At 34.5% G+C, this 72,089-nt stretch overlaps 2 protein-coding genes across 3 annotated transcripts; both read left to right on the top strand.

Annotated features, from left to right (window-relative positions):
* Window positions 1-33,068: 33,068 nt before the first annotated feature.
* Window positions 33,069-58,844, top strand: LOC143084965 (phosphatidylinositol 3,4,5-trisphosphate 3-phosphatase TPTE2-like). 2 transcript variants are annotated; one of them, XM_076261060.1, is made up of 15 exons: window positions 33,069-33,489; window positions 36,716-37,035; window positions 37,868-38,077; window positions 40,525-40,638; window positions 42,381-42,547; window positions 43,359-43,423; window positions 44,171-44,231; window positions 44,880-44,961; window positions 46,781-46,931; window positions 48,801-48,881; window positions 49,234-49,339; window positions 53,329-53,426; window positions 54,075-54,170; window positions 55,358-55,431; window positions 57,812-58,844. In XM_076261060.1, the coding sequence occupies exons 2-15, from the start codon at window positions 36,782-36,784 to the stop codon at window positions 57,915-57,917; spliced, it is 1,665 nt and encodes a 554-aa protein (XP_076117175.1). In that variant the 5' UTR covers window positions 33,069-33,489; window positions 36,716-36,781; the 3' UTR covers window positions 57,918-58,844. The 2 variants fall into 2 exon arrangements, with proteins under 2 accessions (XP_076117175.1, XP_076117174.1); XM_076261059.1 differs by having other exon boundaries at window positions 33,071-33,489; window positions 36,768-37,035.
* A 4,952-nt stretch (window positions 58,845-63,796) lies between these two features.
* On the top strand, window positions 63,797-67,454 carry LOC143084963 (toll-like receptor 6). Its single transcript, XM_076261058.1, has one exon. It carries the CDS (start codon window positions 63,802-63,804, stop codon window positions 65,923-65,925), a length of 2,124 nt encoding a protein of 707 aa, XP_076117173.1. The 5' UTR covers window positions 63,797-63,801; the 3' UTR covers window positions 65,926-67,454.
* The last annotated feature ends 4,635 nt before the right edge of the window (window positions 67,455-72,089 follow it).

Raw genomic sequence — 72,089 nt, 5'->3', positions numbered from 1 at the left:
AGAGATGAAATGACCCTATTAGCGCATATGTACTTGTTCCAGCGCTCAGTTAATACCCTGTAACTTAATCGTTACTTATTCGGCTATAATACGTTTGTTATATGTTGCAACTTTTAGAAAAGGATTTTCAATTGTGTCCTTGTCTCTGGTGGTAACAATGTGCTCTTAGAGATGAAATGACCCTATTAGCGTGCATGTACCCGTTCCAGCGCTCGGTTAATACCCTGTGACATATTCGTTACCTATTCGTTACCTATTCACTTATAATACGTTTGTTGTACGTTGCACCTTTTAGAAAAGGATTTTCAATTGTGTCCATGTCTCTGGTGGTAACAATGTGTTCTTAGAGATTAAACGACCCTATTAGCGCGCATGTACCCGTTCCAGCGCTCGGTTAATACCCTGTTACCTATTCGTTACCTATTCGTTACTTATTCGCTTTTAATACGTTTGTTGTACGTTGCACCTTTTAGAAAAGGATTTTCACTTGTGTTCATGTCTCTGGTGGTAACAATGTGTAATTAGAGATGAAATGACCCTATTAGCGCGCATGTACCTGTTCCAGCGCTCGGGTAATACCCTGTTACCTATTTGTTACCTATTCACTTATAATACGTTTGTTGTACGTTGCACCTTTTAGAAAAGGATTTTCAATTGTGTTCATGTCTCTGGTGGTAACAATGTGTTCTTAGAGATGAAATGACCCTATTAGCGTATATGTACTCGTTCCAGCGCTCAGTTAATACCCTGTTACCTATTCGTTACCTATTCGTTACTTATTCTCTTTAAATACGTTTGTTGTACGTTGCACCTTTTAGAAAAGGATTTTCAATTGTGTTTATGTCTCTGGTGGTAACAATGTATTCTTAGAGATGAAATGACCCTATTAGCACGTATGTTCCCGTTACAGCGCTCAGTTAATACCCTGTAACTTATTCGTTACTTATTCGGCTATAATACGTTTGTTATATGTTGAAACTTTTAGAAAAGGATTTTCAATTGTGTCCATGTTTCTTGTGGTAACAATGTGTTCTTAGAGATGAAATGACCCTATTAGCGCGTATGTACCCGTTCCAGCGCTCGGTTATTACCCTGTTACTTATATGTTACTTATTCGCTGATAATACGTTTGTTGTACCTTGCACCTTTTAGAAAAGGATTTTCATTTGTGTTTATGTCTCTGGTGGTAACAATGTGTTTAGAGATAAAATGACCCTATTAGCGTGCATCTACCCATTCCAGCGCTCGGTTAATACCCTGTTACTTATTTGTTACCTATTCGTTACTTATTCCCTATTCCCTATGCGTTACCTATTTGTAACTTATTCCCTATTCCCTATTTGTTACCTATTCGTTACTTATTCCCTATTCCCTATGCGTTACCTATTCGTTATTTATTCTCTATTCCCTATTCGTTACCTATTCGTTACTTATTCCTTATTCGTTACTTTTTCAATTTTTGATATCCCCACCCTTTTTAATTTTTGTCGAGCCTGCAACTTTTGTTGCAGAAAGCTCGACATAGGGATAGTGATCCGGCGGCGGCGGTGTTAGCTAACTTTTTAAAAACTTTATATTTTAGAAGGTGGAAAAACTGGATGCTTCATATTTTGTATATGGATGCCTCATGTTACGAAGTTTCTGTCAGTCACATGTCAAATGTCCTTGACCTCATTTTCATGGTTCAGTGACCACTTGAAAATAAAGTTAAGATTTTTTGTAATGTTGAATTCTGTCTTATTTTAAGTAATAGGATAATTATATTTGGTATGTGCGTACCTTGTAAGGTCCTCATGCCCGTCATACAGTTTTCACTTAACCTCGACCTCATTTCATGGATCAGTGAACAAGGTTAGGTTTTGGTGGTCAAGTCCATATCTCAGATACTATAAGCAATAGGGCAAGTATATTCGGTGTATGGAAGGACTGTAAGGTGTCCATGTCCAACTGGCAGGTGTCATCTGACCTTGACCTTATTTTCATGGTTCAGTGATTATAGTTAAGTTTTTGTGTTTTGGTCTCTTTTTCTCATATTTTACATAATAGATCTACTATATTTGTTGTATGGAATGATTGTAAGGTGTTCATGTCTAGCGTGCAGATGTCATCTTTGACCTTGACCTCATTTTCATGGTTGAGTGGTCAAAGTTAAGTTTTTGAGTTTTGGTCTTTTTATCTAATACTATATGCTATAAGTCAACTATATTTGGTGTATGGAAATATTATATGATCTGTATGTCAGTCGCGCAGGTTTTATCTGACCTCGACCTCATTTTCACGGTTCATTGCTCAGTGTTAAGTTTTTGTGTTTGGTCTATTTTTCTTAAACTATAAGTAAGAGGTCAACTATATTTGTTGTATGCAAGCATTGTTAGTTGTACATGTCTGTCTGGCATGTTTCATCTGACCTTGACCTCATTTTCATGGTTCATTCAATTTGGTTTTTGTTATCTTAGTTAATGTTAAGTTATGTGACAGTTGTTATAAAGCTTTATACTTAAGACTATCAACATAATATCAATGATTAGTAAAGAAGGCGAGACATTTCAGCGTGTGCACTCTTGTTTATATTCTTATCTCTTGTTATAGATCTAAATTTGTTGAGGTAAAATGAGCTTCTTATGACCTATTTATATGTGTTTGTGCTCAACCGATCCTGTTGCTTTATGTTAGATACTTATTTGTTTATTATTTGATTTTTATACGTTCTACCTTTTAAATGTTTTATATTCGTATGTTTGAAGATCTGGTTCTTGGTTCGAAGAGGTGAAATCACCTTTTAGCGCTTGTATAAAAATGAACATTTTAGAAAATGATTTTCAATTGTGTTCTTGTCTCTGGCGGTAACTATGTGTTCTTGGAGATGAAATAACCCTATTAGCGTGTATGTACCCGTTCCAGCGCTCGGTTTATACCCTGTAACTTATTCGTTCCTTAATCGCTTTCAATACGCGTGGTATACGTTGCACCTTGAAATAAAACGATTATCGATTGCTTTCATGTCTCTGGTGGTAATTATGTGTTCTCTGAGTTGAAAAAACCTATTAGCACATATGTACCCATTTCACCACTACACTGATACCCTGTTACTTATTCGTCCCTTATTCGCTTTTAAAACGTGTGTTATGCGTTGCACTTTAAAAAAGAAATATTTTTGTGTCTCTGGTGGTAACTGTCGGTTCTTAGAGGTGAAATAACCCTAATAGAACATATGTACCCGTTTCAGCGCTCGACTGATACCCTGTTACTTATTCGTTCCTTATTCGCTTTTAATACGCGTGGTATACGTTGCACCTTGGAATAAATCGATTATCTATTGCTTTCATGTCTCTGGCGGTAATTGTGTGTTCTCTGAAGTGAAAAAACCCTATTAGCGCATATGTACCCGTTTCAGCGCAACACTGATACCCTGTTACTTATTCGTTTCTTATTCGCTTATAAAACGTGTTGTAGCGGTTAGTGCATCGGACTACTAACACAATGGTTCCTGGTTCGATTCCCGTTCGGGATGAAAATTTCAGGAACTCAATTTTCGGCTCTCCCTTGACACCATTTGCGACTATGGTCTTCAGGAAACGATGATAGTCCGTCGGAAGGGGACGATAAATGGCTGACCCGTGTTAAGAGAGAACCATATCTCTTGCACGTTGAAGACACCCTTGTAGATTTCGAAAAAGAGTAGGCTGATGCCGCTACAAGGCAGCACTCGCACCCGAAAAGTGGAAAGGGGTAAATATAAGTTGCAAAACTTGTTTCCCAATCCACTATAAATAAATATGTTTAAATTAAAAAATAAAACGTGTGTTATGCGTTGCACTTTAAAAAAAGAAATATGTTTGTGTCTTTGGTGGTAACTGTCGGTTTTTAGAGGTGAAATAACCCTAATAGAGCATATGTACCCGTTTCAGCGCTCGACTGATACCCTGTTACTTATTCGTTCCTTATTCGCTTTAAATACGCGTGGTATACGTTTCACCTTGAAATAAAACGATTATCGATTGCTTTCACGTCTCTGGTGGTAATTATGTGTTCTCTGATCTGAGTTGAAAAAACCCTATTAGCGCATATGTACCCATTTCACCGCTCAGTGATACCCTGTTACTTATTCGTTCCTTATTCGCTTTCAAAACGTGTGTAATGAGTTGCACTTTAAAAAGAAATATTTGTGTGTCTCTGGTGGTAACTGTCGGTTCTTAGAGGTGAAATAACCTTAATCGAACATATGAACTCGTTTTGGCGCTCGACTGATACCCTGTTACTTTTTCGTTCCTTATTCGCTTTAAATACGCGTGCTATGCGTTGCACCTTGAAATAAGAAGTAACGAATAGGTAACAAGGTATTAGCTGAGCGCTGGAACGGGTACATACGCGCTAAAAGGGTTATTTCATCTCTAAGAACACATTGTTACCACCAGAGACATGAACACAAATGAAAATCTTTTTCTAAAAGGTGCAACGTACAACAAACGTATTAAAAGCGAATAATTAACGAATAGGTAACGAATAGGTAACAGGGCATTAACCGAGCGCTGGAACGGGTACATGCACGCTAATAGAGTCATTTCATCTCTAAGAACACATTGTTACCACCGGAGACATGGACACAATTGAAAATCCTTTTCTAAAAGGTGCAACGTACAACAAACGTATTATAAGTGAGGTAACTAACAGGTAACGAATAGGTAACAGGGTATTAACCGAGCGCTGGAACGGGTACATGCACGCTAATAGTGTCATTTCATCTCTAATTACACATTGTTACCACCAGAGACACGAACACAAGTGAAAATCCTTTTCTAAAAGGTGCAACGTACAACAAACGTATTTAAAGCCAATAAGTAACGAATAGGTAACGAATAGATAACAGGGTATTAACCGAGCGCTGGAACGGGTACATATGTGCTAATAGGGTCATTTCATCTCTAAGAACACATTGTTACCACCAGAGACATGAACACAATTGAAAATCCTTTTCTAAAAGGTGCAACGTACAACAAATGTATTATAAGTGAATAGGTAACGAATAGGTAACGAATAGGTAACAGGGTATTAACCGAGCGCTTGAACGAGTACATGCGCGCTAATAGGGTCTTTTTATCTCTAAGAACACATTGTTACCACCAGAGACACGAACACAATTAAAAAAACGATTTATTTCAAGGTGCAACGTATACCCTGCGCATTAAAAGCGGATAAGGAACGAATAAGTAACCGGGTATTAACCGAGCGCTGGAACGGGTACATACGCGCTAATAGGGGTATTTCATCTATAAGAACACATTATTACCACCAGGGATATGAACACAATTGAAAATCCTCTTCTAAAAGGTGCAACGTACAACAAACGTATTAAAAGCGAATAAGTAACGAATAGGTAACGAATAGGTAACAGGGTATTAACCCAGCGCTGGAACGGGTACATGCGCGCTAATAGGGTCATTTAATTTCTAAGAACACATTGTTACCACCAGAGACATGGACACAATTGAAAATCCTTTTCTAAAAGGTGCAACGTACAACAAACGTATTATAAGAAAATAAGTAACGAATAGGTAACGAATAGGTAACAGGGTATTAACCGAGCGCTTGAACGGGTACATGCGCGCTAATAGGGTCATTTAATCTCTAATTACACATTGTTACCACCAGAGACATGGACACAATTGAAAATCCTTTTCTAAAAGGTGCAACGTACAACAAACGTATTATAAGTGAGGTAACGAATAGGTAACGAATAGGTAACAGGGTATTAACCGAGCGCTGGAACGGGTACATGCACGCTAATAGTGTCATTTCATCTCTAATTACACATTGTTACCAACAGACACATGAACACAAGTGAAAATCCTTTTCTAAAAGGTGCAACGTACAACAAACGTATTTAAAGCGAATAAGTAACGAATAGGTAACGAATAGGTAACAGGGTATTAACCGAGCGCTGGAACAAGTACATATGCGCTAATAGGGTCATTTCATCTCTAAGAAGACATTGTTACCACCAGAGACACGAACACAATCAAAAAACGATTTATTTCAAGGTGCAACGTATACCATGCGCATTAAAAACGAATAAGGAACGAATAAGTAACCGGGTATTATCCGTGCGCTGGAACGGGTTATATGCGCTAATAGGGGTATTTCATCTATAAGAACACATTATTACCACAAGAGATATGGACACAATTGAAAATCCTTTTCTAAAAGTTTCAACATATAACAAACGTATTATAGCCGAATAAGTAACGAATAAGTTACAGGGTATTAACTGAGAGCTGGAACGGGAACATACGTGCTAATAGGGTCATTTCATCTCTAAGAATACATTGTTACCACCAGAGACATAAACACAATTGAAAACCCTTTTCTAAAAGGGCCAACGTACAACAAACGTATTTAAAGAGAATAAGTAACGAATAGGTAACGAATAGGTAACAGGGTATTAACTGAGCGCTGGAACGAGTACATATGCGCTAATAGGGTCATTTCATCTCTAAGAACACATTGTTACCACCAGAGACATGAACACAATTGAAAATCCTTTTCTAAAAGGTGCAACGTACAACAAATGTATTATAAGTGAATAGGTAACGAATAGGTAACGAATAGGTAACAGGGTATTAACCGAGCGCTAGAACGAGTACATGCGCGCTAATAGGGTCTTTTTATCTCTAAGAACACATTGTTACCACCAGAGACACGAACACAATTAAAAAACGATTTATTTCAAGGTGCAACGTATACCCTGCGCATTAAAAGCGAATAAGGAACGAATAAGTAACCGGGTATTATCCGAGCGCTGTAACGGGTACATACGCGCTAATAGGGGTATTTCATCTATAAGAACATATTATTACCACCAGGGATATGAACACAATTGAAAATCCTTTTCTAAAAGGTGCAACGTACAACAAACGTATTAAAAGCGAATAAGTAACGAATAGGTAACGAATAGGTAACAGGGTATTAACCGAGCGCTGGAACGGGTACATGCGCGCTAGTAGGGTCATTTAATCTCTAAGAACACATTGTTACCACCAGAGACATAGACACAATTGAAAATCCTTTTCTAAAAGGTGCAACGTACAACAAACGTATTATAAGTGAATAGGTACCGAACAGGTAACGAATATGTCACAGGGTATTAACCGAGCGCTGGAACGGGTACATGCACGCTAATAGGGTCATTTCATCTCTAATTACACATTGTTAACACCAGAGACAAGGACACAATTGAAAATCCTTTTCTAAAAGGTGCAACGTACAACAAACGTATTATAAGTGAATAGGTAACGAATAGGTAACGAATAGGTAACGAATATGTCACAGGGTATTAACCGAGCGCTGGAACGGGTACATGCGCGCTAATAGGGTCATTCATCTCTAAGAACACATTGTTACCACCAGAGACATGGACACAATTGACGATCCTTTTCTAAAAGGTGCAACGTACAACACACGTATTATAAGTGAATAGGTAACGAATAGGTAACGAATAGGTAACAGGTTATTAACCGAGCGCTGGAACGGGTACATGCACACTAATAGGGTCATTTCATCTCTAATGACACATTGTTACCACCAGAGACATGAACACAAGTAAAAATCCTTTTCTAAAAAGTGCAACGTACAACAAACGTTTATAAAGCGAATAAGTAACGAATAGGTAACGAATAGGTAACAGGGTATTAACCGAGCGCTGGAACGGGTACATATGCGCTAATAGGGTCATTTCATCTCTAAGAACACATTGTTACCACCAGAGACATGAACACAATTGAAAATCCTTTTCTAAAAGGTGCAACGTACAACAAACGTATTATAAGGGAATAGGTAACGAATAGGTAACGAATAGGTAACAGGGTATTAACCGAGCGCAGGAACGGGTACATGCGCGCTAATAGGGTCATTTCATCTCTAAAAACACATTGTTACCACCAGAGACATGGACACAATTGAAAATCCTTTTCTAAAAGGTGCAACGTACAACAAACGTATTATAAGTGAATAGGTAACGAATAGGTAACAGGGTAATAACCGAGCGCTGAAACGGGTACATGCACGCTAATAGGGTCATTTCATCTCTAATTACACACTGTTACCACCAGAGACATGAACACAAGTGAAAATCCTTTTCTAAAAGGTGCAACGTACAACAAACGTATTAAAAGCGAATAAGTAACGAATAGGTAACGAATAGGTAACAGGGTATTAACCGAGCGCTGGAACGGGTACATGCGCGCTAATAGGGTCATTTAATCTCTAAGAACACATTGTTACCACCAGAGACATGGACACAATTGAAAATCCTTTTCTAAAAGGTGCAACGTACAACAAACGTATTATAAGTGAATAGGTAACGAATAGGTAACGAATATGTCACAGGGTATTAACCGAGCGCTGGAACGGGTACATGCACGCTAATAGGGTCATTTCATCTCTAATTACACATTGTTAACACCAGAGACAAGGACACAATTGAAAATCCTTTTCTAAAAGGTGCAACGTACAACAAACGTATTATAAGTGAATAGGTAACGAATAGGTAACGAATATGTCACAGGGTATTAACCGAGCGCTGGAACGGGTACATGCGCGCTAATAGGGTCATTCATCTCTAAGAACACATTGTTACCACCAGAGACATGGACACAATTGACGATCCTTTTCTAAAAGGTGCAACGTACAACACACGTATTATAAGTGAATAGGTAACGAATAGGTAACGAATAGGTAACAGGTTATTAACCGAGCGCTGGAACGGGTACATGCACACTAATAGGGTCATTTCATCTCTAATGACACATTGTTACCACCAGAGACATGAACACAAGTAAAAATCCTTTTCTAAAAAGTGCAACGTACAACAAACGTTTATAAAGCGAATAAGTAACGAATAGGTAACGAATAGGTAACAGGGTATTAACCGAGCGCTGGAACGGGTACATATGCGCTAATAGGGTCATTTCATCTCTAAGAACACATTGTTACCACCAGAGACATGAACACAATTGAAAATCCTTTTCTAAAAGGTGCAACGTACAACAAACGTATTATAAGGGAATAGGTAACGAATAGGTAACGAATAGGTAACAGGGTATTAACCGAGCACAGGAACGGGTACATGCGCGCTAATAGGGTCATTTCATCTCTAAAAACACATTGTTACCACCAGAGACATGGACACAATTGAAAATCCTTTTCTAAAAGGTGCAACGTACAACAAACGTATTATAAGTGAATAGGTAACGAATAGGTAACGAATATGTCACAGGGTATTAACCGAGCGCTGGAACGGGTACATGCACGCTAATAGGGTCATTTCATCTCTAATTACACATTGTTAACACCAGAGACAAGGACACAATTGAAAATCCTTTTCTAAAAGGTGCAACGTACAACAAACGTATTATAAGAGAATAGGTAACGAATAGGTAACGAATAGGTAACGAATATGTCACAGGGTATTAACCGAGCGCTGGAACGGGTACATGCGCGCTAATAGGGTCATTCATCTCTAAGAACACATTGTTACCACCAGAGACATGGACACAATTGACGATCCTTTTCTAAAAGGTGCAACGTACAACACACGTATTATAAGTGAATAGGTAACGAATAGGTAACGAATAGGTAACAGGTTATTAACCAAGCGCTGGAACGGGTACATGCACACTAATAGGGTCATTCCATCTCTAATTACACATTGTTACCACCAGAGACATGAACACAAGTAAAAATCCTTTTCTAAAAAGTGCAACGTACAACAAACGTTTATAAAGCGAATAAGTAACGAATAGGTAACGAATAGGTAACAGGGTATTAACCGAGCGCTGGAACGGGTACATATGCGCTAATAGGGTCATTTCATCTCTAAGAACACATTGTTACCACCAGAGACATGAACACAATTGAAAATCCTTTTCTAAAAGGTGCAACGTACAACAAACGTATTATAAGGGAATAGGTAACGAATAGGTAACGAATAGGTAACAGGGTATTAACCGAGCGCAGGAACGGGTACATGCGCGCTAATAGGGTCATTTCATCTCTAAAAACACACTGTTACCACCAGAGACATGGACACAATTGAAAATCCTTTTCTAAAAGGTGCAACGTACAACAAACGTATTATAAGTGAATAGGTAACGAATAGGTAACAGGGTAATAACCGAGCGCTGAAACGGGTACATGCACGCTAATAGGGTCATTTCATCTCTAATTACACATTGTTACCACCAGAGACATGAACACAAGTGAAAATCCTTTTCTAAAAGGTGCAACGTACAACAAACGTATTAAAAGCGAATAAGTAACGAATAGGTAACGAATAGGTAACAGGGTATTAACCGAGCGCTGGAACGGGTACATGCGCGCTAATAGGGTCATTTAATCTCTAAGAACACATTGTTACCACCAGAGACATGGACACAATTGAAAATCCTTTTCTAAAAGGTGCAACGTACAACAAACGTATTATAAGTGAATAGGTAACGAATAGGTAACGAATATGTCACAGGGTATTAACCGAGCGCTGGAACGGGTACATGCACGCTAATAGGGTCATTTGATCTCTAATTACACATTGTTACCACCAGAGACAAGGACACAATTGAAAATCCTTTTCTAAAAGGTGCAACGTACAACAAACGTATTAAAAGCGAATAAGTAACGAATAGGTAACGAATAGGTAACAGGGTATTAACCGAGCGCTTGAACGGGTACATGCACGCTAATAGGGTCATTTCATCTCTAATTACACATTGTTACCACCAGAGACATGAACACAAGTGAAAATCCTTTTCTAAAAGGTGCAACGTACAACAAACGTATTATAAGTGAATAGGTAACGAATAGGTAACAGGGTATTAACCGAGCGCTGGAACGGGTACACGCGCGCTAATAGGGTCATTTCATCTCTAAGAAGACATTGTTACCACCACAGACACGAACACAATTAAAAAACGATTTATTTCAAGGTGCAACGTATACCCTGCGCATTAAAAACGAATAAGGAACGAATAAGTAACCGGGTATTATCCGAGCGCTGGAACGGGTTATATGCGCTAATAGGGGTATTTCATCTAAAAGAACACATTATTACCACAAGAGATATGAACACAATTGAAAATCCGTTTCTTAAAGGTGCAACGTACATGTACAACAAACGTATTAAAAGCGAATAAGTAACGAATAGGTAACGAATAGGTAACAGGGTATTAACCGAGCGCTGGAACGGGTACATGCAGGCTAATAGGGTCATTTCATCTCTAATTATACATTGTTACCACCAGAGACATGAACACAAGTGAAAATCCTTTTCTAAAAGGTGCAACGTACAACAAACGTATCATAAATGAATAGGTAACGAATAGGTAACGAATAGGTAACAGGGTATTAACCGAGCGCTGGAACGGGTACATGTGCGCTAATAGGGTCATTTCGTCTCTAAGAACACATTGTTACCACCAGAGACATGAACACAATTAAAAACGATTTATTTCAAGGTGCAACGTATACTTACCCCGCGCATTAAAAGCGAATAAGGAACGAATAAGTAACAGGGTATTATCCGAGCGCTGGAACGGGTACATACGCGCTAATAGGCATATTTCATCTATAAGAACACATTATTACCACAAGATATATGAACACAATGGAAAATCCTTTTCTAAAAGGTGCAACGTACAACAAACGTATAAAAAGCGAATAAGTAACGAATATTTAACAGGGTATTATCCGAGCGCTGGAACGGGTACATATGCGCTTATAGAGTTATATCACCTCTAAGAACACAAATCTACCACCAGAGACAACAAAACAATTGAAAATCATGTTTTAAAAGGTGCAACGTACGATACACGTATTATAAGCGAATTATAAGCGAGTGATGGAACGAATTAAACAAGGTAATAGCATGCTCCGAAACGATGTACACCCTGCTAACATGTTTAACCCCACCACATTATGTTAGTATGTGCCTGTGCCTAGACAAGAGCCTGAAATTAAGTAGTTATCGTTTGTTTTTGTGTTACATATTTGTTTTCCGTTTATTTTTTTGTATATGAAATACGGCCGTTAGTTTTGTTGTTTGAATTGTTTGAAATTGTCATATCTGTGCCTTTTATAGGTGACTACACGGTTTTGGCTATGCTCATTGTTAAAGGCCGTACATTGACCTATAGTTGATAGCTTCTGTGTCATTTTGGTCTATTGTGGGTTGTTGTCTCATTGGCAATCATACCACATCTTTTTTTTTTATGCAAGCGCTAACACGGTGATTTCATCCCTTCGAACCAAGATCCATCTTCAAACATACGGACATAAAGCAGTTAAAAGGTAGAACGTATAAAAATCAAATAAGGAACAAATGAGTATCGAACATAAAGTAAAAGGATCGGTTGAGCACAAACAAATGGCTTACTGGTGGGGATCTCCACCATTTACAAGTATTCAAACAGGAGGGGGTGGTGGTGACCCCCCAGGGACTTTACCAACATTACATTTTATTTGTTTTATTGTCCCCTACAGAATATATATGGTTTAGGGGTGGGGATGTTGACCGTTTACAAGTTTTCAAACAAGAGGGGGTGGGATGACCCCCTCAGGACTTCCCTTTTATCTCATTTTATTTGTTTTACTGTCCCCTACAAGAACATATATGGTTTAGGGGTGGGGATCTGGACCATTTACAAGATAATAGAACATTCTCAAATTGAACGGGGTGGGGGTGACCCCAAGGAACTTCCATTTAATTTCATTTGATTAGTTTTATTGTCCCTTACAATAATATATATAGTTTAGGGGTGGGGATGTTGACCGTTTACAAGTTTTCAAACAAGACGGGGTGGGCTGACCCCCTAGGGACTTTCCTTTTATTTTATTTCATTTGTTTTATTGTCCCCTACAAGAATATATATGGTTTAGGGGTGGGGATCTGGACCATTTACAAGATAATAGTAAATTCTCAAATTGAACGGGGTGGGGTGACCCCCAGGAACTTCCATTTAATTTCATTTGATTAGTTTTATTGTCCCTTACAAGAATATATATACATTGTAGTTTAGGGGTGGGGATGCTGACCGTTTATAAGTTTTCAAACAAGAGGGGGTTGGGTGACCCCCTAGGGACTTTCCTTTTATTTCATTTCATTTGTTTTATTGTCCCCTACAAGAAAATATATGGTTTAGGGGTGGGGATCTGGACCATTTACAAGATAATAGTACATTCTCAAATTGAACGGGGTGGGGGTGACCCCCCAGGAACTTCCATTTAATTTCATTTGATTAGTTTTATTGTCCCCTACAAGAATATATATGGTTTAGGGGTGGGGATCTGGACCGTTTACAAGATAATAGTACATTCTCAAATTGAACGGGGTGGGGGTGACCCCCAGGAACTTTTATTTAATTTCATTTGATTAGTTTTATTGTCCCATACAAGAATATATATGGTTTAGGGGTGGGGATCTGAACCGTTTACAAGTTAAAAGCATATTCTCGAATTGAAGGGGGTAGGGATGACCCCCCAGGGACTCCCCTACATTTCATGTGATTTGTTTTATTGTCCTTTAATCATTTCTGAAGACTGCATGTATCTATCACTTACAGTTTTTAAGTTATATTCATTTGAAAATTTTAGAAAATAAAATCCCATAGGGTTCTATAGTAAACCCCTCCCTTCTTTCTGCTCCCCCAAAATACCCCTTAATAGACCCCAATGCATAAATCAACGATTGATGGCTCACCTAGACATATTAGTCTATAATTTTATGAAACCCTAAGTAAATCTGACAAGTAGTTTTGGAGAAATGCTGCGGACAAGTTCATTTTTAAAGTGACGGAAGAAGAAGAGGGAGAAGAGGAAGAAGAGGAAGAAGAGGAAGAAGAAGAATAATAAAAATAATAAGAACTGAGCAAAAACAATAAGTCTCCAAACTTTGTTTGGGAGACTTAATCAAAAAGGGGGAAGGATATTAAAAATCGAATAAGGAACGAATAAGGAATAGGTAACGAATAGGTAATGAATAGGTAACGAATAAGGAATAGGGAATAGGTAACGAATAGGGAATAGGGAATAGGTAACGAATAGGTAATGAATAGGTAACGAATAAGGAATAGGGAATAGGTAACGAATAGGGAATAGGGAATAGGTAACGAATAGGTAACGAATAGGGAATAGGGAATAGGTAACGAATAGGTAACGAATAGGGAATAGGGAATAGGTAACGAATAGGTAACGAATAGGTAACGAATAGGGAATAGGAATATGTAACGAATAGGGAATAGGGAATAGGTAACGAATAGGGAATAGGGAATAGGTAACGAATAGGTAACGAATAGGGAATAGGGAATAGGTAACGAATAGGTAACGAATAGGGAATAGGGAATAGGTAACGAATAGGGAATAGGGAATAGGTAACCAACTTGACATCCAGGGGTATATAAACAGCCGTCAGCAGTCAGTCAGGGTCGAACCAGTCACGTCTCAGTCCTTTCAGCTTAAAGGACGTGCTGGATCAGCTCCTGATTACTAGTACCCGTTGGCTTCAACATGTTACGCTGCTCAGATGGTTCAACGACAAACTAGTAGGCTTGACACGTCTCTTACAGTAGACCCGCGGCAGCGACACTCTGAAACCCATTGTGGATTGGTGAGTGTCATATGCTGCCCAGACGTCCAAGGGCTATGTGTATCGTAGTTTTGCAATTGTAAACTGTGTCAATGATTAATCTACCAACAACACATAGTCGTTGTTAGCGGGCTGTCCAGCTGATCAACCTTGCCCTGAAAGCAGCCGTTGTGGATTATCAACTAAAAGAAACATCAAAATAGTAAAAAATCAAAACAACTCATCAAAACCAAGATGGCGATCTACCAAAAAGGCGTCTTCCACCTGTTCCTGACCCACTGCATAAAATATTTAAATGTTCACCAAAGGCCTTCGGGCACCGAGCCGACCATGCGAGGACTGCATATCCAGTCAAGGTCGTTAAACACTTCCAGTTTATAGTCAGGGTCGGTATTAGTAATAAGATAAATACCTGCTTATTGTTCCAAACATTGGATTCACTGCTCAAGTCTTTCAATAACTGAAACTTAGCAAAAGAATTATTTTAAGCTAAAGTGAGCTGCATCGACAGAAACAGGAGAGCTTGAGAGCAAAGAGAGCTTTGTTGATTAAGATACTAGACATAGCGGAAAGAGCAACAATATTGCGAGCCTGTTGAACTTATCATTTGGGATAGAAGTATTGTGAGCCAGTTGAGCTACAACACTAGTGAGTCTGTTGAGCTAAGAGCTACAGAGCAAGTGAGCAAGTAGATCTTGCTATTTAATTGACCTATACAGTCAGTAAGTCAGTTAGACTGAATAATAATTGAGCTGGAGGAGTTTTCATGAGCCGAGAGAGGTAAAGAGGAATTATAAACAAAAGAAAAAATATATATATACAGGTCTCAGATCTCGAGAATCAACTCGGGTACGGACCCAAGACACGTTACACTTTTCGGAACATCTCTTGACTTGCCTACAGGGGTATGGATGTGTATATTGACCAAATTTGTATGATGTTTAACAGCATTTTTTCTGAAAATTGGATATACTTTTGGACTTGTACTGTACATTACACACACAAATAATTAGACAAAAAACACAGGGCAATTTGTGTTAATGCGACAAAACGTTATAAAGAACTGATAGAAGTATGTGGTCTCAGGCCATTCCAATTTAACCTACACGATAAATTAGCGTAAACAATCATTCCTCGAGGACTATACACAATGTAATTCACATGTTATACTGATTTATCATGGGAAAAGTGAAAATCGTTATTATCGTAAATAATCTTCATAGAACTGATAAGTTAAACATAGAAATTATATGATCATATCAATAGTTCTGTACACACTAGAATCATCAGCAAAGGTAGAATGAAACATACTAATGGCTTGGTTATTGAATGCATAGTATATTGCTTTTATACTGCAATATACAGCCGACACTTGAAACATTAGTTATCAAAATCAAAACCATTGTGTATATTTTCCCAAGAAATCGATAAGTGTTTAGACCGCTAATAGGACTCTAAAATGAACTGTTACGTTTAAAGATATAACCACATTACCGCTTGCTCAGCATGGAAGCAGGGGAAAAAAGTACTTTATTTTGTGTACCTGACTGTTATCTGTACAATAATTGGCTGATTGAAGAATAAAAAGAAAGTGATAACAGTCACCTTAATAAACCTCAGACGCACAATGTTCACAAATGACCGACAATTAAACTCATCAAAACTGAGTTTAATTGTGCGTATTGCTGTGCTTTATTTTATTCTATATTGGCTAGTTGTTAAGAGGAGTGTTGAGATTTCACAAAACATGTTAAACCCGCATGTTTTGCGCATGTTCAAAGTCAGGAACCTCTGACCTTTGTTTGTCTTGTATGTTTTAAATTTTAGTTCATTTACATGTTTCTGAGTGTAGTGTGACATCTTTTTTAAATGAACTAATACATATTTTTTTCAAGGGTCAGCTGAAGCCCGAATTTGGTCGATGTGTTGAAGACCAATTAATGGCCTTTAGCTGTGTACTGTCTTTTGGTCGGGCTGTTGTTTGTTTAATGCATTCTCCATTTTCATTCTTAACGCCACTTTTAAGCACCGCTTTTGTAATATTATATGGCGGCCATGTTTTAATTGGTGGAGGACGCCGGAGTGCCTGGAGGTCATTGATAGGACAACTGACTTTCCTATTCAATAAAGATTGGAATCGAGTACACCGGCACAAGGACGTATAACTAACATACTATGGTTTCTAATATACGTCCTTGGCCGGTACGAGCGGGGTCCGAACTCACAACCTCACTGTTGACTGGCTAGTGATTACAGTAGTAATTACATAATAAACTGCTTAGATCACTCGACCAACGAAGCCCCAGTGTCATATATCAAAACAATATACATGAATATCAATTTATATACTGGATTTTATGACGAAAATGACATATGGCATTCGTAACATTATGAAATTTAAAACGTGCAATAATAAACGACTCTTTATTAACTTTTCATAAATTTTATTCTAATTAGTCCTTAAATATTAATAACTGTATTCCCTTGGTATTGTCTTTTCGTATTTTATCGTGATTGATTTATAAAATGGCTCGATTGGTAAAAATGATAACACGATCTGTATGTATGTTAATATGAATTTATACTTTCGATTGGTTAACAACAATCGCGAGGCATGCTATAATAGTATTCCATTTTTATCGCTATTTTGTGCATTTTTCCTTTGATCTTGTTTTGTGATAATTTTCATATCATGCTACTCGCTTGAGATGGAAAATTGTCGCTAGAAACTAAGCATGAACGTGGCGTTGATAACGAAATTGACATGAAATTGGCAACGTCGTCATAGGTAAAATAGCGATAAAAAGATTATCATTGTTCATCTCAACTCTATTACCTTTCTCGCTTTCGTCGTCCCGGCTCAAGCGAGAAAATCAATCTCGTTGAGATGATCACCGATAATCTATAAGTCAATAAAAAAGAAGCAAGCTTTCCATGAAAAAATCACAAGAATGCACTGGAAAACGAACAGTGAAGCTAGATATACGTCAATATTTCATACATGTAGTTTTAGCATATCAATAAATTATAAGAATTGAAAGACTTTTAGTACAAATCCGAAGGATTGTTTTTATTTGTCTATATAACTATTTTTGCTAAAATCGAGGTGTTATTAATATGTAAACATACCCCGTATTGTCTCCTCATAAAGCGTTGATAGTCCGCATAGTATAGAGGGCTGTGCTCCGGTCAACTCGTTTACTCCCAATAAACACATAAAGCATTCAATTCTTTACCTGATTTTGAGCTATAAGAGTAACAGATTATAAAGGTATAGGGTAAGCAACTTTAAATACATGTATATATCTGTGTTAGTACTAGTCCTATAATATAAGACTCCGAAGGTTCATATCATTTATATTCAACGTTTTTTATCGGATATTTTTTTTACTATCAATGTTGAAGGTTCAAAAAAAAAATATCCGATAAAAAACGTTGAATGTAAATGATATGAACCTTCAGAGTCTTATATTATAGGACTATGTTAGTACATATTTTGTAGAAATATAAGCAGCGAAAAATAGATTCCAAAATAAGCTTTCATTGTTTTGTCAGAAATCACGGCGTTTTACTTTTGATTTGTTTTTCGTTTCGTGTGGTCGGTTTCTTTTTTCTTTTTTTTTTTACTGACTATACAGAATTGTTTTTTTTTTCATCGTTGAATCGTTGAACGCCGTATATATACATGTAGGTGCGAACGAATATAAGTTAACTCTGTAAGAATACAAGTATTTGATTTCAATTTCTTTGACCTATATATTTAAACGCAAAATCTGGATCCTTATCCAACATACTCTCACTTCAGGATTTTTTTTCGGTGCACTAGTGTCATATATTAAAGTTTATGAATAGAACAGTGCATCACAGTTTTTTTCTAAACATTACACACCTTTTCTAAGAACACTTTTCTGCTGGTATCATCAAACAATCATCTTCTCAACTTATATCTTAAATAAACTACGGAAATGAATGTACTTTTAAAATTAAGAAAACAACGATTTGAGTAGATAATCACTTTGTGAGTGCAGTTTAAGTGCTTTAAATGGTTTATTTGATTAACAACGTTGGCATTGAAAGAATAATGACTTATAAATGCTTACTGGTAATAAACTATCAATAGATTGCATCCATGAAAAAAGTAATAGACAACTACTGCGTTGATGAATGTATCACATACGTTTCTGATCACTAGTGGGTTAGTCAGTTATATAATTATAGGTCTTTGACATCATTCTGACAGAGATCAGACGAGAAAGAATCCCCCAGATGTGAGTATTGACCTCAAATTCAATTATAGTTTGACCAAATATCGCAACCACCTGCTAACAAGAATATTGTAAATGTCATACTGTACTAAACAATTATATTGTGAGACCGAATTATCATAACGTGCAAATGTACGTAAGTGGTTTAACTAAGGCAAGTAAACTGATAAAGAAATTGTACAGAAATTTTAGCAATGCTACATCATCATCTTCGAGTAAATAAACTATCATAACAAAGCTCATTGGTTGAAAGTGTTTTAAACTGAAATAAAACAAAAAATCACTGTACTTATGATGATTGACCTCAGCGGTTTTATCCATCTAATGACTTTTTTACAGACACCAGCATTTGCTAGGTAAGCAAAAAGGATGCTGAACTATTACGTAGTTGCAGCAACGGATGATACAGTTTTGACGTTTTGAATTAAGTTTCCCGTAATTTTATCTTGTTTGGTTAATAATACAGTTGTAAAAACGCAATCAAATAACACGGCTTATAATGAGAAAGGAAAATAAGGACGATACAGTTTAAGATGTGCTGAATAAAAGTGTCCCGTTGTCCCCTGCTTTGTTAATGAGACAGTTGTAAAAACGAAATCAAATAACACGGCTAATAATTAGGGGGGAAAATGAATATAACCCTTACTCATTTACCTCTGCGCACACGATAGTAACTCGTGCGTACAATTTGTAATTTATTGTGCGTAGCACTGCAGGATTTTCGTACATATTTTTTAATTGCAAAAAAGACATTTTATTATTTTGCATATTGCTGCTCTATCATTTAAATTGTTTAGTGAATCAACATATGATGGTCTTTGACCCATTTTGTAGACTTGCAAAATACGCACAAGTGCACATCCTTTAATAATTGAAAGGGGAAGACATCTTAATATTCCTAGAGAGAAAATATACTGTCCTGTCTGTAAAAATGGGGAAATTGAGGATGAACAACATTTCTTATTAAAATGTAACAGATATACCTCAAAGCGAGAAATTTTAGAAAATAAAAAAAATGTTCTATTTCAAATACAGCGTAACATTACCGTTGATGAAAAAATATCTCTATTAGTCAATAATAGCTCAGCATTATTACTTAGACTGTCTTCCTCTTTCATATCAGAGTGTCTAAATATAAGAAATCGTGAACTTATATGATACATCATTTTGTAACTTTTCATAATTTAGCATGATATGTTATCATGGAACCTTTCATTCTACAATGTCAATTATTATAGTTGTATGTAATGCCATAGGTCTTAACCATTTATTGTTAATGAGTTTGTACCAATAAAAATATTTATATTTGTATTTGTATTTGTATTTAAATATTCATGAGGAAAAGTAATATCGGGTCAGTGACTGTATATGACATAGAAATATACAGTCAACGCATTTTGACTGCTCAAATAGAACGAGTGCAGTATAAATATAATATATACATAGCCAGTGGTAGTTAATCAAGCTAGATTGATTCAATGAACGCGACGAACTTATCAAAAGGCTTATGTTTAAAATGCCATAATTCCCCAGACAAAAAAAGATAGTTATGGCCAATAGATCTGTGTCTTTATATATGATTTAATTCCGATTTGTGTCTCAATAAATTTCATTTGAAATTGAAAGAGACGCTGAATTGCGACATAAAATCAATATATCTTCTGAATACATAATCCGTTCTTCATCAATATACAGAATTACTTAATCTTTCATGGCAAGTTGTATATTTCATTGTTTCTTCTGATAAATTAAAAAGAAAGAAGGAAAAGAAAACCACAACAAAACAAAACAAAACAATACAAAACAAAACAAAACCCCCCAAAAAACAAAACAAAACAAAACAATAGAACCCCTTCCCCCCCCCCCCCCAAAAAAAAAAGAAAATTAAATCAGAAAACCGTAATTAGTTCTTATCCCGATTCCTTTTCAAGAATGTAAGCTACCGAATGAGACGTACTATTACCGAGTTTGTACTAACATGAGCAACACGACGGGTGCCACATGTGGAGAAATATTTGTTTACCCTTCTGGAGCGCCTTCGATCACCGCCAATGTTTGGTAGATTTCGTACTGCTTAGTCTTTAGATTTATATGTTGTGTTTTGTTTACTATTGTTTGTCTTTTTTCCTTTGTAGACATGGCGTTGTAAGTCTATTTTCAACTTATGAGTTTGAACGACCCGCTGATATCTTTTGTCTCTATTATATAACTTTAAACTTAAAATTAATTATGATTTTGATTGATTTTGATTTTTTGTGTTTTAACGCATCTTTTAAGCACCGCATTTAGGCTATTTCGATCATTTTTATTGGTGGAGGAAGCCGGAGTGCCCGGAGAAACCACCTTCCTCCGATACTGAAACTGACAATCTTAGTCAAATAACATTGGAGTCGAGTGCATCCGCACGAGCGAGGTTCGAACTCATAACCTCAGTGTTGACTTGCTAGTGACTACAGAAGTAACTACTTAGACCACTCGGCCACCGAGGCCCCCAAAATTAATTATGTAAGAACGATAACATAATTCAATCAATAATTATGCATTACGTGTTCATTGTCTTTTAGTGTATATATATATTTTTTTATAGGTACGATACTTTAAAAATGAAGACTCTACACATTGTGAAGACAATTGCATCTTGTTGAAAAGGCTACTCTAATCTCTAGCTGTCTTTTCTACGTTGTGGTGGTGGCTCCTTGTTGTTTACCAAACACCTTTGACTCGCAGATGTAAATAAATAATAAAATTGAGAATGGAAATAGGAAATGTGTCAAAGAGACAACAACCCGACCATAGAGCAGAACACAGCCCCACTTGTCAACACTACTGCCATCCATGACATTTCCTCTGACAATTTTACTATTTATTGGCAGTCGATGGATTACTTCCGAATTATGTCATCATCATAGCCATCATTACATGAACATATATATAAAGATGCTTTTATTGTTTACTTTTCATCTTGATCTGATTTTAGTCATTAAATATTCCTCGAATAAAAGTAGTTTTTAATGGCATTGACGTTATCTTCATATGAACATCTTAACTGTTTCAGAAATTATTATATTGTTATATTCACGTAAATCTTTTGATTTATATGTATTGTCCCGTTGAATGGTATATTTTATTCTCAGCAAGAATAATCAATAAATGTATTTCTTAACTTAATGACTCATAAAAAGTCTTGTTTCGACTTATTGGTAGATACACATGGACATGTATAAATACATAGTTCCCAGTCAATCTATTCCGTAGACCACAAGTACGTACTGTCATTAAAATGTTAAGAAATTTAGTAAAATATACGTTTCGGAATGCAAATATTTAGTGAACTAGAATTTCTGTCAAAGACACTTCTGCAGTTTTGACTTGTTTGATTGTATCTAAATACCATCCATCAATTCATGTCTCTTCGGTTTAATTGGATTTATATTCATACAATTTATTAGGTCTACCGGATATGGTATATCATTATGATTTAGTGTAGGAAATCTGCAAAATTGACGTCGTCGATAGTCTACTGTCGATATCTCAGGTGTCTTATGTTTCCGATGCAGCACTTTGACTTTGACTTTATATAGTACGGCGGCTTTGTGAAAAATTGTGCACATCCTGCTACAACCATGAAACTGCATAGACCTTCCTCAACTATTTATCTTTTATTTCAGATAGGGAGGCATTTGAAACAAAAGGTCTCACTTCCGGTAAAATCCAAAATGGCGGACATCCTACTTAAATTAGTCTAATATCGAAGGCTAGTATGTGAAAAGGTGTTATTAACATGCCACTATCATAATATTTGGTACAAACCTTTGTTATGTACTACTTTTGGGTATATGATATAGATTAGATGTCTTCAAAAACCCTCTTCCGGTAAAATCCAACATGGTGGACATTGTACTGAAATAAGCTTATTTTAAGGGAGGTAATTGAAATGTGTTTTAAAGTATTGCTAATATCATTATATTGTGCAGGAACATTTCTTTTGTGCTTCTCATGGATACAACGTATAAGACATATGTCTTTAACAGCCTCACTTCCGGTGATATCCAATATGGCGGACAATGAAATATTGATAATTTTTCATTTCAATATTCAACCTTTTTCAAAATGTAAAGAAAATGTTTTTTTTTTAGCTGGTCATTAAACTTTTGGCTTTAAGTCATCCTCAACACCACTAATTCTATTCAGCTTTATTGTTTAAATACATAATTTACACTTCCGATGAAAAAAACAATGTGGAGTAAATTACAAAGATAAATCCTCAATTAAAATCTTCGATATAGAGTTTTGGATAGATTGATTAAAACAAAATAAAATCACTAAAGTTCTTAAAGATCTTTAGTATGACTTATTTATGGCCGCAAATACATGTTTGTTCACAATCGGAGAGCTTATTTTCTAAATTTACAAAGATCGTGGTATTGTTTCTTACATCTATAATATACAAGCTCCTGAAAAGATGAAGAGGCCTCACAAAGAGTTGTCCAAAAGGTTTCCCATGAATCATATTTTTGCCTTCGCCATTCATAAGCGATGGACTATTTAGCATAGGAACCAATACCAAGCGTGTTACTCATTCGCACCCGCCATGGTATATTGCACGTTTTACTTGCTGAAAAAGACTAGTCGGAGTCGTGGGAATAGCCTCAATAAGTATTTTCTCTTCCAAAAACACATGTGTTCCTGCTTCGTTAACCCCATCTGATTTTGTTCGATCTTACAACAAAACTAAATCCATATCTGGTGATGTTGGCTGATCAATCATCATTTTAAATGATAGAGTCACATCTTTAAACACCATCCATGTCACCAACGCAGTTCCCTTTCCAGCAAACGTGTAATCTTTCAATGCCTAGTGTATTTGAAAGGTCATGGATACATATATATCTGAAGCTTTTCTCACTTCCAAATGCAAGCCAAAGTTCGTCTGCCCCTATGTAACTGAAAAGCGAAACAGCAATGACAGCAACATTAGTATCGACTGTTCGAGTCATGACTCAGTTAAGTCTGTGTTTCACTGCATCAGACATGTGCACATGGTTCTAAGCTTGAAACATAATCATTTGGTGGAGAACACAGAACATCCTGAGCAATTGTTGCTACAACTACCTTTTTCTCAAAATCTATTGAGTCAAGCATAACCCGTACCTAGGCCTACAAATTTCGGAAGACCTCAAATGGACCACCCACATATTATTGTGATAAAGAAAGCAAATTCAACACTAGGCTTTTAAAGAAGAACTTGAAATTCTGCCCACAAGATTGCAAAAGAAAAAACAGCTTACATCTCGCTCGTTGATCAACGATGGAATATTGAGCCATAGTATGGGACCCCTACACGGTAACAAACATAGACAAGCTAGAAATGATACAACGTCAAGCGGCTAGATTTATCACCATAGATTACAAGTCAAGAGAGGACGGGTGTGTCTCAAATATGCTTGCACAACTGGAACTACAAGACCTCTAGACAATTGCAAGACGAACAAGCTAGTCGAAGTTGATATTTATTAACAAAGTGGTAAAGGGGCTGATTCCCGCGTTTCAACCAGACGAATATCTAAAACAAAGCATGTCCTAAGAGAAACATAACTGCTAAGCAGTTCGAAGAATACTACGTAACAAATATTGTGGAGAAGCAAGTAAAGAATCACTCTGCCCTTACCCCTCATCAATAAATCGGAGGTGCTCTCTCATATATAAAGTCAGAATTGGTATCGACAACGTATTCATACAGATACATACAGATACAGATACAGAGGATGTCGCGGTCGTTATTAATTTGGAAAATCGGGTCTCCAGTGCACTGCTTTGTTGGCATCTGGTGGTGACTGTGAATAAACATGTTTTTTTAGCCAAATAGTAATAATTTGTAAAATGTTTTAGTATTTCGGTAATTCTATTTTGTTTTAATCAATCTATCTAAAACTCTAAATCAAAGATATGGACTGAGAACTCATTTTTGAAAATACGCAATATTGTTTTTTTTTTACCGGAAGTGTTATTTGAAAAATTTACAACAGAATAGAATTAGTGGTTTTGAGGATAGCTTGAAGCCAATAGTTTAATGACAAGCATAAAAAGAAACATTTTCTTTACATTTTGAAAAAAGTTGAATATTAAAATAGAAAATTGATATTTCTATGTCCGCCATTTCGGGTATCAACGGAAGTAAGGTTTTTAAAGAGATATGTCTTATACATTGTATCCATGAGAAGCACAAAAGAAATGTTCCTGCACAATATAATGATAGTAGCAATACATTAAAACACATTTCAATTACCCTCCCTAAAAATAAGCTTATTCTAGTACTATGTCCGCCATGTTGGATTTTACCGGCAGTAGGGTTTTTGAAGACACCTTATCTATATCATATATCCAAACGTAGTATATAACAAAGGTTGGTACCAAATATTATGTTAGTAGCATGATAATAACACCTTTTCACATACTAGCCTTCGATATATATAGGGCTAATTTAAGTATGATGTCCGCCATTTTGAATTTTACCGGAAGTGAGACATTTCTTTCAAATGCCTCCCTTTCTGAAATAAAACAGTAATTCGTTAAGGAAGGTCTGTGCAAAACTTCATGCTTGTAGCAGGATGTGCACAATTCGTCTGAAATATGCTTGTAGCCGCCGCACTGGTGCAAACATTGCAAAAGGAATTTGTTTTTGTCCCGGCTGATAAAGCTGCTAATAATATCATTATTGTTTGACGTAAATTTTATATAGAGGTTCTGCAAAAGGAAATCACGAATTCACCAACATTCCAACTGACTTCATTTTCAGAAAACGACATCTGTAACAAACATAAACTTTTAGCTACTTCTTTACAAGCAGAACCAAACACAATGAAAGTCCCAACTATGTACTGGCTTCCGAAGCTGCACAAAAAACCTTACAAATATAGATTTATTTCATCTTCCAGCCATTGTTCAACTACTAAATTGTCTGTTTTACTTACTAGTACACTTGGTACAATAAAAAACCTGATAATAAATTGTTCAAATAAGGCCTTTGAAAATAGTGGAATTAATTACTTTTGGAGTGTCAAAAACTCGTTGGAAGTACTTGATAAATTGCATGCATATATTGGTGATTTTGAATCTGTTCAAAGTTTTGATTTTTCTACCCTATATACCACTTTGCCTCATATTCTTATTAAGAAAAAATTCACATCCCTAATTAACTGGGCATTTAAAAAGTCGGAATGCGAGTACATATGTTCAAACTCTTTTAGATCATTTTTTAGTAGCAATAAACAAAAGAACTATGTCAATTGGACATGCTTTGATACTATTTATGCACTTGAATTTTTACTTGATAACATTTTTGTTCGCTTTGGAGATTCCGTATATCGTCAAGTTATTGGAATTCCAATGGGGACTAACTGTGCACCACTTATTGCGGACCTTTTTTTGTATTGTTATGAGTTACAATTTATGACTAAAATTAGCAAAGACCCATCAAAACAACATTTGATACAAAAATTTAACAATACTTTTAGATATTTGGATGATATATTGGCTCTAAATAATGACGACTTCAGTATGTATACTAAAGAAATTTATCCTGTAGAACTTACTTTAAATAAAGCTAATGATAACAATGACCACTGCCCTTTCCTCGATCTTGATATCTATATCATAAACGGGAAGCTTAATACAAAAATTTATGATAAAAGAGATGATTTTTCATTTCCTATTGTTAATTATCCATTTTTAGATGGTGACGTTCCCTTGTCACCATCTTATGGTGTTTATATATCTCAACTTGTACGATTCGCTCGTGTATGTAACAATGTATTAGATTTTAGCGAGAGAAATTTATGTATTACTGAAAAATTATTACACCAGGGTTTTCGATATCACAAACTGGTCAAAACATTTACTAAATTTTATCACCGGTATAAGGAAATAATTCGTAAATATAACTCAACATGCAGACATCTTATACGTTCAGGTATTTCACATCCAAAATTTTATGGAAATATTCTTTATAAAGCACAAAAATGTCAGTATTCTCCTCAGAAACTAACAAAACCTTTAAATAGACTTATTAAAAGGGGATATAGTTACGATACTGTTGTCAGGTCATTAAAGATTGCATATTTTGGCTTTAACATTGATTCACTGATAGGGTCTTTGCATCGGAACTAAACAAATTTATTTCTAAAAAAACAGTTGTTGGCATGACACGGGTTATGTTCTTCTCATATATTTTATGATAGTATGATACTAAACCCCTAACGGGAGGGATTGTACCTGATATTCATATGATGAAGACATAATCTTTCAATCAGTTTAATTGAGGTCTGGAGCTGGCATGTCAGTTAACTGCTAGTAGTCTGTTGTTATTTATGTATTATTGTCATTTTATTTATTTTCTTTTGTTACATCTTTTGACATCAGACTCGGACTTCTCTTGAACTGAATTTTAATGTGCGTATTGTTATTGTTTTACTTTTCTACATTGGCTAGAGGTATAGGGGGAGGGTTGAGATCTCATAAACATGTTTAACCCCGCCGCAATTTTGCGCCTGTCCCAAGTCAGGAGCCTCTGGCCTTTGTTAGTCTTGTATGATTTTAAATTTTAGTTTCTTGTGTATAATTCGGAGTTTAGTATGACGTCCATTATCACTGTACTATTATCCATATTTTAGGGGCCAGCTGAAGGACACCTACGGGTGCGGGAATTCTCGCTACATTGAAGACCCATTGGTTGCCTTCGGCTGTTGTTTGCTCTATGGTCGGGTGGTTGTCGCTTTGACATATTCACCATTTCCTTTCTCAATTTTATTGCTCTTAAAGTAAAATGAACATAATCATTGAATTCTAAACTTTGTATAGAAAATGTTTTTTTATAATCTGTTTCAATGGATTGCTGCATTAACTTTGATTAATCATACATCTTATACAACAGGTTGCCGTTTTTATGTAGATTAACATTTTATAGTTGTGAATGGTCGACTGTCACATGATCATAATGATGCCTGCTATTTTGTATTTGTTTGATGAATCTCTGTTGACAAATACTTTATGCAAACTTTTAATGATTTATAGTTTCAATATAATAATTGTGAATAATAAAGATATTTTGTGAAGCTTAGTACAAAAATGCACTAATCCAGAAAAATTTCAAGCAATAGCTGTAGGTAAAAAAACTTAAGACAAAAACATAAAATTTAAATTAGAAGGTAATGAAATATAGTGTGAAGATAACGTTAAACTTTTAGGTGTAACAATAGATTTTAAACTAAATTTCAATGAACATGTCTCTATAATATGTAAAAAAAGCATCCAAACAATTAAATGTATTAAAAAGAATAGGTAAACATCTGACTAAACTCGGAAAATTAACAATTTATTTTTCTTTCATAATGTCCAACTTTAATTACTGCCCACTAGTTTGGCACTTTTGTGGGGAGGTAAATACAAAAAAGATAGAGAAAATTCAAGAGAGAGCACTAAGGTTTATTTATGAAGACCATTCAGCAAGTTATGAAGATCTACTCTGCAAATCAAAATTACCATCTTTAAAAATAAGAAGAATGCGATCTTTGGCGATTGAAGTTTTCAAAATTATAAATAAAGATTGTCCTGTATATCTCCATGATTTGATTCACTTAAAGGAAAACACTTACTCTTTCAGATACCAGAATACAGCAGATCTACCACATGTAAGAACAACTGCATATGGCCTACAATCCTTCAGGTAAGCGGGTGCTAGGCTTTGGAATGAGCTTCCAGATGAGCTTCGAAAGCAATCATCTTTAAATCAATTCAAGAACTTGATAAATTCTTGGTCTGACAGCTCATGCCAATGCTTTGCCTTCAAAACCAATTAATCTCTGTTCTATTTTTTGGTTTGCTGCTTTATTTTCAGCATGGCAAATTTATTTTGTTATCTTTAATATAGTGCTTCTGCTGCTTTGTGCTAATTTTAGAGACTTTATGTGCTTTTAATGTGCTTTCTATGTGCAAACCATTTTATTTGTGCTTTTGTGTTTTCATCTCATAATTGCATATATCAGTATGTGTTTAACTTATAAGATGCTTAAAGAACTTTTGTGCTGCATGTTTATATACTGATATGAACTCTTGCTTTATATGTTTAATGTTGTGTGCATGACTCGATATGTATGTTTTGTTATACTTGTTGTTATGTCGGTTTTAAAAGCTCTTCAGAGCTTATGTTTGTAATTGCTTGCTTATACCGACTCTAAATCAAGCTGTATGTCTTATGTCTTATACACTAATATATCCAAGATTGATTAGGTTTATATTTATTTATGTTTATTATTAATCCAACAGTAGACTTTGATATTGAAGATCATTAAATGCATCAAATTTTCACGAAATGATATTCTACTCAATATTACAGATGCCACAAGTAGCACGGATATACTTACCTGTCCGAAGCAGCTGATGTCAACCCGGTGTTATGTTCCTCAGTCTTTGTTTTTCTATATACATGTATATTGTGCTTTGTATACTAAGTTTTGTTTTGATATAATATTTTGCTTGGAATAGTCAATTTGTTTTCGACTTATGGGTTTGAATATCACTTTTGTATCTTCTACCTTTCTTGAAGTATTCCAGAAAAGGGTAATACGTTATCATGAATTTAGACCTTAATGTCATTCTATTACCAATTTCCTGTCTGTTTGTAACTGAATTAAAATGGAAATTGACACTTATATAATATTGATTGTTGACCTTTATAGAGATGTTCTCCGATACAGATAAGACTTTTAATGTAAAGGATGCTGGACTTTTATTTACACGTAAGAATTGATGCATGGATAATTGTCCGATAGTGATATTAAATAATGCGATATGATATACAATTATTTACAGTTACTAAAGATAGTCTTTCAATAAACGATAAGAAAGGTAGCCTATATCAAGGGGGCAATACAAATCATCAATCTAGTGAAACAGACAATACCAAGGCACACAAGGACCAAGCTACGACGAAATGAAGAACATAAATGTACACAAGTTATTTACAGAAAAAGTAAAAATTGATTAATACGAAACCACCAAACATTGGGGTTTATCTCAGCTGCTCTAGAAGGAAAATCAGTTCATGCTACACTAGTGGCACCCACTCATTGCAAATGCCAAATTTTATGATAAGATTCATTTTGGTAAAACCATTTCACAAGTACTTTGTTACTCGTTGGAGCGAGCGGAATTGAACTTTATACACAAATTGAGGATCATTTGATAGGGCTAATGAAACTCAAGGAAACGCATACAACACAATGTGTCCAAACTATAATAGAAATCAGACATCAGATAAACAACTTTACAGTCCATAAAACACCACATAGAAAAACCTTGCATGATTAAAGAGAATTCTCCCCAAAACGGTGTATTACTTATATAATCCGGTTTCAGCTCAACTAGAAGCACTTTCCCTAGTAAATACGTGGTTGGGTTCTTTTTATGTGATTATTCACCATACAATAGCAAATTGGTAAATGTATCTGATCCCATTCAAAATATCGGACTATAAAACATTATCAGAAGTGGAAGTTTGAAATGATATAGCTATTCGATACAAAGGATATGCAAGAATCTTACCGACCCACAGCAAGACCACAGACATTGAAAACAAACTATTAAGGAACAAAATACAATTCACTGAAAACTAATGCAAAAGGTGTAGTAACTTCAGAGATTCTAAAAAAAAAGTGCATATAATATTGCGGCAGGTTGACAATCGCCCGTGATTTAGTGTATGCTTGTAATAGTCTGCATATACGGAATGGGCCCTTTATAGCTTGTTGTTCGGTGTGAGCCAAGGCCCCGTGTTGAAGGCCGTACATTGACCTATAATGGTTTATCTCTATAAATTGTTATTTGGATGGAGTTTCGAGAGTTGTCTCATTGGCACTCACACCACATTTTCCTATATCTATTGTATACACAAAAAAACACAGAATAAAGAATTATGGTTAGAAAAATAATAGATGGTTTGAGGAAGTCAAAACATTAAAAATGAAAAAGGTGAATTTTAAGATAAATAGCGTTATTACAGCAACCACAGAAATAAAGTAGTTAAGAACTGGTAGCGAAAATTGCGGTGTTTCGTCGGTGCGTATTGAACCTCAGATCTGATAATTTTCACATAAAACAGCATTCACGAAATGAAAGCAAAAGTTTTATGTCTCAGAGCGGTTAAACCATTTCCGTTTTTTGGATCCTTTGATTAAAATTCAAATGCAAGCAACTGGTAACCAACATTTAACAACACAGTATTGATTTATCTGTTTTGGAAGACAATTTGATGATTGTCATGATATTAATCAAATAAAACAGTATTATCGATTTAATATTGAATGACAAGTTAAACGTTGAATTAAGATACAACGAATTATCATATATCACAAGAATATATTTTTTTGAAATTACACGTATTAATCTATCATATTACAATGTCCTTTCCTTGTAAAATGATACATTATTTTCTGTTTATTCTAACATATAAATATTGGTTATGTGTGGTGTTGGTTATGCCAGAACATTTTATTTTATTATTAAATGATAAAAAAGTCCTTTTATTGTTTGATGAAATTTTACTTTTTGTCTCTCATAATTCTTTTCAGAATGGCATTAATATCTATTTGTGTTTTATGATATTTGTAAATATTGTACTGTGTATATTAATGGTGAGACGTTAATAAACTGTCTGTCTATATATTTTTTTAAAAAGACATGAGTTTATTGTCCTACTTTACCACTCCAACCAAACGCTATTATAAAGGCGCCGTTATGGTTTACATGTCACTACCAGAAGTATACCAATGATTGAGACTTTGTCAGTATATCCACAACTATTTCATCTTAATCCAATAGGAGAGATTTTTTTAACTACAAATTGCTTTTGATTCTATAGTTTTCTCTTAGTTTATGACTTCTTACATTATCGCTGTCGCCAAAAAGTATTTACTTCTTCAACAACTATTGATGAATATGAAGAAAGAATTTTACGGTCAACTGTCAATAGTATTTCAATTATATTTAACTACATTTAAAAATACAAATTGAATTATCATGGTAGTGTCCTGCTTTCCATTGTATAAAGCACCCTATATTTTTAGATTTAAGTTGTGTACAGTAAATCTTAAAACAAAATATTGACAAGACCTAGATATTTAAACCTTTTAATAGAGTAAATTATTTTATCAGTCCTTAAATATATTAGATTTTATCCGTGTACAGTGAATCTAATAAAAAATTAAGTTATCTGTGGAAAACTTTTAGTGCATTCTATTTAAGTTTTAATTAACTCCTACCTGGATATTATCCGTTGAGGTGTTCCATAATTGGAAGGACATACATATAGATGAAGAAGGTAGTGCTATTATGCTTTTTTCACCACATTCTTTTCTAGTGTTTTAATTGTCGGTTGAACTTGTCTTCTCTGCTTTTCTTCGACTTTTGGTTTTTGATTACCATTTTTTACCAAAATTATACCAAATTAAAAGAAAGAAATGTATATATACTATACCCACCGAGAATACTTATTGACTACAATTAACTTTATCTACAATCTAAATGTGGAACCAAGAAGACATCGATAACCTCAATAGTTGTATATGGTTTTCCAATAAAGTAGATAATACTTCAAAACAAAATATGAATAAAGAAAGGTTTCAAAATTGGTTATCTTAAACAGAGACATATACTGCATAGTGTGTTGGATATCACTGTAACGGTTCCCTTCATTTAGAGGAAATACACGTAGCGTTTGGAATTGCATAGTGATTTTGATGTATCTGGTATTTAGCCACTGTAACGGTTCCCCTTAAATTAGGGGAAATACACGTATCGTTATGGTTTTTTTTCAAATAATAACACCATAGTTGATACCAGTTTATTGCTCCAAGTAATACATTAGTTACATTTGTTATAGTTCTATTGCAAGTCATTACAACATTTCAGCATCAGTTTAATCAATTGATTCCATACAAAAGTGTCCATTTACGACTTCTATCGTAATTATTTGGAATAACACAATGACAAGTTTATGGTTATATTAAAAACATACTAAATTGATGCCTTAAATTCCGTTAATTATTTACATTTTCAAACTGGTTTAATCTATTGCTATCACGATCGATACTCAAAGTATCGCTGTATTGGATTGTTTACCTCAATATACAATGTAATCTGCGAGTTATTCTTCTCCGAGAAATAAAATACATTGATTACTGAATTTGTTTATTTCCATATTAAACAGCTGATGTGGATTCTTGATACACGGTCCTGTATTTCCCAATGGATGGTATTGATGGTATCGATCTGTGATATACAAACTAGCTTAATTTATGATTCCTTATTCAATTAGAGACGTCAACATTTTAACAGTGTATGCAATACGATATGTACTTAGAGTTCATAGGAGATAGGTCAGTGTGGACTGTTGTATAATGATGGAATGCTTCATAGTGTAATGTATTGTTGTAACAACGAACTGGACAGTGCATTGGGAATATACTATACAGATTAACAACGAACTGGACAGTGCATTGGAAGTATACTATACAGATTAATCCATATCTTTTACTTTTATCGGTAAGTAAATCATAGTTGGTACATATCTTACTTTTCTCGTACACTTTCCTTGTAATGCATGATATATTTAGTTTATTCAGTATTTGTTCCAGATCTATATTTATATATAGTTTGAAGTAGAGAAAAAGGAACGCTGTAACCTTCTATTTTTATCCCTTCACGTGACAACAACATTGTATTTGTAAAACGTGTTATATATTTACTAACATTAAAAGTTAACTGTATGTATATTTGGCAGCCGTTTCGTGTACGTATAAACTAATTGATTAACAGCATCAATTCGCAGTTCAGTTCTTATTGCATTGGCTATATAGAAATATGATGATTGAATTCTTTATAACTACATAGAAATCAAATAGGAAGATGTAATTTATTCTTAAGTAGCTTCCTACTTTTTACATCCCAAGTGATACATTGAAATCAAATAGGAAGGTTGTAATATATTCATAAGCAGCTTCCGTCCCTTTACATTCAAGTTATGTGGACCGGATATCAATTAGTGAATATCAAAGAAAATCAATTGAGTCCACGATGGCTATTATAAAACTAGGTTTTGCAACAATAAGACAGCAACCATCCAACAATACAAATAAACAGAAGACACGTGAAACCTACATGACCTAGATATTGCTGCGATAGAGCTGCTTTAAAGTGTAATTCTGTTTCCCATTACCATGGTGTGAGTTTTTCAGCCATTCCTCATGGAAACATAGAGAGCATTGCTTTTCATCTTGATGTGTAAAGGGACGATTTCTTAAATCTATTATTAAAGATATGAAACTGGGGAATGACAAGAGAAGGATTGTTTCTAGGATACGTCTCTTTCTGTGGGTTGCTGTTTCGTGTATATTAATAACGGTAAAATCAAGGAACGATGATTTTGAGAGGAATTATTGTCCGATATATTTTAAACATGTACGGTTTTGTTTAAACAAATCGAGAGGGCATCACTGTTTCATCTCAGTTCATATTTTTAGATAGTGATTTGTATCAATCTGATGAGTTAATCCTTTTTTAAACAGATCTTTTTATAGTTTGCTCTTATGTTGTACTATTACACCACTGTTCCCGGTTATGGGAAGGTTTTACGATCACAAACACGTTTAGCCCCGCCACATTCTTTATGTGCCTGTCCTTAGTCAGAAGCTTCTTGTTGAGTGGTTGTCCTTGGTTCATGTTTGTCAAATATGTTTTTCGTAAATTGTCTTGTCTTGTCATGAATTAGTCCACTAGTTTTCTCAATTGACACGAATCGTTTTTCATGTTGAGGGGATTTTTTAGCTGACCATACCGTATGGATGTTTCTCATTGTTGAAGGCCGTATGGTTGCATATAATAATTGATTACATCCACTGGATCACATGGATAGATGTTTCATAGGCAATCATACCACATCTCCTTATTTTTATATTTGTGAATGGTAAGTACAGTACGCGCATTGTTTACTAGTACCGTACAATCTAAGCATCAATTTTTCCTTTTCCTTTAAATCATAAATGATAGAAAACATACCATAAATGGGGCTGTTGATAAATGACAGATGCTGCTACTTATCTTTACCATTGTGCATTGTTACAGTACAATTATCTTTTGACACATAGGTTACCATCGACAACTCTCATATATATTGTAAATGACTTGATCTATCATTTGTTATTGTAAAGCTGTCTTATTCTGGCGTCTCTACGATTTACAGTGAGGATATTTCTACTCATTAAATGAAATTATCGTCATTGTTTATGGTAAATATCAAATCTAGATATCGGATCTATTACATTGAATATAAATTGTATATCATTTATATTCGAAACAAAGGAACATTGGCCGTTTGTTGATCTATAAAAAGATGTCAGGTAATTGTCTGTTTTGTTGGGTTGTTGTCTTCACATCTTTCTTAAATTCACACAAGATGGAAATCCTTTACTAAATTAGATTCATTATTAAGAATTAGTCACAAATGCTTCATTGGATTACACTAAAATAGACAACACACCCAGCCAAGTGACAGGTCGTAGCTAATATTTCATAGGAATTACTTCAATTCCTCGATTTCGATTTACACTTTTAAGAGCAGAAATAAATGATGGAGAATAAAAAAGGGTGAAGAAAATATAGATCGCGTTGTAAATACCCTTTTGTCTTCGGTAGCTACTAATAGCATTGCCATTGTCATTAAAGTTTTGTAAACAGTTAATTTACAATTAATATGACCATTCCAATGAAAGCACGACAAAAAAGCAACCATGCTGTTCAATCAAGTACAACAAGTAATATGAATGTTCAGAGATTTTATAAATCTGCTCAGAGCATCTCTCTGTTTAGTACTCTGAGGTTTAGTATACACATAAGGTTTTCACGATTGTTTAAACTTAGTTTTATTGGTACTCTACTAGGTAAAGTGGTTCATTAGATATTGTATTGACAGGTGTCTGACATTAATGAACAGTTAGAAACACATGCATTCAATATAAATTTGTATAAGGGTTATTCATCAGGTTGTTCAGGTGTGTTTTTCTATGTAATAATATGCGGACTGCTTTTGTTTATTTGTCTTGTTGTTACAATGATCAAGGAGGTTATCTCAAATATTCTTTCTTTCTTAGACTTGTATCAGATTCCGCTTGTTCCATTATAATGTACTTTATACAGTTTGTACAGAGAAGTATACACACTAAAGTTACATACAGTGTGGATATTTACACATTAGGATGAGATTACGCAGTAATCAATTAATTTCTCCATAGATTTTGAATATCTATGACATAATGACATAATATAGACATTGCACATTGTGATTCGATAATTACATTTTGATGTTTTAAGCGTTATATGATAATGGTGTAATGCACTGAATGAATACTAAAAATGTTAACAGTTATTGAAGATATAGTAGTTTGTTTTACTCAGAAGTCATTTTAGTATAACTGTACGGAGTCATCCTCATACGCTATCTGTAAGATCAAAGGTTGTTAGTGTTGCGTGTTTTTCAAACAAAAAACATATCATACATTTTGCTGTAATGCAATTAGATTTTTTTTTGAAAAATCAATTGCGAGTTCATCCATTAATTTTCCCCAATGAATTCTACAATCAGCTATAAATCTCCGTAAATAAGAATTCTTATTTTTTATTATTAGAAAACCAGCATCACTCTAAAATCTATATCGTGATTGAAATTAATATATAAATTGCAAATGAGTTACTACTGGTATGACATTTATTAAAGGATAAACCCACACAATTAGTTTTCCCATTACAAGAGTGAACTCTGTTTTCAGACACAGATATTGTCATGGACGAAAGCAACAACACAGATTCCTCAGTCAAGGACACTGACAATTCAGGAGATAAAGCAGCTATAAACAATAGAGAAGAAGAAAACAAACACCTCAAGAATGGCTTTTCTAAAATCGATGAAGCAGAATTAGTTGATGTTGTTATAAACGATGGAAAGGATATTGAAGACGAAAGCGAACAAATTTTTCAGGATGTTATTATAGACGATGAATTCCATGGGAAAGAAAAACAACCTGAATCAAGACTTGGGTAGGAACTATGTTTCATCTGAATTCTATTGTGTGCATTGAGATTTAAGATGACCATTGTAAGACGTTTTTATGTTGCCTAGTACTGTGAAAAAGATACCTAGAGGGTGTTTTTCAAAGAAGCATTATTTAAACTTCCATCATTTTTATATCCATCTAGCTACCCATTACCCACATGTGTTCTCTTTGATACATGTAATAACGGTACACACAGAATAAGCTTTATGTGAGCTCAATCAGATCGAATAAAAGCTATACGAGTTGAAACCAGTCCCCCTGCTATACATGAACTCCCAGTCATTTGAATTTAAAGAAAGTTTGTTAGTAAAGATGAGTAAATCAGACTCGGACTTCTCTTGAACTGACTTTTAATGTGCGTATTGTTATGCGTTTACTTTTCTACATTGGCTAAAGGTATAGGGGGAGGGTTGAGATCTCATAAATATGTGTAACTCCGCCGCATTTTTGCGCCTGTCCCAAGTCAGGAACCTCCTGCCTTTGTTAGTCTTGTATTAATTTAACTTTTAGTTTCTTATGTAGAATTTTGAGTTTAGTAATGCGTTCATTATCACTGAACTAGTATATATATTTGTTTAGGGGGCAGCTGAAGGACGCCTCCAGTGCGGGAATTTCCCGCTACATTGAAGACCTGTTGGTAACCTTCTACTGTTGTCTGTTCTATGGTCGGGTTGTTGTCTCTTTGAAACATTCCCCATTTCCATTCTCAATTTTATACTATATAAACTATTCGTTTAAAGGGGAAAAAGAATGACATTTTGTGTATTTTACGCTTAAATTAAATGTTCTGTATAATTATATATTCTACTTTTCAGGATTTTAAGACAGTCTGCGAAAGGTGTAATTGAACATATTGCGTTCCGGATATTTACAGTTGTCCTGATTCTAACCGATATTACTTTAGTTATCGTTGAAGTTACTGTCTTCAGTGAAGATGATGAAACATCTTACAGAATAGAATTAGTTTCGAGGGCAATCATTGCTTACTTCGTACTGGAAATATTCGTTCGAATATTTGTCAAGGGGTAAGTTGAATATATTGCTCGTTTCAGCTGATCTTTTGTCATTTAACTAAAGTTCCCTTATTATGTTAGTTCCAAATGTTGGTAATATATTCTAGACTGTATTTGTTCATCGCGGAATAAAGTGTAAAACATATTGGTTTCAATAGGAACATATGATTGCCAATGAGACAACTATCCACAAAAGACCAAAATGACACCAGACATTAACAACTACAGGTCACCGTTCGGTCTTCAACAATGAGCAAAGCCCATACCGCATAGTCAGCTATATATGGCCCCGATAAGACATTGTAAAACAATTCAAACGAGAAAACTAACGGCCATGTAAAAAAATGAACGAAAAAATATGTAACACATAAACAAACGACAACCACTGAATTACAGGCTCCTGACTTGGGACAGGCACATACATAAATAATGTGGCGGGGTTAAACATGTTAGCGGGATTCCAACCCTCCCCCTAACCTGGGACAGTGGTATAACAGTACAGCATAAGAATTGTTGATATATATAACCGTTCCCCAAATAACTTATGTTAGAAGGTACACATACATGTACATATTAATGTTGATACCACGATTGTAAGTTTCCCGCATAATAGATATTATTCGATAAAAATGCAATAATCTCTTTAAACAACCGTAAAATATTGTTGGAAATGTTGGTAAAATGTCAAGGTTTGAACACATTGATTTTCGTAGATTCTGCTCCGAATACTAAACAAATACATTGTGTTGTTAATAACAGCAGTATTTAATAACCATTCATAATTTAAGCTAATGAAATATTCATGACCAATTAGCAGCAAACTACAGATACTATAAAAATGAGGTAAACGAAGACATATAAGTGTAGAGATAGAAAAGTACTAAAATCTATTTTGCATGCGATACTTTACCTTATTATAGACTTTGTAGAAATAAGGGTAAATTGAAGGTGTAATACAATTAATGACAATCGTGCTTTATTATACATCCATGCTGATATCAATATCAGTCACGGTTGCTTAGCTTTTATCAATCCCCTAATATTTACTAAGTTATGTTTCGTGAAAAATTCATAGCTCTTGGAATTACTATTGGTGTGTCGGGTTGCTACAAGTGTGGCATTGAAAACCCATACGATATTCTCTATTTTAAGTGATACTATATATGCGAAAAAAAGACGGGTTACTAAAACTGTAGTAGCAGAAAAGTTCAACATTTGTCTTGTTTGTCCATGTTATTTGGATTGGGTCACATAGCACGTCCAATTGTTTAAGTATGTTTCATTTTGACAGCTTTCAAAACTGAGATTGAACACATATGTGACAATAAATATGTGACCTATTTGACTCTGTTTGTAATCTGTTTGGCTTTTATTTGAATTTACGTACGTGTAGTTACGCTTTGGAAAAACTCTAGACACATTTCGTGCAGTTGATATGTCAATAGATATAAGATGACGTGGTAAACGTACAGTTGATATGTCAATAGATATTAGATGACGTGGTAAACGTGTAGTTGATATGTCAATAGATATAAAATGACGTGGTAAACGTGCAGTTGATATGTCAATAGATATTAGATGACGTGGTAAACGTGCAATTGATATGTCAATAGATATAAAATGACGTGGTAAACGTGCAGTTGATATGTCAATAGATATTAGATTACGTGGTAAACGTGCAGTTGATATGTCAATAGATATTAGATGACGTGATAACCGTGCAGTTGATATGTCAATAGATATAAGATGACGTGGTAAACGTGCAGTTGATGTGTCAACAGATATAAGATGACATGGTAAACGTGCAGTTGATATGTCAATTATATTAGATGACGTGGTAAACGTGCAGTTGATATGTCAATAGATATAAGATGACGTGGTAAACGTGCAGTTGATATGTCAATAGATATAAGATGACGTGGTAAACGTGCAGTTGATATGTCAATAGATATAAGATGACGTGGTAAATGTATGAGTACCAATGAGACACTCTCCATCCATGTCTTCAACACGGAGCCTTGTTTGTTGTGTATTGGTATACACTTTTCCATCAATTTGGGGTCGTTACTCTAAAACACTAAACGTATTTGCATAGGTCAGTTTGTTGCTATTGTCCTGGTCAAAATAAAAGTACATGTACCATGCTCATAAGAATAAAATTAAAAACGTGTTTCGTTCTTGAAAAACTGCATTTATTTACAATCTTATGGTGCTATAATAAAAAATCGATTAAAAAGTTCTACTCGGACATTTTTAAAGTTTTTTTAGGCGATCGTTAGAAACAATTGTATGTAAGATAAATTGGCAGGAAATAACGTATGGATGCCCTTTCTTAATTTGATTTAACTTTCTCCACTTTCATTTGTTTTAAATGGATTTTTGTAACGTACTTCTGTTTAATTGTTATTAACTTAGAATTATACGAAGAAAGTTAGTAATTTAGTTGTATTTCTTTGTAGAAAAAGATTTTTTAAGAGTGTGATGGACGTCCTTGATATGATTATAGTGTTTGCAACATTCATCTTTGATGTAGCAACTTTTGCAGTTGATGTGTCTACAAACGACTACTCCAGGTAATTATAGTTATATATTTACATATATATAGGAAGATATGGTATGAGTGCCAATGAGACAACAGTTGTAACATGTATATTTGTTTGACCTGGAGTCCTCTTTCAGTTCGCCGGTGAAGCAAGGAAACAATGTTATAAAAAGTTATATTATAAACAAAACCAACACCTATATTTGGATGGAGAGTTGTCTCATTGGCCCTCACACCACATCTTCCTATATCTACCTAAGTACAATTCGAATGCATTGATTATCCTATTTTGTAGACTATCAACTGTTCACCACATTATAATGATTCAGTCGCTTCTCTTCTTCGATCAAACCCCCCATAAAGTGACCCAAAGTTGATATTTCACATTTAATGTATCAATATGCAGATTACCTGATAAGCGGTGTATCAGGAAACGTCTGTTAAACACTACCCGGGATTTACTTTTAGCCCAACAATTTACTCTTACGAAATACTCTTATCCCGGAAATTCATTTTTTTCAAAAAAATATAACTTTACAATTATTAACAAGCGGTTCTATTATTTCAGATCGTAAGTTATGTTGATGAATTGTATTTTTTATGCATTTGCTATTAATTTTAGTTACAAATTTATGTAACTTGTACCGAAATAAGAATCACAGCTGCCAAGATCTAAAATAATGTCTTTCGTGTATCTGCTACCCCTAAGGAACGACATCAAAAGATCGATGTAGGATAAAAAACTTAAATCAAATAGTTTGGGGGTGGGGGGGCGGGGTCAACATTGCTGCAAGTTTGGTAAATCTAAAATCGATTTTACATATATCCCTATTGGTCAATCAATTTTTCCCAAATTAAGTTAAGAGGGGGGGGGGGGTGTGGGGGTCAGTGAAAAAACTATGTGAATTAAGTTTTTTATCCTTCATTGAACTTTTGATGTTGTCCCTAAGAAAACTTGAATTAGAATTGTCCGGTATGAGCAAATGCTCCGTTTTGAAACCGTGCTTTTACCTATAATGGTTTACTTTTACAAAGTATGACTTGGATAGAGAGTTGTCTCATTGGCACTTATACCAAATCTTCTTATATATATTTGATAAAGTAAAGCAACTATCTTGACTCAGTCTTCATGACTTCGATGCGATACATTTCGTGTTATTGTTCTAATATCGATGTCTTATAATAGATAACTGTATTCTAGTCGCATCACCCTTTGAACTAAAACTCTATGAATGCATTTGAACACGATGATGCTGATCGATAATACAATCCAATAATTTCTTAATTTGTAGAATCGTACGGGTATATATATCGTCTAAACATCAACCCAACAATGTTAGATCTGTAAATTTGCTTTCGCAAATTTTTGGTTCTTCCCTCGCCGGGATTCGAACCCATGCTACTGTGATATCGTGACATATATATATAAGAAAATGTAAAATACTGGACTCAAATTTAATTGTAATAAAATTGGCATAGATGTTAGATGAAAATTACAACAATTGTGCATGAAAATAGAATGTGATGTTACATAAAAATCTGATCGATTTTCCTGCTTCCATTATTTCGATCAAACCTTAAACTAAATAGAATACATAAACTGAACATACAATGACATTTAGACGTGTTTATTGGTTAATCCAGTTGTCTTTTCGTAAACACAAACCCCACTTCCTCTTTTATTTATATAACATTTTGCACTTAGTAAGATTGAAAACAAAGTAAGATATTGTTTACACCAGTATAATTAATCATCCTTCAATTTCCTTCTAGACTTCCAGTAATTGGACGAGGGTTAAGAATTGTTAGAATATTCCGGTCTATATACATCATGGTCCAACAGTATCGTCACTTTACGAAAGCTGCTAGACAAACTGTATCCCAAAATAAAAGGAGGTACCAGAAAGATGGATTCGATCTGGATCTCTGTTACGTTACAGGTACGAATGTTTATTGGAAAATGAAAGTTAATTACTAGCACTTGAAGATTTAACCTTCAGGAACATATTTTGTTAAAGACACAGCTTAGTCGTGGATGAAAAAGAATGGAACATATCAAATGAACCTGTAAATGTAAAGAAGAAATACTCTTATTTATGTTATTTATGTTATTTATGTTATTTATGACTTTTGTATTATCTGCATGGACAAAACATTCCAGAGCATCATCATGTACGTGTTTAAATATGGAAATACAAACACGTTTGTATGGTACAGTGGCGGATCCAGCCATTTAAAAAGGGGGGGGGGGGGGGTTCCCAACACAGAGTAAAAGGGGGGGGATTCCAACTATATGCTCCCATTCAAATGCATTGATCGGCCAAAAAAAGGGGGGTTCCAACCCCCGGACCCCCCCTCCCTTGGACCCGCCACTGTAGTACATATTTCAATGCTCAGGACACGTATGGAACAACCTTCATCATGCACACTCGAGAACAAATAGAGAGACTCAGCCCAGAACATAGTCGTTAATGACTCTAAAAAATTAAAGGACGTGAACAAAGAATTCTAAACCGTATTGCTGTCAATTTTGTCTTAGGAAGTTGTAGTATTAACGTACCAATTCTGACGCAATGCATCCGGTTACTGGTAAACATGTACATGTACCATCGGGAAATGAACGTCCATTATAAGAAGTATCGACGCAATTGTAGCAAAATAGTAAAAGCTTTTCAAAATACCACTTTATAGTAAAAACTGTAAAGAAGTTGTATATATGTAATAGCTCAAAAATATCTCCTTATCTTATAGAAAGAGTAATAGCTATGTCATTTCCGTCATCTGGTGTGAGGAAACTATACAGAAATCCTATTGAGGTTAGTATATATAACGGAGGTAGTGCGTTATTTACCTTCTCTAATATTTTTTTAGAGAAAAACACACAAGTGTTTAATATTTTTGGAGTGTAATTTGCTAAAATGGCCGCATTAAAAAATATTTCATGCAAGTGTCACGTTGGGGTTTGCTAATGGACTGATGATACTCTTAATATGTTTATAATAGCTGTTGTTTCAACTAAGTGTTTGTTAAAATGATACCGGAGTTATAATTTAGTACGCCAGTCTTATATTACACGAGAGACTCATCAGTGTCGCTCGAACTAAAATAGTTGGTAAGGCCAACTAAACTTGGCAATTTCAAAGCATTAAACGCTAACAGTCCATGAATAATAAATGTAAAAATGACCATTCATATCAGCACAGGAATTGAATGTGTGAAAACTTTGGAGATAATACGTCAGTCGGTAGTTTTATCGTCCAAGAGTTTGTAAATAGCTATCATAAACACAGGGCTTATAATGTAGTACGCTATACGCCGTTTCGTCTACACAAGACTCATCAGTGATTCTCAAATTTAATATGCAATGAAACTGTAAAAGCCAGTAACCTTTAAGTTTCATGATTACGTTAACTTAGTTTAATGTTTGTGATAATGTTTAAGTTCAGATTTAAAAAAAAATACGATACAAAATATTCAATTCAATAATTGCTTTAAAGGAGAACAAACTAATATATATAGAAATAAAGATTTATTGTAGTAATATATATGTTTTTCAATTATAGGATGTGGCCCGATTTTTAGATACAAAACATAAAGATCACTACAGAGTTTATGATTTATGCAGTAAGTATGTACTACAATAGACAGATGTCACCAAAGAGACAGAAACTAAACATAATGTACTTATAATTCCTAATTGAAAAGCAATCAAACAAACAGATTACGGACTTCTGTGCTGGAATCAACAAGCCCTAACTTTTCAGCTTTTTGTAATCTTAAAAAAGGAGAAAGATGGCAAAGAAGAGGGCAAGCTGTTATGATTTTTAGATTAGAAAAGTAGCTGTCGTTTCTTTGGTATAATGTCACCCAAAATAATTTGACACTTATACATAGTGTTCGTTCTAGCTAGAATATAGTTGACATTACGCAAATACATGTACCAAACAGCATGTTTGTTGACGTTTTGCAAAAACCATACCGCATGTTTGCTCCTGTCCGAAGTCAGGATCCTCTGGTCTTTGTTAGTCTTGTATGACTTTTAATTTTTGTTTCTTGTGTATAACTCGGAGTTTGTTATGACGTCCATTAATGAACTAGTATAGATATTTGTAATTGGGACAGCTGATGGACGCCTCCGGGTGGTCCGGGAGTTTCTCGCTGCATTGAAGACCTATTGGTGACATTCCGCTGTTGTCCGTCTATGGTCGGGTTGTTGTCTCTTTGACACATTCCCCATTTCCATTCTCAATTTTAGTATCATCTATTTTTCAGGTGAACGTAATTACGACCCTAGTAAATTCCATGGACGAGTAGAACGTTTGTTTATAGATGATCATAACGTTCCAATCCTTGAGTAAGTTAACTTTATTACAGCAGTAATACTATTTTGTAAAGTAATACCAGCGTTTACATTAGTCTACATTTATGCATTTATACTGTAACTAGTTGGGATCCCGCTAAAATGTTTAACCCCGCCACGTTATTTATGTATGTGCCTGTCCCAAGTCAGGATAGTTATCAAGAGTACCAGGATTATAATTTTATACGCCAGACGCGCGTTTCGTCTACATAAGACTCATCAGTGAGCCTGTAATTCAGTGGTTGTCGTTTGTTTATGTGTTACATATTTGTTTTTCGTTCATTTCTTTTTTATATAAATACGGCCGTTAGTTTTCTCGTTTGAATTGTTTTACATTGTCTTATCGTGGCCTTTTATAGCTGACTATGCGGTATGGGCTTTGCGCATTGTTTAAGGCCGTACGGTGACCTATAGTTGTTAATGTCTAAGTCATTTTGATCTCTTGTGGACAGTTGTCTCATTTGGCAATCATACCACATCTTCTTTTTTATATTTACCAAGAAAACTAAACATTGTCCACTGTACCATGAAAATGAGGTCAAGGTCAGATGGCACCTGCCACTTGGACATGTACACCTTACAATCATTCCATACACCAAATATTGTAGACCTATTGCACACAGTACAAGAAAAAAAGACCAAAAACACAAACACTTAACTATAACCACTGAACCATGACAATGAAGTCAAGGTCAAATGACACCTGCCACTTGGACATGTACACCTTACAGTCCATCCATACACCGAACATACGGGATTTTTTTTTTTATAGTATCTGAGATTTATTGACTTATTAAACTTGTCCACTGATCCACAAAATGAGGTCGAGGTCAACTTTGAACTGTTTGACGGACATGAGAACCTTGCAAGGTACGCACATTACAAATTAAGTTATTCTATTACTTATAATAAAAAAGAAATTAACATTACTAAAAATCCTAACTTTTTTTTCAAGTAGTCACTGAACCGTGAAAATGAGGTCAGCGACATTCGACATGGGATTGACGGAAACTTCGTAACATGTGAGCTACCGCCGCCGCCGCCGCCGGATCACTATCCCTATGTCGAGCTTTCTGCGACAAAAGTCGCAGGCTCGACAAAAACTATCAGTACTGTATATTCAATTAAGTTGCAGTATAAAGACAATATTAGGTCAGTCATAAAAAAATATTGTATTAATGGGCCTAAACGCAATGTTCCTTTAAGTATATATTATAAGGTCAATGTAAGAAACATATTAACTTTTTTTATGATGCTGAGAAATTGGGGAAGGGCGAAGTTTTGGTTAAGGTCAGGCCATTAATGCAATGGCTTTCAAGGTTCCTATCGTTAACAGTACCTGCGCTCATCCATTATGTTTTTTATTTTCTGTGAAGTGCCTCGTGCACTTTTGTTTGTCTTTTTGTCACTTTTTATGCCCCACAATAAGTCGAAAGATGGCTTTACGTGTTACCCTTGACCTGGCATCTGTCCTTCCATCTTTCCGTCCGTCCGTCAGTCTATCTGTCCAAACCCTTTCGTTTGAAAAAGCAAGCTTGAGAGGGGCAATTCGTGTCCCCAGCTGTCATTTTCTTTTGGCATGTAATGACGGTTCATTCACGACGCACACTCTTTTCTTTGAATTTTCCTTTTGGTAGTTCTTTTTTTTAACATCAAATCAAACAATAAAACCCCTGCTACTGCATCCCGCCTTTCTGTATTTGCTTTAAGTACCTAATACTAAAATATTAATCCAAAAATACAGTTTCAATCACGAAGGATTTGTTCAATTATTTAACTCAATATTAATGCTTATCTTGATAATTATTTTCAGAGATTTGATAAAGTTTTGTAAGAATGTACGTGAGTGGCTATCAGAGGATGACAGAAATGTAATAGCTGTCCATTGTAAAGGAGGGAAAGGTAGAACGGGGACCATGATATGTACTTGGTTGGTGGACTGTGACATGTTTAAAGAGGCAGAGGTTAGTATTAATGTTATAGCTGTCCATTGTAAAGGAGGGAAAGGTAGAACCGGGACCATAATCTGTACTTGGTTGGTAGACTGTGACATGTTTAAAGAGACAGAGGTCGTTGGTATTAATGTTATAGCTGTCCATTGTAACGGAGGAAAGGGTAGAACGGGGACCATGAAATGTACTTGGAGGACATTTTCCGTGCAGTTAGCTTAATATGGATTGACTGGGGCTATGGACAGCAACTTATTATCCTGTCAGGTTGGGGTTTGTTGTAATGTAAGGCCCGTACTGCAGGTAGACGGGGTCTTTTAGTAATGTGCATATTAACTGTAGACTAATTTATTAGTTTGTTCTTTTCTTATGTTATTTTAAACTGATAATAGTAAAATATAAAAAAAAATAGAAGATGTGGTATGATTGCCAAAGAGACAAATATCCATCAGAAACCAATTGGCATAGAAGTTAGCAACTATAATAGTTCACTGGTATGGCCTTCAAAAATGTGCAAAACCCATATCGTATTGTATACTGACTTCAAGATGCCTGTAAAGGCTACGACAAAATGGGACAACTTTCGTTTAGGCAAACAAATATTATCATATATTATAAGCAATAGTCAATAATAATAAAATTACAGAAATGTTTACTGACCGAGAAATGGTCTCATTAAACATTCAATATCTGGTTCTACGTATCCGCATTTTCATCGTCCATTACTCAATATATAATCGGAGAAATATTCCATGGCGTCGAATTAAATATGTATTTAATACATTGATATGTACTTCTTATGCAGTTATAAAACCGATCAACAGCAATTATAGGTTTATGAATAATGGTTCATGGTGGCACGTAATGGATGTTTACTTCAATTGATTTGATTGCTATTAACTTGAATTAAGTAATGAATAATGCATATACATTGTTCATGCATCAGTGAAACATACAGGATACTGAACTTGCTGAGCAAATTATTACAGTTCCTCAAACATCTGTGATCACACACTTTATGTATACTGTTGTTTGAAACATTGTGTTATATAGGGTTTCTGTCTGTGTTATAATAAATGCTTGGTAAATCTTTATGTAACAATTTGATCGTATTCGATAATTTAAAAAGTACAATGGTAGCGGAAACTAACATCAAGAATGCATGTTATTAAGCCAATGCAATTCAATTGATATTTAATAGTGTGTCTTTCTATGTTGTGATTTTACACTATTGTTTCAGATAAGGTTGGTATCTATTAAAACGTTTAAACCTGCTGCATTTGTATGCACCTGTCCTAAGTCAGGAATCTGATGTTCAGTAGTGTCGTTTGTTTATGGGCCCTTTATAGCTTGCTGTTTGGTATGAGCCAATTGCAAGACTCCGTGTTGAAAACCGTACTTATAATCATGGTTTGCTTTTAAAAATTGTGACTTGTTGTCATTGGCACTCATACCATCTCTTCTTCAATCTGTGTACATTGAATGTTACGCTTGATTAACTGTAAATGTTTTGGTTGCTTGTTCAAATACATATCGCTAACATCGTTTTTACTCATTTAAATTATAACTTAAACTTTTGTTGTTCGCCAACTGTCTATTGTCAAATATTTAATGCATATTATACAAGATCTGAATGATATAGTATAAATGTTTAGGGGCGGATTCAGGAGGGATTGTGGCAGGCGTGCGTCCACTAAAATTTGCAAACATGGGTTTGCTTGACAAGATATCTACATTACACCACTCTAGAAGGATTATTTTACTGCAAAATCCGCTCCCCCCTCTCGTCGAAGATTTAACTTAGCTCGCTTTAACCTAAAATCCTTGATCCGGCCTTAATATTTAAGTCTAATCACATGATGATATTCTGATTAATGATTTCAGAGTAGTCTGGATTATTTTGGAGGAAGAAGAACGGACCTAAGTGTTGGTACAACATTCCAAGGCGTGGAAACGCCAAGTCAGGTAAATTAAACTTTTCATAAATGTTTATAAAGAAAAATGATTGCTTTTGTGTTTGTTCTGCATTGTATGTGTGTAATTTGAATAATTGTCTTATTGTTTTTGTGCTTGAATCAATCGTTTGTCAAGTAGAGAGTGGGTGTAATTTATTTTATTGTTCCTTGTACTAGATACACATTAATGAGGGCATAAGTATGATTGAGAGTGTCTTCCTCACGCCAAAATATTTTGGTTCGTGTAAAGGATAGATATATTTCAATATTTTGGCACATTCAACACTTTTTTTATTGTATGATCAAGCATAATAAATGAGAAAGTTTAAATTTAACAGAAAACATGTTTTCCTTTTATTTAGAGTAGATATGTTGGTTATTATGAGAATGTAAAGAAAGACTACGATGGAGAAAGTCCGCCAGTAATTAACCTGAAAATCACTAGTATCAAAATAACAGGCATAAATGGTAAGTATTCTGTCGGGGACGAACTAACCACATGGAGAATGTCCGCCAATTATTAACATGAAAATCACAAGTATCAAAATAACAGGCATAAATGGTAGGTATTATGTCGGGGACGAACTAACCGCTTTGGGCATGCTCTCCAGTTATTAACCTAAAAATCACTAGTATCAAAATAACAGGCATAAATGAAAGGTATTCTGTCGGGGAACTTACCGCTTTTGGCATGCTCGCCAGTTATTAACCTTAAAATCATGAGTATCAAAATAACAGTCAATAATGGCAGGTAAATATTTTGTCTTGGTAAAATTTACGCATTGTGTTTTTTTACAAACCTTGGCAGTTTGTACAGAGGTAAATAACCTTACACATATTACAGTGTATATTAGTATTTCAAAAAACTGTTACATATTTTGTTTCTAAATTACCTTGAAATAATATGCAAAAGCTATATGGGTATGTAATTATCTTCATATTCAATATGTTTGTACTAATTAACTTTTTAGTTTTGGGTGAATGTTTGAATGGTAAATAATAATGATGTGTGTAACAATTATAGTTAGCGACGCATGAAGTTCATCCAGGGCCGTAACTACATTGAGGCAAATGAGGCAAATGCCTCATGTTTTAAATTTCAAAAAAAAAAAAAAAAAAACTAAAACAAAAGATTGTCTTCATATCAAATTGTTTTCACTGAAAGTGTCTTGCAAGAAGCAAGTTCTCTTCACACTCTGATGTCGCCCCTGCATATTTTTCGTAATCCATGTTTCTATTTTACTTTTGGTTTTCAGAGTTGATGGTCTATTGTTTGTACTTCTGTGTCCTAATTTGAAATTCATGTGGTATTCCAAACAAGTGTCAATCTTTAAATGTCGATTCTATATAATGTTTCACTATACTAATATCCGGATAAAGTGACATCCAATGCAAGTGACCTTTGAAAAACAAGAATATGTTGAAAATCATCTACTGAGTTGATAATGATAACATTTTTGTGACACTTACTTGACTTATTAGTTGTTTATATTTTTCAATTATCATTTCTATTGAAACAAGTAACAACCAAGGACACCAAATCTGCCTTTCAGTATTTATAAGCTTTTAGAAATTTGTATTATTATAAAAACTAACTGTAAATACTTAAAAGGGATCATTCAACATCAGGTGCATATTTTTCATTGGTTAATGAACATGTCTTGTTTTCTTTTGTCCAAAAAGTTTCTGCGGTTAATATATCAACAGTCATTGTTTTAAATCATTGTCTAATGTCTAGCATGAAAATTCTAACATGACGTTCTGCAAGCGCTGTGAGCACACACTCGTGGTAAAATATAAAAATATATTGTTTGGGCTGTTCCGATCGTACTCCCACGTCATATGCTTTTTTATACGACCGCAAATTTTGAAAAAATTTTCGTCGTATATTGCTATCACGTTGGCGTCGGCGTCGTCGTCGTCGTCGTCGTCGTCGTCGTCGTCCGGCGTCCGAATACTTTTAGTTTTCGCACTCTAACTTTAGTAAAAGTGAATGGAAATCTATGAAATTTTAACACAAGGTTTATGACCACAAAAGGAAGGTTGGTATTGATTTTGGGAGTTTTGGTCCCAACATTTTAGGAATTAGGGGCCAAAAAGGGCCCAAATAAGCATTTTCTTGGTTTTCGCACTATAACTTTAGTTTAAGTTAATAGAAATCTATGAAATTTTGACACAAGGTTTATGACCACAAAAGAACGGTTGGGATTGATTTTGGGAGTTTTGGTCTCAACAGTTTAGGAATTAGGGGCCAAAAAAGGGCCCAAATAAGCATTATTCTTGGTTTTCGCACAATAACATTAGTTTAAGTAAATAGAAATCAATGAAATTTAAACACAATGTTAATGACTACAAAAGGAAGGTTGGTATTGATTTTGGGAGTTTAGGTCCCAACAGTTTAGGAATTAGGGGCCAAAAAGGGACCCAAATAAGCATTTTTCTTGGTTTTCGCACCATAACGTTAGTATAAGTTAATAGAAATCTATGAAATTTAAACACAAGGTTTATGACCATAAAAGAAAGGTTGGGTTTGATTTTGGGAGTTTTGGTCCCAACATAATAAGGGGCCCAAAGGGTCCAAAATTAAACTTTTGTTTGATTTCATCAAAATTGAATAATTGGGGTTCTTTGATATGCTGAATCTAACTGTCATGACTGTGTATGTAGATTCTTAACTTTTGGTCCCGTTTTCAAATTGGTCTACATTAAGGTCCAAAGGGTCCAAAATTAAACTTAGTTTGATTTTGACAAACAATGAATCAGTTAGGTTCTTTGATATGCTGAATCTAAAAATGTACTTAGATTCTTGATTATTGGCCCAGTTTTCAAGTTGGTCCAAATCGGGGTCCAAAATTAAACTTTGTTTGATTTCATCAAAAATTGAATAAATGGGGTTCTTTGATATACCAAATCTAACTGTGTATGTAGATTCTTCATTTTTGGTCCTGTTTTCAAATTGGTCTACACTAAAGTCCAAAGGGTCCAAAATTAAACTTAGTTTGATTTTAACAAAAATTGAAATCTTGAAGTTCTTTGATATGCTGAATCCAAAAATGTACTTAGATTTTTTATTATGGGCCCAGTTTTCAAGTTGGTCCAAATCAGGATCTAAAATTATTATATTAAGTATTGTGCAATAGCAAGTCTTTTCAATTGCACAGTATTGCGCAATGGCAAGAAATATCTAATTGCACAATATTGTGAAATATCAAATTTTTTTTTAATTAGAGTTATCTTTCTTTGTCCAGAATAGTAAGCAAGAAATATCTAATTGCAAAATATTGTGCAATAGCAAGATTTTTTTTTAATTGGAGTTATCTTTCTTTGTCCAGAATCAACTTAAATCTTTGTTATATACAATATACAATGTATATTCACTTTTTACTACCAACTGATAAATTAAAATAATCTTTACCATTCAGTGATAACAAGCAGTTTTTTTACATCTTAATATTTTATGATGTATTTAAATGAGTAGTTATTGTTGCAAACTCCATTAGAAATTTTAATTGAGATTAGTTTTGGAATAAGGGAAAGGGGGATGTGATTAAAAAAATTGGGTTCAATTTTTCTCATTTGAAATTTCATAAATAAAAAAGAAAATTTCTTCAAACATTTTTTTGAGAGGATTAATATTCAACAGCATAGTGAATTGCTCTAAGAGAACCAAAAATTTTAAGTTCATTAGAACACATTCATTCTGTGTCAGAAACCTATGCTGTGTCAACTATTTAATCACAATCCAAATTTAGAGCTGAATCCAGCTTGAATGTTGTGTCCATACTTGCCCTAACCGTTCAGGGTTCAACCTCTGCGGTCGTATAAAGCTACGCCCTGCGGAGCATCTGGTTATGAATGAGCTACCGACATCATAGAACGATGACGTAAGAATATCAGCATTTTACGGGAAAAATACACGATAGTGAAATCGAAAATCATCACAACAAAGACACGTAAACAAATGATGCTAATATGTGTTAAAATATTTTGTTCTTACTTATAAGACCTTTAAGTACAATTATCGTTTAAATTCATCCAAACCTATCAAAATACATTATTGTTAATAGCATACGCATATCACTTATTCAGTTTATTCTTTTCTTTTTCGTCAATTTTTACCTGATTTCACTCCCGGTTTTTAGTGGAGTTCGTGTTGTTTCTTAATTATTATTTCTAACTGTTCATGTGAATGTCCTTTGGTTTTGTGAGTCTTTGTTTACTCCTTGGTACTTTATTTCGCGTTTTTCCCTTACTAGTCAATCGCGCGGCTATTTAATTTCGTGAGTTTATCATTTAAATGACGTAGTTTAATATTGAAAGATCCAAGTTTTACATATTCGCGACAATTTATATTCGCGTTATTTTTCTACTTACGAAAGCCGCGGAAATAAGTTGTTTTACAGTATGCACTCTATGATGCTATAATCTGCCTATGAAAATAAGATATTTCTTTCTAGATATTGGAAAAGGAGATGGATCAGATTTATCGATGGAAATTTACAAGAACAAAGAAAAGGTCCATACGGTACAATTCGGAAAACAGATAAACTGTCAGGTATGTGTAGCAAGAATCTTCCAAAATGTAGGCAATCTTTTTCTTTTATCTTGACGAGTATCATTATATTTGGTACTGCATTTTGAAGTTACAGGCTTTTGGTTTAGTAGCAATGGTGAAGAAGTAGGAAATAAGACATTGTTTTATCGAATAATGATATTTCTTAAAGATAGTCTTTAAAAACTGTTAAAACAGGAAGATGATAGCAAAGAGTAACCGAAAAAAACCCACTATTCTATAAAAAAAAACCAGACGGTATCATGTCCAAAAGTTAAAAAGACGAAGAGAAAAACAATAGTCAATACAATACTACACAGAAAAATAAATAACCCTGTTTAAACAGAAGCTCAATCTCGGTGCTTCGGAAGTGGAATGTTGTTTTTACTTCACTTAAGACATTAGTCGTGTTGCTCATGACAGTAAAAACAATCGATGATACAATTGCTTGTGAAGTCAAGAGACATATCCAGTGTACTGTCTTAAATGGAGAAGGTATGCACCAGAAGTCTGTTAAACTTGATTTGCTTGTTTTTATTTATATTCAATATGTAGATTTACCGTTGAAATAGTGTATATAGAATTAACAAATGCATATGGTATGAATTATCATTTGCAAATAGTAGCTACCATTTTTTTTTCTTTTGTTAGATTCGACATAATAATTTGAAGAACCAGATAGACGTTCAGATATTGAATTGCCCAGATCTTTACAACGACACCAAAGTTCGATTCACATCAAAATCTGTAAGTATTCACACATTGTTTACTCGAACTACTTTCGATATAAATCAGAAACATTCCCCAATTATAACCTTAAAATAAACTTACAACTTCTACATTGAAGCTGTGTATTAATTTTCATATTGTGGAAAAGATTGTCAAATAAACATTCAAGGAATGAGTTTGATTTTTGTTTTTGTTCCTCGTCATTTAAATATTCGCTGCTTCCACGCTTCAGGAAAATATGCTCCCGTCAACGCTTTGACCTCCCAACTAATAAAGGAGTATTAAATTTTTCAATAAATGTGAAATGTTTTATGTAGACGAAACGCGCGTCTGGCGTATTACATTATAAGCCTGGTACCTGTGATAACTATTTTGCCTTATTGTAATTAAAAGGTTTAACGTAATGCTTGGTGGAATCAAACTTTTACCTTTTTCTAAAAGAGGGGCGCAAAAACCAGAGGGGAAGCCAAACTCATAGATTGAAAATAAACTGACAACGACATGGTTAAAAAAATAAAAGACAACCACACAAATAATAGTACATAGGTCAAAACATAGAAAAGTAAAGATGCTACTCTATCATTCTCATAACTAAATGTTAACCATATATTTATAGATATAGGAAGATGTGGTGTGAGTGCCAACGAGACAACTCTCCATCCAAATAACTATTTAAAAAAAAAAAAAAAAAAAAAAGTAAACCATTATAGGTCAATGTACGGCCTTCAACACGGAGGCTTGGCTCACACCGAACAACAAGCTATAAAGGGCCCAAAAGTTACTAGTGTAAAACCATTCAAACGGGAAAACCAACGGTCTAATCTATATAAAATTTATGTTTGCTAACCGTTTCAATTATAGCTGGTCTAAGACGCCGAAATGACTTACAATACTTACTTACAATAAGAGTTGTTTCCCTTATCCGATGTCAACTCTCTTCATCTAGTCGTTTTCTTATAATGCCTCGTTAACAGTTTAAAACTTGGTTTATATAACATTTGCCGTGGGAAGTTGAACACATACATGTAGCAATGACTTAATCATGCTACATTGAAAGAAGTCTCGGAAAATCTAATAATTTATATTGGCCTGTTTCTAATAGGAAGTAATGAAAATATATACTTTCTTTTATGACCTAACATGTTTTAAGTACAGTTTTTCAACATGCATGTTTAGCTAGTCATGAATATAGTATTTTGTTTCAGTCGAAAGTACCAAAGGTGTATGATAATTGTGCATTTTTCTTCTGGTTCCATACATCATTCATCGAAAATAACAGGTACGTTTTTTAGGAATTGATGCGTTATTTATATTTTATATACCTTCACGGAATGAAGATTAACTATATTTCTGTGTCGGTCATTTCGTCCATAAGTTTCATAACATACATACATGTACATTGTTGTCTATTATAATGACAAATTGTAAATTGTAAGCGATTTTCAAGTCTGCTGAGCTGTCTTTTCGTGTTTGAAGATATTTGAATACTTTTGTTACTTTTGTTACACACTAGGCATGTCATTGCTATCTCAGTGTATAGTATTTGTTACGCACTAGGCATGTCATTGCTATCTCAGTATATAGTATTTGTTACGCACTAGGCTATCTCAGTGTATAGTATTTGTTACGCACTAGGCATGTCATTGCTATCTCAGTGAATAGTATTTGTTACGCACTAGGCATGTCATTGCTCTCTCAGTGTATAGTATTTGTTACGCACTGGGCATGTCATTGCTATCTCAGTGTATAGTATTTGTTACGCACTGGGCATGTCATTGCTATCTCAGTGTATAGTATTTGTTACGCACTGGGCATGTCCTTGCTATCTCAGTGTATAGTATTTGTTACGCACTGGGCATGTCATTGCTATCTCAGTGTATAGTAGTTGTTACGCACTGGGCATGTCATTGCTATCTCAGTGTATAGTATTTGTTACGCACTAGGCATGTCATTGCTATCTCAGTGTATAGTATTTGTTACGCACTGGGCATGTCATTGCTATCTCAGTGTATAGTATTTGTTACGCACTGGGCATGTCATTGCTATCTCAGTGTATAGTATTTGTTACGCACTGGGCATGTCATTGCTATCTCAGTGTATAGTATTTGTTACGCACTAGGCATGTCATTGCTACTTCAGTGTATAGTATTTGTTACGCACTGGGCATGTCATTGCTATCTCAGTGTATAGTATTTGTTACGCACTGGGCATGTCATTGCTACCTCAGTGTATAGTATTTGTTACGCACTAGGCATGTCATTGCTATCTCAGTGTATAGTACTTAGTATTTGTTACGCACTGGGCATGTCATTGCTATCTCAGTATATAGTATTTGTTACGCACTGGGCATGTCATTGCTACCTCAGTGTATAGTATTTGTTACGCACTAGGCATGTCATTGCTACCTCAGTGTATAGTATTTGTTACGCACTGGGCATGTCATTGCTATCTCAGTGTATAGTATTTGTTACGCACTGGGCATGTCATTGCTATCTCAGTGTATAGTATTTGTTACGCACTGGGCATGTCATTGCTATCTCAGTGTATAGTATTTTTTACGCACTAGGCATTTCATTGCTATCTCAGTGTATAGTATTTGTTACGCACTAGACATGTCATTGCTATCTCAGTGTATAGTATTTGTTACGCACTAGGCATGTCATTGCTATCTCAGTGTATAGTATTTGTTACGCACTAGGCATGTCATTGCTATCTCAGTGTATAGTATTTGTTTTTATTTGAGTACTTTAAAAAAGTACTAGAAGTGCGTTTTTTATTTAGACAATCGTTGTATTGGAAAGTTGCAAAATATATTTATTTTTATATTATATGCTGTGATTTGATTATATGAAGTTAATAGTAGTGTGGAAGTCGTACAGTTTGAGTTAAGTATCTCTAAAGTAATTGAATCTGAAAGCTTAAATCTATATCCATAATAATCCAAACTTGAAGCTAAATCTACTGATTTACTTTTGAAGTTTCAAGGGCAAGTAACTAAATGTGTTACGTAAAGTTCTTATGTACGTAAATTGTATTTACTCTGGTTAATCAATGTCATGACCTATTGTATGACTGTATATTAACTTTGAGGATCAATAGATTTGTACAAAAAAATAGTGGACAGGACATTATTTCTATGTAACTATAGAGATGTCAAAACAATATAGACATACTAAACACGAATATATGTGCTGTTCATCTAATAAGTGGTTATCTTTCTTCCTCAATACCAGATATATCCCTGTTTTTGATGTTATACTAAAGAACTACACACACGTTTTTTAAAAATCATTCCTCTATTATTGCTTTAAACGTAATTTATGTATAATAGATACATCATAGGATCATATTTTTTTTTAATAAAATATTTCCTTAAACTAGTAATTAAATATTTCCTAGATACAAAAATGGTTTAAAAGTTTAACTGTACTTGAACATGTTGACGAAATCGTCTTTCTTAGGAAATATCACTTTTCTAATAAGATGAAGGTGTTGTTTATAGATTTCGTATATATATAATAAAATCGATATTATTTGTTGTAACACTTATCCATTCCTCTGGTAGATTAGTGAAATCAGGTTAAGGAATAACACCTTTTATTTTTCAATAAGTTGACCACATCTTCAGATTCTGCTTAATTTTTTTTCTCGTATTACAGATTATTATTACCTAGGGATGAACTCGATAATCCACACAAAAAGAAGGTTCACAAGATATACAAAGATGACTTCTCTGTCGAAGTGGGATTTGAAAAGATAAGTTGAGGTCAAAGTTCTGATCAGTTATAAAGATAATAACGTGTTAATGATGGTATCGTCAACATATATTGGAATGAAAGACGATATTTTGATTGAGAGAACAGAATGGGAGAAGATATAATATTTTCTATTAAGAAAACTACAGACAAAGATACAATTTGTTAAGAATCTCATTATATCGATCTTGTAGAGACAACGAGAAGGAACGAACTTCACTAGAAGAAAGATAACGGAATACAATTTTATCTGATTTCATTGTAAATACTTTCCACGTTTGACCTGATATGGACAAAACCGGTTGCTCAGAATTGTGCTACATGTAGTTGTGCCCTATGACGTTTGCATCTTGTTTTTAGCTCACCTGGCCCATAGGGCCAAGTGAGCTTTTCTCATCACTTGGCGTCCGGCGTCCGTCGTCCGTCGTCGTTAGCTTTTACAAAAATCTTCTCCTCTGAAACTACTGGGCCAAATTGAACCAAACTTGGCCACAATCATCATTGGGGTATCTAGTTTAAAGAATGTGTGGCGTGACCCGGTCAACCAACCAAGATGGCCGCCACGGCTAAAAATAGAACATAGGAGTAAAATGCAGTTTTTGGCTTATAACTCAAAAACCAAAGCATTTAGAGCAAATCTGACAGGAGTAAAAATGTTTATCAGGTCAAGATCTATCTGCCCTGAAATTTTCAGATGAATCGGTCAACCCGTTGTTGGGTTGCTGCCCCTGAATTGGTAATTTTGAGGAAATTTTGCTGTTTTTGGTTATTATCTTGAATATTATTATAGATAGAGATAAACTGTAAACAGCAATAATGTTCAGCAAAGTAAGATCTACAAATAAGTCAACATGACCGAAATGGTCAGTTGACCCCTTTAGGAGTTATTGCCCTTTATAGTCAATTCTTAACCATTTTTCATAAATCTAAGTAATCTTCTACAAAAATCTTCTCCTCTGAAACTACTGGGCCAAATTGACCCAAACTTGGCCACAATCATCATTGGGGTATCTAGTTTAAAAAATGTGTGGCGTGACCTTGTCAACCAACCAAGATGGCCGCCACGGCTAAAAATAGAACATAGGGGTAAAATGCAGTTTTTGGCTTATAACTCAAAAACCAAAACATTTAGAGGAAATATGACATAGCGTAAAATGTTTATCAGGTCAAGATCTATCTGCCCTGAAATTTTCAGATGAATCGGTCAACCCGTTGTTGGGTTGCTGCCCCTGAATTGGTAATTTTAAGGAAATTTTGCTGTTTTTGGTTATTATCTTGAATATTATTATAGATAGAGATAAACTGTAAACAGCAATAATGTTCATCAAAGTAAGATCTACAAATAAGTCAACATGACCGAAATGGTCAGTTGACCCCTTTAGGAGTTATTGCCCTTTATAGTCAATTCTTAACCATTTTTCATAAATCTAAGTAATCTTCTACAAAAATCTTCTCCTCTGAAACTACTGGGCCAAATTGACCCAAACTTGGCCACAATCATCATTGGGGTATCTAGTTTAAAAAATGTGTGGCGTGACCCTGTCAACCAACCAAGATGGCCGCCACGGCTAAAAATAGAACATAGGGGTAAAATGCAGTTTTTGGCTTATAACTCAAAAACCAAAACATTTAGAGGAAATATGACATAGCGTAAAATGTTTATTAGGTCAAGATCTATCTGCCCTGAAATTTTCAGATGAATTGGTCAACCCGTTGTTGGGTTGCTGCCCCTGAATTGGTAATTTTGAGGAAATTTTGCTGTTTTTGGTTATTATCTTGAATATTATTATAGATAGAGATAAACTGTAAACAGCAATAATGTTCATCAAAGTAAGATTTACAAATAAGTCAACATGATCGAAATGGTCAGTTGACCCCTTTAGGAGTTATTGCCCTTTATAGTCAATTTTTAACCATTTTTCGTGAATCTTAGTTATCTTTTACAAAAATCTTCTCCTCTGAAACTACTCGGCCAAATTAATTCAAACTTGGCCACAATCATCTTTGGGGTATCTTGTTTGAAAAATGTGTCCGATGACCTGGCCATCCAACCAAGATGGCCACCACGGCTAAAAATAGAACAGGGGTAAAATGTAGATTTTGGCTTATAACTCTGAAACCAAATCATTTAGAGCAAAACGGACAAGGAGTTAAATTGTTAATCAAGTCAATATATATCTCCCCTGAAATATTCAAATGAATTGGACAACCGGTTGTAGGGTTGCTGCCCTCCAATTGGTAATTTTTAAAGAAATTTTGCCGTTTTTGGTTATTATCTTGAATACTATTATAGATAGCGATAAACTGTAAACAGCGATAATTTTCAGCAAAGTAAGATCTACAAATAAGTCAACATGACCTAAATGGTCCATTGACCCCTTAAGGAGTTATTGCCCTTTATAGTCAATTTTTAACAATTTTCATTAATTTGGTAAATTTATGTAAATTTTTACCAAAAATTTTTCTCTGTTACTAATGGGCAAAATGACCGAAACGGTCAGTTGACCCCTTTAGGAGTTATTGCCCTTTATAGTCAATTCTTAACCATTTTTCATAAATCTAAGTAATCTACAAAAATCTTCTCCTCTGAAACTACTGTGCCAAATTGACCCAAACTTGGCCACAATCATCATTGGGGTATCTAGTTTAAAAAATGTGTGGCGTGACCCTGTCAACCAACCAAGATGGCCGCCACGGCTAAAAATAGAACATAGGGGTAAAATGCAGTTTTTGGCTTATAACTCAAAAACCAAAACATTTAGAGGAAATATGACATAGCGTAAAATGTTTATCAGGTCAAGATCTATCTGCCCTGAAATTTTCAGATGAATTGGTCAACCCGTTGTTGGGTTGCTGCCCCTGAATTGGTAATTTTGAGGAAATTTTGCTGTTTTTGGTTATTATCTTGAATATTATTATAGATAGAGATAAACTATAAACAGCAATAATGTTCATCAAAGTAAGATTTACAAATAAGTCAACATGACCGAAATGGTCAGTTGACCCCTTTAGGAGTTATTGCCCTTTATAGTCAATTTTTAACCATTTTTCGTAAATCTTAGTTATCTTTTACAAAAATCTTCTCCTCTGAAACTACTCGGCCAAATTAATTCAAACTTGGCCACAATCATCTTTGGGGTATCTTGTTTGAAAAATGTGTCCGATGACCTGGCCATCCAACCAAGATGGCCACCACGGCTAAAAATAGAACAGGGGTAAAATGTAGATTTTGGCTTATAACTTTGAAACCAAATCATTTAGAGCAAAACGGACAAGGAGTTAAATTGTTAATTAAGTCAATATATATCTGCTCTGAAATATTCAAATGAATTGGACAACCGGTTGTTGGGTTGCTGCCCTCCAATTGGTAATTTTTAAAGAAATTTTGCCGTTTTTGGTTATTATCTTGAATACTATTATAGATATCGATAAACTGTAAACAGCGATAATGTTCAGCAAAGTAAGATCTACAAATAAGTCAACATGACCTAAATGGTCCATTGACCCCTTAAGGAGTTATTGCCCTTTATAGTCAATTTTTAACAATTTTCATTAATTTGGTAAATTTATGTAAATTTTTACCAAATATTTTTCTCTGTTACTAATGGGCAAAGTTCATTATAGATATAATTGTAAGAAGCAAGAACGTTCAGTAAAGTAAGAACTTCAAACACATCACCATCACCAAAATACAATTTTGTCATGAATCCATTTGTGTCCTTTGTTTAATATATGCACATAGACCAAGGTGAGCGACACAGGCTCTTTAGAGCCTCTAGTTTTTTTTTTAACTAATTATGGTTGTTTTTATATTGAAACTGATTTTCGAGACAGTACAGACAGATGTAACATATTTTGTATTTATCTATTTTCAAAGTTTATCGTTGTTGTTGTGAAATAAAACCTGATATTTTAAAATGTATTCAAGTTATTCGTATTGAATAGTACAGCTACAAGTCTTATCTTTTATATTCACATTCTTTATTAAAACGTAATGGTATAACAAAAACGCGTTTAAGACTTATACTTATGGAGGACAAATGCGTGTGTCGTCTATTTTCGAGATTAATAAAATTGAGAATGAAAATGGTGAATGTGTCAAAGAGACAAACTCGAGAATCATACCCCGTCACCCTCCCCTTAACAAAAAATAGTTGAATTGTCTGTGCATTACATGACATCGTTTTATTCATCGCATTTTGTCCGTTTTGTCCGTTGTGGTACTATTTCCAGTCTTTTATCTATAAATATAGTTTCAATTACTTGTCCATTGAGGTACTTTTTAAAGCTGCAGATTTGGATGACATATATCGTAAGTTTAATTCAGTATTTCTATCTGCATTTAATAAATCTTCCTATACAACAAAACTAACCTGACTTTGTTTGATTTCGAAGAAAAGAGATATAATGTTTCTATTGCATTATAATGAATAAGGAAAATATTTAAAGTCTATATTTATTCCCGAAATAAAAAAATATACCATGTTTCTTAAAAACTTAATTAAATATTCATGTAACGTTAACAATTCATGGAAATAGCAACCGAAACAGCTATTTGCTTCCGCATTATGAAATTCTACTTGAGACTTTTATAGTGGTTTTAAAGTTAACTTATATTAACAATAATTCAAAAGTAGGTAAGCTGTTTACTTTATTGCTTAATGTGTTTACAATAAGCTCTGTACTGTTGTTATCTTTAATACTGAAATATCTTTTGCTGTATATCATTACTTTTATATGTATGATACACAGCCAATGTGTTGCTTACAAGTTCAGCTGAAATGTAGAAAGGATATGTGGTTCAATCATATAAATCTCATATCAATTTGAAACCTGTGTGTCGCAAATTCATCAAAAGTTATTTTGCATTTGCGGAGAAAATCTTACAAGACTCAAAACTGATTACGATAATATCATTCTTTCTCTTAGACACCCGTCTTTTTGTTCACTAAACAAAATGCCAACTATTAATATAACGGAAGGAAGATCAATGAGACAACTATCTACAAAACAACAAATGATATAGAATTAATCAACTAATGCTCAGAGTGTGACTTTCAACAGTGAGCAAGTTCAATATCGCAAAGTAAACAAAAAAAAGTCATCGAAATGACAGAAGACAACAAGTCAAAAGCCAATTATAACAATAATAAAACAATACATTAATTCGAATATGATCATGATACAGAAACAAACTGAAACCACCGAATTACAGCCACATGACTTAGGATAGGCACAACATAATATGGCGTGATTAAACATGTTTGCCAGCGACAAACCTTTCCAACATGGAATAGTGATGTTACAATAAAATAAAAATAATTAAAAGCTAGCTAGTTACATAATCATCAGCTGAAGCACACACAGTACTATGCTGCCATTAGCACCACCCAGAAAATACATACTCCGGCTTCCAGTATTTCCATGCGACTTGACATGTACAATCAGAAAATATAGACCACCATATGACCATACCTCCAGACAATAGAGTTTCATGCGACAATTGCCTCACCCAGAGCATGAACTGAACTTCCAGAAAAATCCAAAACGGAACAAAATATTCCTGACGTGATACAGGCATTTTCTTAAGAAGAAAATTGTGGATTAAATCTGGTGTTAAAGCTAGCCAAACCTCTCAATTGTATGAAAGTCGCTTAAAATCCAACCATTATCCTCACCCAGAGCTTATGCAGAAGCATGCAACTATACATTCAAGGAAAATCATGTGTCACAATTATTACTATTTAAATGATAACAGATACAAATACACAAGGGACATTATAATTTATATGGTTACCATTGATAACTATTATAAATGAACAGGATGTAATGTATACATAAGTTATTGACAGATATACAATACGATGATTTTGTGTCTTTTTTCAGAAATAAAGATGAAAGTGATATTTGGTTATACAGCACATGTTTCTATTTTAATGTGTATCGTCATTTATACACTATTCAATGATTTGATTGCTAGTCACTTTACATGCGACATACACTGTATATGTTTAAAGCAGAACGCCATGTGTACTGGAGTTTCCTTAAACTATGTTCCAAGATTTCCAGCAGGCATTGCAGTTGTGAATTTGACACACACAAACTTATCTTATATCGGCGAACATACATTTAATAATCTGTCGTTTAGTAAGTTTATTGGTAAACTGGTTCTACAGGAAAATTTTATTACTTACATTCATCCTAAAGCTTTTTTTAATATTTCAGCTCTGAAAACATTGATTATTTCCAACCAACCACAATTGAATATAACATTACTGACAAAAGCATTCGTCTCCCTCAATAAAAGGAATTTGAAAATGCTTTATCTTCTTGACAATCAATGGACAGAAATTCCAGTAGACTCATTTAATGCATTCCAAAATAGCAAATTGTTGAAGCTTATTTTAACAGGAAATAAGTTTAAAATATTTAATTGTACAATGTTTGAGGAAATAATTTCTTTGAAACACTTAATGTTATCCAATAATTCTATCACAGATATTTATATGAAGGGGTTGAAAAATGTATCTAGATTGGATTTAAGGAGTAACATGTTAACCAAAGTTCCAAAATGGTGTTCTAAAGCAGGTTTAAGTTTTGTTCCGAACTTGCAAAACCTCACACTTGGAAATAACAACATTGGTGCGTTCGGAAAAAATGCTTTTAGATGTTTACCGAAAATTCAGTTTCTAGATTTAGAAGGCATTCATACGGGTCGTTTAAAAGATAATGTCTTTTCGCCTATGCCTGTTCTCAAAACTCTGTTGTTACCAAGAATAGGAAATCCTTTAAAGAAGATTGGTCAGTTTGCTTTCAATAGTTCGTCACTTACTACGCTTCAGATGAATTTGAACTCCATTCATTTTGACAAAACATCTACCAAAGTATTTGCATACTGTCCAGACCTAGAGAATCTGGATCTGAGTCATAATTTCATGCCAAAAAACATGTCCATGTTCAAAGAAATACTTCAACCGTTATCGAAACTTCGGAAACTTATACTTGTTCAAAGCGCAATAACCGATATTCCAGACATGTTATTTACACTATTCAAGAACATTAGGTCAATAAATCTTAGGGGGAACAGAATTTTTCGCTGGAATAATTTATTCATGAATGTAACTTCTTTAACTATGCTAGATTTGAGCGTAAATTCGATTTCAGTCATAAATCAGACCTCCTTTCCACCTGACGTTTTATTTTCGTTAAAGAAACTGGATTTAGGCTTTAACCCTTTCTCTTGTACATGTGAACAGCTTTGGTTCCTTAATTATACGAAACATTTCATGAAAAAGGTTGTTGATTTCAAACTTTATAAATGCAAACATCCACCTAATATGGATGGGAAACTTTTGTCAAATTATCACCCAACAGAGGAAAACTGTAATCCATGGAAACCAATAAATACAATTATAATTGGTCTCGCCGGAAGTGGAACGATCATGGTGTTAATCATTGTGTTAATTGTTCGATGTCAATCACATATTAAGAACTATGTCTACCTAGTACGAGTGTCCTACAACAAGAGACGAGGATATTTGACTATGGACAACGATGAAGATTTTGAATATAATGCATTCGTTGTGTACTGTGAAGCAGACAGAGACTGGGTTCATACAAAATTCATACAGAGAGTTGAAAATGAAGAGGGATTAAAATTGTGTATTCATCATCGTGACTTTGAAATCGGACATTCAATTATCGGCAATATCAATAAGTTTGTGGAAAAATCTAGAAAAGTTGTGGTTATAATGTCAAATGATTTTGCCAAAAGTGAATGGTGTCAGTGGGAAGTTGATGTTGTACAGGAAAAACGTAGACGACTGGGGAGAGATGTGTTTCTTCTCGTCATGTTGAAGAATATTGACTCCAGTCATATGACAAGTCATCTCCGAGCTCTGCTGGCCAGTGGTCATCATGTTAAATATTCAAGTGGCGTAGGAGAGGATTTGTTTTGGAGAGCTGTTGTTGAAGGTCTTAAAAAACCTCTAGGGTATCCACCGGTTGCGTTGTTGTAAATACTTATACCGGCTGACATAAGGCTTTTTTTAACAAAAATAGCATCTTTATTACATTCGTCAAAAGTAGGAGTCATGCCAAAACCGTCGTCCAGATATAAAACTATCTTTATAGAATTTCTTCTATTTAACCATTTCCCGCAGACATTTTGAAAAAAATAAAAAGAGCTGTTGATAAGCCAAAATGTAAGACAGTGAAGTAGAAAAACTGTTGTTTCAAGGAAAACCCTACAAAGGTGTGCTGTTGGGGACACATGTCAAAATAATGATACCCCGATTTTAAATCAAACTTATATAGTGATTAATCATTCGCAAAATATTGTATTGTAATTTTCCAGTCTTTAAACTTGAACTTGTCTTTCCTGACACTTTGATGCAAAATACTTAGATGTAATATTAACCTATGCTTTGAAGATTAATTTAGCGCTACGCTCAAAGGACTCACGAAGAAAGGCCTATTGGTAATTAGTTATCAAAGGTACCAGGATTATAATTTAGTACGCCAGACGCGCGTTTCGTCTACATAAGACTCATCAGTGACGCTCATATCAAAATATTTATAAAGCCAAACAAGTACAAAGTTGAAGAGCTTGAGGATCCAAAATTCATAAAAGTTGTGTCAAATACGGCTAAGGTAATCTATGCCTGGGATAAGAAAATCCTTAGTTTTTCGAAAAATTCAAAGTTTTCTTAACGGGAAATTTATAAAATGACCACATTATTATTGATATTCATGTCAATACCGAAGTGTTGACTACTGGGCTGGTGAAACGTCCACCAGCAGTGGCATCGACCCAGTGGTGTAAATAGTTATCAAAGGTACCAAGATTATGATTTAGTACGCCAAACGCGCGTTTCGTCTACATAAGACTCATCAGTGACGCTCATATCAAAATATTTATAAAGCCAAACAAGTACAAAGTTGAAGAGCTTGAGGATCCAAAATTTCAAAAAGTCATAAAAGGGACTAACGTAGCATACCCAGTTCCTACTTATTCAGAAAAATCTTCATCAACAAATTTCTCATTCATAAATGCAGATTTGTTGTTTTTACAGTGCAACTGTTAAGGCGTTTCTAAAAACGGTATAATGTAACCGCCTTTTATAGTGTTAATGACAAAATCACTAGCGCCAATATTTTTCCAAAATTCGATATGTTTATTCAAACTCCCTTTTACACGATGAAAAGTGCTATTATGTTCTGCATTTTCAAAAAACTTTTTTTGATTAAGAAAATCAGAAAAGTCATAAATAATGTTTTCATTGCTCCAATTCAGAAAAATATGATTCACAATTTAAATACTTGTCATTAAATACCGGTTTAAGATCGTTGGGCACCTTGTCCTTTTACGTTGTGTCTGGACCCTGTTAAGTGGGCAGTTTTTTGCGCCAATGTCCAAACTGTTTACACTGTTGACACGTCGGCCGGGTCATGCCGACCGTAGCCTGCACGAAAGGGCTGTGGATGCTGAGAATAACGACTGTAAGACTGAGATTTGGTCCTCTCTTTAATAAACTTATCTGCACGACTTTTGGCTTGTTTAATTTTCTTTTCATCGTCAGAGTTATCATCGATGTTATTTGACTCATATTGCGCAGTGTAGTTCAGCCTCCCTGCAAAGCTGTCAGCGATCATTATCGACTTATTTTTCAGTTTAGCTTTAGTTATAGGCTCAGACACAATCCTGTTAGTGAGAGAATCTAAAGTGGGGCCTTCTTTAATTAATTAATTAGTTAATAAATACATTTTTTGGTTTCTGTATCGTGTTTTGTGTACTATTGCCTGTCTTTTTGGTTTTTTTCTTTTGTTGTTTGTCATTGCATTGTCAGTTTATTTTCGACTAATTAGTTTGAATTTCCTGATGGTATCTTTCGCCTCTCTTTTTTACTGATTTTTTGTGACTTTATATAATAATTATTCGTAAGGTTATTTTCATGAGAAATACAGATTCAAATTTATATAACCAAACGTTTTTATGAAACGAATGACATTAACTTATTCGCTTAACTCTGAACATTTCATTCCTTTATTCAGACTATTTATTCCTGGGAGAACAACTGAAACCGACACTAGCTAAATTTAACGGTCATCGTTACGAGTATGTTGTCCACTCCGATTTTGTTTTGACTAGACTAACTTACGAACTTTTACCAATATCAGTCTAAGACAATTTAAATCCACAATTCGCGTCGAATATCGTAAGTTATCAAACTGTGTTTTGTTTTGTTTGTACAGAACATTTTATATAAATCATTTTGTAAAAGCAACTTTTTGTTATAACTGCTACTATTGTGGCATAAAATTTTGCTATTCACATTTCTTTCACTTGTCATATTTATATTTATTGAATTGTATACGTGACAAATATTGCTGCAATCATATTCGTCACATTTCACATACTTTCTTCAAACGTCTACAGATAAATTAAACTACTGGTGATGGACAAGAACGTAGTATATGTTGATGCAACTGTCATACAAGTGAGAGGTTTAGCGCTATAAAACCAGGTTTGATCCATCATTTTCTACATTTGAAAATGCCTGTACCAAGTCAGAAATAGGACAGTTGTTGTCCATTCGTTTGACATGTTTAATCATTTGATTTTGCTATTTGAGTACGGACTTTCCGATTTGAATTTTTCTCGTAGTTCAGTATTTTTGTGATTTTACTTTTTTCCAGGATTGAACTTTGTAAGAAGCACCAACAGGTACGTTTTGGTGACATTCAAAGTCTTCCACATGATAATTTATAAAGCTTGATTATCTGAATACATTGAAATCGGAAAAGTAAGAGAGAAAAAGGTCTAAAAAGAGACAAATATTCCTATTAGTTTTTAGAACCAAGGAACAGAAATAAAATAAAATAAAATGCGTATATTAAAAACACTGCGGAATTGTGAAGTAATGATTTGCGTTCATGTCGTCTTGTTTCTGGTAAGCATTTTCATAATCTTGTATTAAAAATGAAGTGCAGTGAGTGGTTTTCATACTCCATTTCTCGAGTTTTTTTAATCTCGAGCGTTCTTGCACATTTTGCAAAGGAAATCGTGCCATGCACTTTCCAATAGGTATTATACATATACATGTATACACAAAGCATGAGATCTGGCTTCAAGGATTACTGACTGCGAAACAAAATGTAAACATATCCTTTTTTTTAATTTGAATTTTTTATGCTTGGTGACTAAATGTTCAACGTTTATCCAGTATTTGCATTAAATAATAGGTAAAAGTAATGCACAGTGTAACAAACTTCAGTTAATTATTTATATGATTTATTTTACACCTAGGACTATATTTTATGTTATCTCTTATTTTCACTAACACCGGTAATCTAGTCAAGCAGACCTTGTTTATCACGTGATTACGCACCTATTGAAATTTAACAGGTGAGTCTCAAATCAGTCGGCACATGATCATTGAGAGTAGCACACGTTTGTGCAGTTGGGTTTGTGGTTTAGATAGCAATTTGGACATTATAATTGTCAGGACAGGACATGGATGTCCAAAGGCTAATTGAAACAACACTCAGGGGTTTTTAGGCCCGGTTTTAGTGTGCGTTGGCACGTTGCTAATTGTCGACTGGTCGAAGATAATGGTGTCGATGAATTAATGGTGTCGGGGTTAAAAATGGTAACAACTCGGTGATATATTGGTTGGAGTTACAACGCATGGAGGCGGTGATAAATTTATAGTCCGTTTCTATTTATTTGGAGCAAAAAGTCCGTAAAATTATATACATTTTTAGTTGAGAAATCGAGAAGTCCGTGCAGTATTTATGCAGTTTAAAGCAGTTATAGTTTGTTATTCAGCATTATGTTTATTCATACAAATTTAGTGTTCTCTTCAATCAATTTAGAAGCAACCAGATATATGTGAAAATTAGTTAATTCGTCCGTTTAATTATAAAGAGAAATTTAAAGGGGAACAACCCAGTTCATCATTTATATCTACAGTACGTACAACGAGGAACGTATCCGGGCAGTGTGCGGAAAGTGTGCAGGCCGAAATTTGTTTGATTTATGTTTATTTCATGACATTTTGTTTTGTTCCGTGTGTGTTTATTTAGTTACATTTGTGTTCTCATTTCATATTACATTTTTTGTTGAATTTACTTTATTTTGTTTTGTTAATTAAATTTATATTTTAATTTGGTTTTGTATGACATTGGCCACCTGACAATTCCCAAAGAACTTACTTCGTTACAATGGTGGCAGCGGTGGGATTGTCACTGTGCCAATTGTTATATTAGAAAATATTGTCAGATAGACAACAGGGATTTTTTTTTTGTTATATATTTTGTTTGAACTTTTATGTTTTATTATTTGTTTACATTATCATTTTATTATTATTTGTATTGTACAGTATGGCAGGAAGTGTATTACCCGCTTGGGTTCCGGAGATGTTAGAGAAGGGTGAAACTTTGGAGACATGTTTAGAAATGTTGAAAAACATGCAGTCTACTGAGAGAGAAGCTAGAATGGAAGAGAGAGAGATGAGAAAGATAGAGATGGAAAAAGAGGTACGTTTAAAAGAGTTAGAGCTTAGAGAGAAAGAAATGGCTCAAGGTGTTGCACCACCACAGACACATTCAAGTTTGAAGTCGAAACTTCCTAAATTTAAGGAAGGTGAAGACCCAGATGTATTTTTAAGGTCCTTTGAGAAATTGGTGGTTTTGCATAAAATACCCAAGTCTGAGTGGGCCCTTAGATTAGTCCCTTTACTTTGTGGGAAAGCTTTAGAGGCATTTTCTAGATTGTCTGAAGAGGACAGTAAAAATTATGATAAAATTAAATCTGCTATTTTATGTAGATACGAGCTTACTGCCGAGGCATACAGGGAGAAGTTCAGAAGTGAACGCCAGTCTTCGGATGAGTCATTTAAGGAATTTTCAGTCAGACTAGTAGGTTTTCTTAGACATTGGTTGGAGCGTGAGTTGATAGGCACTGATTTTGATAGCTTTGTTGATTTAGTTACTAGAGAACAGTTAATGGTAAGTTGTAATAAAGAGCTCAAACTTTGGATCAAGGAACAGAAACCGAAAACAATTGATGAGTTGGTAGACAAAGCTGAGGCTTTTCAGCAAGCACATAAAGATGAACAGGTAAGTTCTAAATCAGTTGGGAGAATTGACACCGACCAATCTAAACAACAAGGTAGATATAACCAATCAAAAGGAAGACAACCTGACACTAGGACTTGTTTTATTTGTAAGAACATTGGTCATATAGCTACGCACTGTCCTACAAGGACGAACCGGTCAAAGGAGGATAATTTTAAGCCAGGTAAGTTTGGTTTGTGCATACAGAGTAGACAGGAGTATAGAGTAGATGATTATATTAGTGGTGTGACTGTTAAGTTGCCTGGTGTTTCATGTAATGGCGACAAGGTACAGGTACATGGACTTGATATAGTAGAAGGTAAGATCGATAGTGATAAAATCTCAGTTTTGAGAGATACAGGTTGTTCTACTGTATTTGTTCATAGTAAGTTTACTAACCCAGATTGTCTTACAGGTCAGACTAGAGACATATGTTTAGCAGATGGTTCAGTGAAGCAGTGTCCAGAAGTATGTATTAATATTTCTACTCCTTATATTTCAGGTGATATTATTGCATTGATCTTAGATACAACGTACCGTTTGCAGATCTGATTGTTGGAAACTATGTGAACACATCAGTACCACATAGTGTCGATGGTTTATCAGTGACTAGTGGAGAAGATATTTTTGTTTCAGGTGACTCAGTCCCATGTCATGCAGTTGAGACTCGATCTCGAAAGAAGAAGCAGGATGAAGCAGATAGTATGATTGATCAGACGAATGTTCAGCGTAGTAGCGATATACCTATATCTCATTCTATAGATTTTTCAGACGTATGCCATGATTTTAAGATTTGTGATAGGAAGCAGTTGATTGAGTTACAGAAGACAGATGAGACTTTGGATAAGGTAAAATCTTATGTAAGTGATGTGCATGATAACCCAGCATCTTATTTTATATATAATTCAGATTTACTATATAGAGTGTATACTAAGCCAAGTGGTGAAGTTATTCAGCAAATTGTATTACCAAGCAAGTTGAGAGGAACAGTTCTTTCGTTGGGACATGATATTCCGTTGGCAGGTCACCTTGGGAATAAGAAAACAAGAGACAGAATCATGCA

Source organism: Mytilus galloprovincialis, chromosome 8 (genome assembly GCF_965363235.1).
Source record: "Mytilus galloprovincialis chromosome 8, xbMytGall1.hap1.1, whole genome shotgun sequence".
NCBI classification, from domain to species: domain Eukaryota; kingdom Metazoa; phylum Mollusca; class Bivalvia; order Mytilida; family Mytilidae; genus Mytilus; species Mytilus galloprovincialis.
This window is presented reverse-complemented; position numbering and strand designations above follow the sequence as displayed.

Excerpts from the sequence above, each read along its gene's own strand:
- LOC143084965 (XM_076261060.1), top strand. The coding sequence starts at position 36,782 with ATGGACGAAAGCAACAACACAGATTCCTCAGTCAAGGACACTGACAAT. Across the intron at positions 37,036-37,867 it reads CAACCTGAATCAAGACTTGG|GATTTTAAGACAGTCTGCGA; the intron begins GTAGGAACTATG and ends TCTACTTTTCAG. Across the intron at positions 38,078-40,524 it reads GTTCGAATATTTGTCAAGGG|AAAAAGATTTTTTAAGAGTG; the intron begins GTAAGTTGAATA and ends ATTTCTTTGTAG.
- LOC143084963 (XM_076261058.1), top strand. The coding sequence starts at position 63,802 with ATGAAAGTGATATTTGGTTATACAGCACATGTTTCTATTTTAATGTGT.